A 72089-nucleotide genomic window follows, 5' to 3' on the forward strand; every position below is an offset into this window, starting at 1 on the left:
CTTGCCTCCCTACCTCTCCCAACCTGCCTTTCCAACCTCATTTTATAGTACTTCTCTTCACTGGGCACTTCGTCCCCCACATCTGTGCATTTATTCTCTCTGTATTCCATGCCTAGAATGCACTCCCTGATCATCTCTCCCTCTCAAAATCCTGACTTTATTCAAAGCTCAGCTCAAGTGATTCTTCCTGCATGAAACTCTCCTTGATTTCTTCAATTATTAGTTCTCCCTCCCTCCTCAAATTACCTTGAATCTACTTATCTGGGCACATGTCTCCAGTAAAATGAAAACGCCTTGAGAACAAGGACCATTTCAATTTTCTTCTTTGCATCCCTAACACAAAGGATAGAGCCTCAGCAGCACAACTGCTCTGTAGACCTTCAATTTGGTAGACAGTCTAATACCTCTTCTCTCCCACACTTTCCTTTAGAGCCTCCTAAACATTGAGCTAGCTCTGGCAATGGGTGTATTAACCTCATCATTTATGTGTATATCCCTGGAAAGTATGCTCCCAAAATAAGTGAACTTATTCACAGCTTTCAAAATTTCTCCATTTGCTATAACTGATGGTTCCTTGTATGGATGGTGCGGTGCTGGTTGGTGGAGAACCTGTTTTCATGGTGTTAATTGTCAGGCCAAAATTAGCACAAGCAGCAGAGAATTAGTCCATATCCTGTTGCATCTCAACCTCAGATACTATACTAAGTGCATAATCATCTGCAAATAAAAAGTTGCACACCAACTCTCCCTCCAGTTTAGTCTTGGCTTGTAGTTGACCTTGATGCTATTTTTTGTCTTCATTGAAGATGTCTGACAACATCACAGAAAACATCATCTACAAAGCACAGATCTAGGCACATAGTAGGTATCTAATTAATATTTGTTGGACTGAATTGATTCCATCTAATATATAATAGCTTGCAAATTTTTTTCTTCATTTGTCAAGAGCCAGAGTCATATACTAGCCAAGGTACTGGTGTGAGAATCATTATATATTTTCTAGTCTTACCTGTCCTGATTATTTTTTTTTTTGTTAAGCCTTTGAAAAGACACTTCGCAATTTTGTTCCTTGGTTTTTCCGCTTTTACCAGTAACTGGCCATGTCCAAAGGTGCATCTTACTCAGCGATCTATTGATGGGCTTCCAAATAAGAAATGTAGTATAGCTCTTTAGAGATAACTAGATCTGGAATCAGAGGACCTATGTTCGCTTTCTTCCAACTACTAACTGTCACACAGGGAAAGTCACTTCTTTCTGAGCCTTTCACTTCATCTATCTGAACCTCAGTTTCCCTTATCTGTAAAATAAAGGGATTAGACTAAATGGCTTCTGTAGTTCCTTCCTGCTCTAAATCTATGATCCTAGGGAGAATTAAAGTGAAGCTTGGCAATAGAGACTAAGGTCTCTTCCTCTCTCAGCACATGCCTAATCTCTCTAGTTAGCAACTGTGCCTAAAGACATTGCATTAGAGGTCTATGTGATAGGTCACTGAATTGTAGGATTAGAAGGATATTTGTTTATCCCCCTTCCTCCAGGCAGAATCACACTTAATTTATCTCATATAAGAGTGATTGATTCTATCTTTCAACACATACCCACAACACATAACAAACACACATTCCTTCCACAAAAGAAGACTCTACTACTTCCTTTCCATTCCAATGTTTCCTAGCTCTCTCAGGAAAGACAAAAAATTAAAAAAAAATTTCCATATCTTTCCTAAATTTTACAAGCTGCGATTTAAATTCAACTGTTTCTCTATTATCCTTAGTGAAAACATGGAAAGTTTCCTCATCTGCAAAACAACTGAGTTGGATTCAATGACTTCTGAGGTGTTTTCCACTTCTAAATCTAAGATTCTATGATCCTATGGCATGAAAGATTTGCCCAACGCTAGTTCTAGACTGGGTGGAGTAAGTACCTGCCCATACATTTGTATTTCCTAACACTATAAGGTCTTAGAATTGGAAGAGACATCTGGGTTAAAATAGTTCAACCCTTAATTGAAAATATGCTATATAATCCCTCTTCATGTTTTTTTTGTATATTGAAATGTTTTAATTTGCTGATTATTGTGAATAATTTTTAAAAAAGAAAAGAAAATTGAATTATATGTAAGCTGACTTCCACCCAAGCTTAAGGAATTTTTGTATGCTACTGTGTATACAAGAGGGAGATGTGACCTCTAATTTACGAAGGGAATGATGCAATGTGGAGCTGTGTACCCAAAGAAGGGAAATACTAGAGTTGGTTCTAGAGACTCTTTGAGGAGGAAGAGGAGAAGGAGGAGAAAAAGAAGGACAATGAGGAGGAGAAGGAGAAAAAGGAGGAGGAGGAGGAGGAGAAGAAGAACAAGAACAAGAACAAGAACAAGAACAAGAAGAGGAAGAAGAAGAAGAAGAAGAAGAAGAAGAAGAAGAAGAAGAAGAAGAAGAAGAAGAAGAAGAAGAAGAGGCAATATCTTTGCCCAGAAAGTCCCATATGGGGCCATGAAGAGTTGGACACTATGGAGAACAACAAAGCCTTGAATAAGAATATGCAATCCTGACTGCTCTCAAAGTTAAAAAAGAGATAAGCAATGCTAACAGAAACTGGCACTTATATAGTTCTTTAGTATTTTTTTTTTTGCTTTTTATGGTGAGGCAATTGGGGTTAAGTGACTTGCCCAGGGTCACACAGCTAGTATGTGTCAAGTATCTGAGGCCGGATTTGAACTCAGGTCCTCCTGTCTCCAAAGCCAGAGATCTATCCACTGTGCCACCTAGTTGCCCCAGTTCTTTAGAATTTACAAAATGCTTTCACTTCATCCTCTAATTTGATAATCACAGCAACCCTGTAAGGAAAATACAACAGATAGTATTATCCCCATTTTATAAATGAGGAAACTAAGGTTCAGGAAAGTTAATTGATTTGCCTAGGACCCCACACTGTCTGAGGCAGGATTTGAACCTAATTTTGTTGTTCAGGTGTGTCCAACTTTTCTTGGCAAACATGTTTTGCCATTTCCTTCTCCATACAGATGGGGAAACTGAGGCAAATAGGGTTAAGTGACTCACCCAGGGTCACTCTGCTGGGAAGTGTCTGAGGCCAGAATTGAACTCAGGAAAATGAGTCTTCCTGACTCCAAGCCTCACACTCTATCCACTGTGCCAATTAGCTGCCCTGAACCTAAGTTTGCCTGACTCTAAAACCAATATTTTCTTTACTACTCAATGCTGCCTCCTAGCAGTAAGGAATTGGCTAGGTACCATGCTATCTCAAATGGCAACTTAGCTTTTTAAAATTATCTTAAGGGATATGAGGTAGGAAATCCCAGAATCTAGACATTTATTTTTTGTCCCCATTTTTTTTAAACTTTCCTCTGGGATGTAGTAAACACCAAGTTTATTTCCAGTCTGGAAAATATTTTTCATCCCTAGTTTTAAAAGAAAATGAAATGGCATTCTTTCTGACTTTGACTTTGATTTTTGTGAACTCCAATGATATGATAATGCTCATGTGATTTCAGTAACTCCCTCAGGATTTTCTACTCACTGACTCCTTCTTTGCCTTCATGTAACTCTTTCCTATGGTTTGCCAGTATGCTCTTTTTACTTCCAAGGCCAAAGACTATCATTTGGCCTACCAAAGGAAAAGAGGCCTTTTCCCACTTCTCTATTATGAGAAAAGCAGTAGATGCTTTCTATCAGCTCTAGTAATATCTTTTGCTGAATATACATCTATGGGGGGAGGGAAGGGAGGGAGGGAAGGAATTTGGAACTCAACAATTATAAAAAAAAAGGTGTAAAAATTGTTTTACATGTAACCGAGAAAAAATAAAATAAAAACATTCTTTTTTTTTGTTTTTAGGCAATTAGGGTTAAGTGACTTGCCCGGGGTCACACAGCTAGTAAGTGTCAAGTGTCTGGTCTGAGGCCAAATTTGAACTCAGGTCCTCCTGACTTCAGGGCCAGTGCTCTATCCACTGCACCACCTAGCTGCCCCTAAATAAAAACATTCTTAAAAAAGAAAATACATCTGTACCTAATGAACATAAGTACAGAATTAGCAACTGACATGAGAAAAATGAATTCCTTCTAGGAAGGAAAAAAAAAAAGACTATGTCATTGACCTATGATTCAAAATAACATTTTAGTGAGCTCAGAGTCATACTAAACAATCTCATGATGCAGCAGTTGAGTGACCCATCTGTAATTCTCATATTTATAGTACAAGAGACAACAACATGTAATGTGATAATTGCAAACATTTTCTCATTCGCCATATTCATTAACTTGTTATTAAAATCTTTGTTAACATGTCATTAGCTCGCATTAGGCTTTGTCAAATCTTTTATGGACGCAGAGCATTAGCATTTCATCTAGTAGTGCACGTCATGTCTCCCTTCCCCCCCACCCTTCACACATACATATATATGATGAGAAATCATGTTCCAGGTGCCCTAGGAGTCCATGGTAAGCTAATTAATCTTTGTCTTACAGTATTAATTAGGATGGCGGTTGGGCTCATGTCATCCCAACACTCCTGGGACCAGGGCTTACCCATAGGTTCTCAAGTTGACTGACACAAAAAGCCATTGACTCCCATCCCTGAGTAAGTATGATTTCTGCCAATAGAGTCTGTGTTTTTAGTTATCTTATTCATGATTTTTATTGTATATGAAGGATAATTTCTATTGGTAAATAAATTTTGCCAATGGTCAATAAATTTCTTTTGCTGATAATGTTTAACAACTAGCTCTCCAGGGGAAAAATGTACACATAACACACTCTTAAGTTTAAATCTGTATTACTACCATTTTCTCCATCACTTTCTTAAGTGTAGACAATAACAAAACAATAAATCAAGCCCAGATTTATAACCTTTGCTGATTTCAGAAATATAAATGCTCACAATGAAAATTTAACAACTGACCCTCAAGAACCAGTATAGATTGACTCCAGCACACCATTGATTTCTAGTCCCATGTGCCTAATCACTACCTTTCCTAACTAGACACATTTCTTCTGTGGAGAATAGATACACAATGGAATTGGAACTCTAACCAGTTAGAGGTAAAATCAAAATTACATTTACAAAAATACAGTTTAAGGCCTCGGTCATATACTTGGTAATATGATCTGTGCATTAACTTGATTTATTGGCAGTATTTACCTCAAGATTTACCTGAGCCAATGATCATCCTAAAAGAAGAAAAAAACATGGGAAAGGAATTTTAAGATCAAGTGGGACTTCAGTCACTGAGCAAAAGAAGGCTATGTCGGGTTCGGATGAGAGTACATTGAGATAATATTAAGAGAAAGTCTATCAGCTGTAAGTGGGTTAAGGGTTAGTTCAGATGCAGTCTTTGCTCCATCACTTAATAAGCCTCCTATCAAGAGCTATAGAAAGAAGTAGATAAACCATAAATAAAACTGAAACAGCCAAACATTATTGGCAAGCCTAACCACATACTTTTAAGGTGATGGCTGAAGTAACCGTGGAGCACAACTGAAGTTAATGTGAAATAAATGAATTGTTTGGTGGAGATACTTGGCAAAGGAACAGCATACACAAAGGAATAGCATGGGAATTATTGCTCAAATACGTAAAAGCCGTGGATTTCGGCCAGCTTTCCAGAGACTTTATAAGCTGTGAGGTTTATAAAAAGCATAGTATGTCCTCTGCTTCTAAATTTATAACAAAAATATCAATAAAACTGTCCAAATAGAGGTTGTATTTTTTTGCTATGACTCTTAGCTGTAAAATACTAGCCTACATAAATATAAAACAAAATGTACCTAGCTTATTTTAATCCCATATTCTGTAAGCTAAGGCTTTGTATACAGTTTGTCATCGTTTGAACTGAAAGCAGGTCAAAAATTCTTTGCTGTTTCCTTTCATTCAAGCTTCCAAACCTCCTACAAATGGTAGTAACTGTTAGCCACTATCCTGGGCTGCTTCTGAACCAGCAACCCAGATCACAAAAGCACCATAGATCATGGACATAATCTCTCTCTCTTAGGACTGTGACCATTCAACAAATACTCATTGGTAACTCAAATGTTGGCTTAATTTTCAGAAAAAGAGAAGTTCAGAATGAGCTAAGGTTGACAAGAAAAGACAAGGATGACAAAAAGCATTTGGGGAAAGGAGAAGATTAAATAAAAAAAATAAAAGAAAGCAGCAGAACCATTGCCTGGAATGGATGGGATAATGATAAGTGAAAACAGAGAGAAGCCCTTTTTTTATGTTTTTTTCTATTTTCTCTCTCCAGGAAAATGACCTTTGCATTGATAAAGGATAAAGCAAAAGGCTAGCAAAAAGTTGAGACAAAAATAATTAAGGAGTTAATAAGAAACACATAGCTACCTTTAAAAAATTAAAGTCACTTGGCCCAGATGAACTACCTCCTTTCATATTTACAGAATTGTTAGATGGGAAAATTGGGGCAGCTAGTTGGCACAGTTGGATAGAGCACTGGGCTTGGAATCAGGAAGACATTTGTTCCTGAGTTCAAATCTGACCTCAGCCACTTAAGTTATGTGTCCCTGGGCAAGTCACTTAATCCTGTTTGCCTCAGTTCTTCCTCTGTAAAATGAACTGGAGAAGGAAATGACCAACCACTCCAGTATCTTTGTGAAGAAAACCCCAAATGGACTTATGAAGAGTCAGACACAACTGAAAAATGTCTGAACTGAGCTGATAACTAAGTCAGAGTCAGCAATGTTTCAAATATCTTTGAGAACAGGATGGATGACACGGGATTGGTTATGAGTGAATGTTGATCCAGTTATCAGATAAAGGTAAGAGAATAGGGTTAAAAAAAAGCCGGACAGTAAGCTTGATAATTCTTTAGATAATTCTAACATGGCTCATTAAGGAGAGAATTAATGAAGATTAGAAAAGATTGCAAAGAGCTAGTATGTATTCATCAAGAATAAGTCATGACAGACTTTAATTTTTTTTTTTTTGGTCAGGGTTACTAGACTGGCAAATACTCAACATGCTTATACCAACATACTTAATACAGTATCTCACACCATTTTAATGAAATGGTGGAGAGATATGGACTAAATGATAGTATAATCAAATTAATTCAGAATTGGTTGAATGGCTAGATTGAAAAAGCAGCTGTTAATAGTTCCATATCAGCTTGGAAGGAAGCCACCAGGGAAATACTCCTATGATGTCTGTTTGAATCTGTGCTATTTAGCATTTTTTATCAATAACTTGAGTAAAGGCAAAGATAACAAAGTCAGTTTTGCAGATGACACAAAAACAGAAGGGATGTAAGACTTTGGATGTTAAAATACAAAAAAAAATCTTTATAGGCAAGGATATTATGCTGCATCAAGTAAGATGACATTAGATAGGAATAGATGTAAAGTCATATTTAGGGGCTAAAAATCAATTTCACAAGAACAAGATGAGGAAGTTTAGACAATATTTGGTTCGAATAATTATCTAAGGGTTGTAGTTAACTGCAAGTTCCATATGAGTCATCAGTGTGATGTTTCATTAAATTTTTGAAAAGGTAATGTAATATTGAGCAGCATTAATAAAGGCCTAACTTTCAGGAACAAGGAGGTCATAGTCCCACTGTACCATGACCTACTCTGATCATGCCTAGAGTTGGATAGGTCATTAATAAAATGGATAACTATCTAGAGTTAGATGACCAAGATGGTGAGGACTTTGAAGCAATTTCATATGAGGACTGGTTGAAGGAACTAGGAAGATTGTCAGAAACTACTATCCTCAATTATATGCCAATAAAATGAAACCTTAAATGAAAGTAATAATATTGTCAAAAAATGAATAAAAATCCAATTGCAAAACAGGGCTGAGAAAATCTAAACAACCCAGACCTAGAAAGAATAGTCAAGGAAGCCATGAATGAATTCCCAATGGGGTAAAAAAAAAACCTTGATTCAGATGGATTTACAAATAAATTTTGTCAAACATTTAAGAAACAAGTAATTCTAATGCTGTATAAACAATTTACAGAGGTAGAAAAAACAAAGAAAACATTACCAAACTCTTCCCACCATTTTTATTATGCCTTGTACCAAAATAAATTCCAAATAGATATATATATAAATCACATTCCTAAAAATAGAGAATGGAAGGTTATGTCTTTCAAACTTAAGGATAATGGAAAAACTAGAAAGAGGCATAGAAGAGGGGAAAAAAAACAAGCGGACTTAACAACATAAAATTTTATATCATTTGTACAAATAAAATTGATTTAGCTATAACAAAAGATACAGATTATAAAAAAGTTTCATATTAAGCATCTCTGAGAATATTAATAATAGAAATCTATTAGGATAGGCATAAATATATCAGTATAATAATTCTTATGGACAAGTATAATAATTCTTATAGTCAAAAGCTATGATAACAGTTTTCAAAAGAGAAATATTAATTATCAATAAACACCTAAAATGTTCAAAAATAACTAATTTTATCAAAAAATGAAAATGAAAACCAACTTGAATTATCACCTCTAAACCCTCAAAAATACTGGAAAAAATAGCAAAACTTGTTGAAAATGGTATAGGAAGACAGGCGACCTCATTCATCAATGATTAAGCTATGAATTGGTTCAACTATTCTGGAAGACATTTTTTTCATTATGCAATAAAAACTATAAATTGTTCATATCCTGTGATCCAGAGACTATAACACTGAAACAATATCCTACAGAGATATCTCTTGGTTCTTAAAAGTAAGAAAAAATGTATATGTACAAAAATATTCATTCTTTCAGACACTAAAAAGCTGGAAATAAAAAATGCGTCCAAATATTGTAGAATGACTGGATAAGCAATGGCATGTATTCATAATAAAGTATTACTATTCCATAAAGAATGACAAATTTTAAGAATTCTGTGAAATATGAGACATATTAATCAATGTAGAGTGAAGAAGAAAGTAGAGCCAAAAGAACAAGGGTATAAATAAAATCAACATAGAAAGGCAGTAAAACTTAAGACAAGTTCAGCCATTAATGATATTGAAATTAATGGAGAAATCCCTTTATTCTGTTAAAAATAGATAAACTTACTTTTGAGGGAAACAATCTTTATAGGAAAGTTTGGTTGTGTTAGAAAGTGTCTACTGTGGCAATACCATATTGCATAATTCCAATGTGTTTTAAATAAGTTGCATCATTAGGAATATATAATATTATTAATAAAATGTTCAAAATAATAAGGTTATCAAAAATTAGCAAGTCTCTCTATCACCAACAAAACCCAGCATAAAAAAAATAAAAAGAGAAATTTCATTCAAAATAAAAATAATAAATTTTTTTTGGCAGTGTATCTTCTATGATTCACCCACAAACTATATGAATTCAACTATCAAACATTATTTGAAGAAATAAAGATAGATCAAAGTAATTAGAGAAACATTAATTTCTAACAGATAAGTTGAACCAATGTAATAAAAATTATAACAATACCTAAATTAAATTATTTGTTCAGTGCTGTATTAATCAAATAACCAAGGGAATATTTAATGAATCTAGAAAACACAATTATAAAATTCACATGGTGGAACAAAAGGTCAAGAATCTCAAGGATAATAATGAAAAAAAGTCTAAAGGAATAAGTGTAATCAATCTGATATATCAAACTGATCAACAAAGAAGTAATTTTAAAAAAAGATTTCATACTTGTTAAAAAAAAATAGCAATATCTGTGGAATAGATTATGTAAATCCCACACAGAATATAACATAGTATTGACTTAACCCCCAGATGCCAAATACTGGAGAAGGACTGACAGAAACTTCTAGGAATGCTAGACAAGAGTCTGGCAGAAATTAGGTTTAGACCAAGACTTTACAACATATAACAAGATTTGTTGCTGTTTTACCTTTCATTTCAAAGAGGACCAATGACAAAGGATGATGTCTTGATTTGTGCATGAATTAGATTTAAGTGAGACAAAGTTGCACAAAGTCTTTAGTCTCCTTCTCTCTTCCAGAGTCAGTGGCAAGACAAAAGTCAAGATGCCTGGCGATGGCCCAGGGGGCAGTGGATGATCTTGGCACCTTTGATGTCTGACAAGCTCTAAGCATTCTACAGTGCCTGCTTCAGTCACTGGAAGAAATTGGTCTCATCTGCCCATTATGCCAGGGGAATGCTTGGGGGTAGATATCCCCCTAATTCACCAATGGGTTTGAGGCCCACTGGTTACTCTCAAACTGGGTTAGCCCACCTGCCAAGATGGTTTTACCAGAGTATGACTATTACACCTGCTACAGTTTCTTGGAAGCACAAGTGAGAGTTAAATAAGAGGCGGACACCAAAGGTGTATAAGCAGCCTTGAAAAATGCTCAGCAAGCCCTCACACCAGAGGCGCTAGTCCTCCCTGAAAACTCCATATATTCCATATAACAAGATAAGTTCCAAATGGATACATGACTTAAATATAAAACGTCACATCTTAAACAAATTTGAGATGCCAGAAAAGTTATCTTTTAGCTCTATAGGTTTCAAAAATTTAAAAAGTTTGCACAAACAAATCTATTATAGTTAAAATTAGAAAGAAATGGCTTAGGAGGAAAATAATTTTTTTGCAGTGTTTCTCTGATGAAGGTCATATTCAAGATATTTAAATAATTAATTCAAATTTATAAGACTAAGAGCCATTCCCAAAAAGATAAATTGCCAGAGGCTATGACCACACAGTTTTTAAAGGAATAAATCCAAATTATTAATTACCATGTGAGGATGACTTCTGGGAGCCAAGATGGTGGAGTAAGCAGTAAATCTCTGTAACTCTCCCATATTCACCTCCAAAAAAACCCCCAAAAAAACATAAAATAGTGCCCCCAAACAAATACTGAAACAGCAGAACTAGCAAAAAGATGGGGTGAAACAATCTTTTAGCCCAAGAAACTTGGAATATTGCCAAGAAAAGTCTGTCTCACTCAGGTAAAAGAGGATCACATTGTAGGATAGGAAGCAATCCAGCAAGCCAGCAACAAGCCCCACCTTAGCAAACCAGTAGGAGATACATAAACAGGGTTGCAGGCAGACACCAGCTCCAAGAACCACAGTATGCTTCCACATAGCCTCAGGCAAACAGGCAACTTCTAGAAGCCAGATCTCCACATGCTTCAGCACAGCCCCTGGAAATGCAGAGACACCCCACCAGGCCTCAGCACACTCCAGACACCAGCACTAGGACCCCAGCTCAACACCAGGTAAGTTGCCAGACCCCTGTGGCCTCCAGCAGTGCCAGCCATCCCCACCCTACCCCCTCAGCACAGCACCAGGTAAATAGCCAGAGCCTGTAGCCACTGGCACAAGAAGCCTGAGATAGTGCCCCTTCCAATCTGGGAACAAAGCTCAATTTTAAAAGAAAAGAAAAAGGCCAAAAAAAAAAAAAAAGAATCTGACCATAGAAAGTTAATTAAATTACGGGATGAGAAAAAGGAGTGCAATGGGTGCAGAAAGAGGGGAGAGGTAGAATTGGGGAAATGATCTCACATGAAGAGACAAGAAAGACCTATTACAGGGGAGGGGATAATGGGAGGGTAGGCAACAAATATCTCTTGAACCTTACTCTTATGAGTATTCACTTAAAGAGGGAATCATATACATAATCAGTTGAATATAGAAATCTATCTTACCTGACAGGAAAGTAGGAGGGGAAGAGATCAAGTAAAGGTGGGGAACTGACAAAACAGAGGGCAGATCAAGGGAGGTGCTAGACAGAAGCAAAACACTGGTGAGGAGGGAAAGGGTGAATGGAGAGAGAGGACAAACAGGAGGAATAGGATGGAGGGAAATACACAGGTAGTAATCATAGCTGTAAATGTGAATAGGATGAATTCTCCCATAAAATGGAAGTGGATAGCAGAGTGGATTAAAAACCTGAATGCTGCAGTATGTTGTTTGCAAGAAACACACTTGAAGCAGAGAGACACACAGAGTAAAGTTAAGGGACTAGAGCAGAAACTATTCCACTTCAGCTGAAGTTAAAAAAAAAAAAACACAGATACCAATCCTGATCTCAAACAAAGTAAAAACAAAAATAGACCTAATTACAAGAGATAAAGAAGCAAATTACATCTTGCTAAAAAAAAAAAAGGTACAATAAACAATGAAGCATTATCAATGCTAAACATATATGTCCCAAAGGACATAGCATCCAAATTCTTAAAGGAGAAGTTAAGTGAGTTATGGGAAAAAAAAGACAGCAAAACTATGCTAGCGGGAGACCTCAACTGTCCCTTCATAGAACTTGGTAAGTCCAACTGAAAAATAAACAAGAAATAAACTAAGGAGGTAAATAGAATATTAGAAATATTAGAATATTAGACCTTTGGCATAATTTTGACATAAAGGGTGACACTATAAGCAAATTAGAAGAGCAAGGAATAGTCTGCCTGTAAGATCTATAGGGAGGGGAAGAATTCATGACCAAACAGAGAACATTACAAAATGTAAAATTGATCATTTTGATATCAAATTTAAAAGCTTTCATACAAACAAAGCCAATGCAACCAAGATTAGAAGGAAAGCAGAAAGCTGGGAAACAATCTTTATAATAAGTATCTCTGATAAAGGTCTTATTTCCCAAATATGTAGAGAACTGAGTCAAATTTACAAGAATTCAAGCCATTCCCCATTTGATAAATGGTCAAAGAATATGAATGGGTAATTTTCAGATGAAGTCAAAGCTATCTATGGGCATATGAGGAAGTTCTCTAAATCACTTTTGATTAGAGAAGATTCACTTTAAAATTAAATTAAAACAAATTAAAACAACTCTGAGATACCACCTCATACCAATCAGATTGACTAATATGACAAAAAAGGAAAATGATAAATGTTGGAGATATGGGAAAATAGGGACACTAATGCACTGTTGGTGGAGTTGTGAACTGATCTAACCATTCTGGAGAACAATTTGAAACCCTTCCCAAAGGACAACCAAACTCTGTATACCCTTTGATTCAGCAATACTACTTCTAAGGCTGTATCCCAAAGAGATCATAAAAAGGGAAAAATATCTACATGTGAAAAAAAATATTTATTTCAACCCTTTAAATGGGTGCAAAATATTGGAAATTGAGGGGATGCCCATCAATTGGGGAATAGCTAAACAAGCTGTGGAACATAGATGTAATGGAATACTATTGTGCAAAAAGAAATAATGAACAGCCAGATTTCAGAAAAACCTGGAAAGACTTGTAGAAACTGATGCAAAGTGAAATGAGTAGAACCAGGAAACATTGTACACACTATCATCAGTATCAACTACTTATCAGGATCAACAATGGATGACTCAGCTCTTTTCAGCAACACAATGATCCAAGATAAGTACAAAGGACTCACAAAGGAAAATGCCATCCATATCCAGATAAAGAACTGATGGATTCTGAATGCAGATCAATACATATTTTTTCACTTACTTTAGTCTTTCTCATGTTTTTTTTTCTTTTGTTCTGTTTCTTTTTTCACAATTATGACTAATATGGAAATGTTTTTACATGATAGCACATGTATAAGCTATATCAAACTGCCACCATTTTCAGAAGAAGGGAGCGGAAAAAAGAGAAGGAGAAAAATTTGGAACTGAAAATCGTGTAAAAATGAATGCTAAAAATTTTCTTGACATGTAACTGGGGAAAAATAAATACTATTTATATATTTTTTAAAATTACCATATAAAAATTCTTTTAATCAGAAATGTTAAACTCACAGCCCTCAGTCAGCAAGCAGGTAGCAAAATTTCTGTGTGGCCTGAATCATATTAAAATGTAATTGCGAGATGCCTAATGAATAAAAATACAACACAACAGAAACAATGTTCTAAGCCAATATGCAAACTGCAGAGATCTATTTCTACTTGAATTTGACACCATTCTTGTAAATCACTAATAATTAGAGAAGTACAAATTAAAGTAACTTTGAGGTTCTGTCTCATGCCCATCATACTAACAAAGATATTAAAAGTGAAAAATAACAAAGGTGGGATTACTTAGGAGAAAACAAGAGATAATGAGAATAAGAGATGCCATGGTAGTAACAGACTCTAGCTGAATCAAAAAACTAGAAACAGAAAGAATACTACCCTATGTGGCCAAAGTAGTTATATTTGGCAGCAGCCATTAGAGACTATATGCTTATGTATTATTGGTGGAGCTGTGAATTAGTCTAACTATTCTGGATAACAATTTGGAACTGTGCCCAAAAAAGTAAGTAACTAAACTCTACATACTCTTTGAGCCAGCTGTGCCAGTACTAGGCCTATACCCAAAGAGATGAAGTTAAGGAGAAAGAGAAGGGGAGAGGGAGGAAAAAAAAGAGAAAGATAGAGAATCTATATATACAAAAATATTTACAGCAGTTCTTTTCATGGTAGCCAAAAATTGGAAACCCAGGTTGTATCCTATTGGTGAATGGCAAAACAAATTGTGGAATGAGAAATGACAAGTCAACAATCTTAGAGGAAACTTAGAATATGTATATGAATTGATGAAGAGCAAAGTAAGAAGAACTAGGAGAACAATTTATACAATGATAATATCATAGAGAAAAACAACTTTGAAAGACTTTAAACCTGACTAATACAATGACAAACTACAAATCCAAAAGAATGCTTGCTAGAAAGAGACATCATTTTTGGACATGACCAGTATGGGAATTTGATCTCTCAGACTACATGCATATGAATTGAGGGCTCTTTTCTCAAAAAAAAAATCCTTGGATGTGGGAAGTATAATGGAAGAGAAAGATTAATAAAACAAAAATATATATAAATAAAAGAGAAGACTTTCACTGAAGAGGGAAACTGATAGATAGTGATATAGTCATAAAAGAATAAAGCATCAATTAAACTTTTTTAAAAATAAAGGCAGCTCAGAATGACACACCAACAATCCTTTTATCTTATTTGTATATTGAAATGTTTGTTTGTTGATGTTTTTAAAATTCATAATAAAAATTTTTAATGAAAAGAAAGTACAGAACTTCCAAAAAATCAAAGTCAATGTAAATACTAATTAAGGTGAAACTTGTATCACAACTTGCTCTCTGCTCCATAAAATTAAGAGTTTAGGAAGAAAATAAAATTTGTAAGTTATGCTGATCTTGTTAAAGAAAGAAGTATTTGGTCCCTTAGCAATATGAACACAACAGAAAGATAAGCATATCACTACTATAAAAGAAAAACTGTTAGGGCTAGAAAAGTTTATGAAATAAACTATCATTTTGCCATTTCTTTCTAACATCCTGGTAAGGTTTGCTCAGACAGACTCTGTGATTCAGCTTTGGAAAAAATTATATCCTCAAGTTGTTTCCTACTATTATCTTGCCCTCTGGATTTGATATTCTAATGAACACTGCTATGAGTCAGCATTTCTTCTGCTTTAGCTCCATTGATCATGATCTGAATCATTCCTTTTCCCAAGATGAATTCTTGTTCTTAATTAAGAACTTGCATCAATCCTGATTCCTTGAAAATCAGGCATCTGGTAACATTTTCCCATAATCAAACCCAACACTTTACACCATATGTGACTCTGGAAATAGCTGAGCCACTTGACACTTTGCTAGGTCTTCAATGGGAATCCCAAGGACCATAGTAATGCAGTAGAGTAGAGCTCTCCAGATCTAGAAACACTCTGGGGATTGTTTGTAGTCCTACAAAAAGTGACAGAATGATTCCAGAAGCTAGTGGAGTCAGCTATCCTCATTACTGGTAGCACAGTGCATTTCTCAGATCACTTTAGCAGGTAGATAGAGAACTTCCCAGGACTTCTGGCTTGGTATGTATTGTTTCTGGACATTCACTCTCATAGACAACCAAAATCTTAGACTAAAGTGGCATTTGTCATGACTTGTGGTGAGAGATTAGATACCACTGAAATATTCTTCTACCAAATAAAGGTCTAGGGTTCTCTCAGTAGCTTCAGTAGACTTTGGAGACCTTCTGTTCATCTGAAATGGACAACCTCCATATTTAACAGTTTTGAAAAGAGCAAAGAATCATAGTGGACAATACTAGCTTCTTCTGGATACAATTTAGGTCTTGTTGAGGAATACTACTGTCCTGGTTTATATAAAGGGTTTGTTTAGGCTTATCCATAATGCTTTAGCTTGATAGAGTTATCAACAACCTGCCCAAACTAAACCATCAGTTCTCAGAATTGAGTCCTATTTTCATGGCTCAATCTGTGACTGTCTTCTTATTGGTAGCTAAGAAGCACTAACCTGAAGAGAAATCATCCACAAACTAGCTAACATACCACCATAACTAATGGGGTCAAAACAATTTTCCCACCCTAGATTGATCAGTTTTCATAGCCTTCTTGACCATAGAAATTAACCAATGTATCATAAGACTCAAAAACAACTCAACAACAATGACAACAAAAAGAAATCTCTGTAAATATCATGACCTCAATTTTTACCCAATGATAATTATAGCTTCTGCTATATTTACTGCTAAATGCCTATATAAAGGACATAAAATCAGGAATATGGCTATAATCCTGGGCTTAGTTTTGTTGTTAAGTTCCCCTCTCTCTCTCCTAGCAGAAGGGTTTTGGAATTAGGAAACTGGGAAATCTCAGATGTGAAAGCCCTGACAATATCAAGATGGCAACCTTAAGAGAAGATGTTGATCAGGTGTGGTCTAGCTATCAGAAAGTCTCTGCTGAAGAGTTCTGGACCCTGGTGACAAAGAAGTAGAGTTCAAAAAACAGAATTAAGCTTAAAGATACTAGATGGGGATGAGTGACCCTGCTCTGTGTTCTAAAAAGCTTATCACTGCTGCAAAGAATCTCCTGCTAAAAATGAAAAACTTACTCTATTACACATTCTGAAAAGAATAAATAGCATGCTCCTTGATGGAAAAGAAAAAAAAATAAATAAAAGAAATTTTGTTTCTTCTCCCTTGACTCTACATCTAGTTCTTCTGGTTGAAATATTACAGGTTGCTATTCTAAAAGAACTATGGAAAGTCTCAGATCTTTAAACTAAGAAAGCATGGCAAAGCCCACTCTTCTCAAGAATAAGAGATACCATGTGGCAAAGGACTCTAGCTGAAGCCAAAAACTATAAACAGAAAGAAACTCCACAACTATGTGACCATTGTAGCTATGTCAGCTATGTATCAGCTACAGATTTGAGCAGAGTTCTGTCCAGAAGATCCAGCAATGGAATAGCATCCAAGAGAGATGAGTCTAGTGGCACATTGTCCAGCAGAGTGTTTAACAGCTGATGAAAACGATCCGTCTGGAAGAGAGAATGTATTCAGTGAGGATAAATTGGGAACAAGCATAGGACCAAAATGGCATTATTATCACCACAAGACACAAGTGGCCCTACAGTATGAGAGATGTCCGTTTTTCACCTATACTTGTGCCCTAGTCCCACATGTTCTCCTTTGAACTTCATCATGCCACCAGGGGCCTTAACATCTTGCAAAAATGCATCATCCTTAACACTCAGACCTCATCAACACCCTCTGTTTGGAAGGCAAAGAGGGGAGTTCCCCCCCAAACCTCCATTTAAGGAGGGCCCACAGGCTAGCCATCTCTTCATTTCCCACCTTGCTACACTCCTTTGAACTTTTCCATCATGCCCTTGAGCCTGAACTGGGTACTCTTACCTTTTTTCATCTTCCTTTCATGTGCTATCTTCTCCCATTAAATTGTAAGCTTTTTGAAGGCAACGACTCTCCTTTTTATATTTGCATCCCCAGAACTTAGCACAGTGCCTGGCACAGAGTAGGCTTTAATAAATGTTTATTGGCAGACTGACTGACTACATGTGTACCCTTCCATGAATGTTCTCGGGTATGTGTCCCCCTTGTGCTGGGGAATTAGAGTGATCAAGAGATTAATTTAGCCCCCTTGATTTCCCAATCCAACTTGATAAAATCATGGGATATAATAGACAGGTAACAGAGACAATGAAATGTTCAAGTTCTGATGCTTTCAAACCTTGAGAGATTTAATTTATAGATTATAAAATAATAAATTTGTGTGGACTGACTAAACTGTGAAAGTGAGTGTTCAAATTTTTAGCTTGTAAATGAAGTATAAAGAAGCATCTGTACTTCTTTACTCATTTAAGAAGTGTGAAGATGTTCACTAGTCAATTTAAGAGAATTACAGGGCCATGGACACTAAATGAAAGCTGCACACAGGAATAGTATAATTGGCTAAGAGAATCAACTATGCCCATTGGGCTGATATTAAAAAACAAGCTAGTTGGTTCCATATTATCAAAAGTGTCATTCCTGGCAGTTGATAAGAGAGATAGGTATGAGAAGGCCCTTTTGAGCAAGGATTCAAAACCTATGTTATAACATGGTTCCCTTTGTCAGTCTAGTGAAGCCTATGGGCTCCTTTTCTCAGGATAATACTTCTCAGAACAAATTAATAAATTAAATGGGATTACGAAGCAAACCAATTATATCAAAATGCAGTTATTAAGGTGTTAAAAACAATCAAGTTCATAGACCTAAGGTTAAGAATCCCTGCTTTATATAAGCAATTTTTTGTTTTCCCCTTTAGACATTTTCTAGAGTGTAGCATGGAGCAGAGAGAATTTCTTTCTCACCTACCATCCATAATGGCATCTTTTAGTAAAGCAATTAACCCATGCCCAAATGAAAACAGGTCCTGTAAGTCTAGCTCCAGAGTCAAGTTGGACTGCGGAGAGCATCAGGTCCAGTGAATTTATTGGAGTGATCTGTCCCACAGACGATTAGAACTGATCCACCACCAACAGACACAAGATACTTCCCAAGACCCAGAAGTTCACACTCCAAGCTGACCTAGTGGCCACCCCTAAAGGTAATCAGCCCCTGTCAGGCTCTGTACCTCTGCTCAGAATTGTACTCCCTTAAGTAGAAAACTGGAAAAGAATTTTTACAACCAATGTCTCTGATAAGGGCCTCATTTCTAAAATACATAGAGAATTAAGTCAAATTTATAAGAATACAAGTCATTCCTCAATTGATAAATGGTCGAAGGACATGAACAGGCAGTTCTCAGATGAAGAAATTAAAGCCATCTAAATCACTATTGATTAAAGAAATGCAAATTAAAACAACTCTGAGGTATCACATCACACCTATCAGATTGGCCAACATGATAAAACAGCAAAATGATAAATGTTGGAGAAGATGTGAGAAAATTGGAACACTAATGCATTGTTGGTGGAGTTGTGAAATGATCCAACCATTTTGGAGAGCAATTTGGAACTATGCCCAAAGGGCTATAAAAATGTGCATACCCTTTGACCCAGCAATAAAACTTCGAGGGCTGTATCCCAAAGAGATCATACAAATGGGAAAAGGATCCACATGTACAAAAATATTTATAGCAGCTCTTTTAGTGGTGGCAAAGAATTGGAAATTGAGGGGATGCCCATCAATTGGGGAATGACTGAATAAGTTGTGGTATATGAATGTAATAGAATACTACTGTGGTATAAGAAATGATGAGCAGGCGAATTTCAGAAAAACCTGGAAAGACTTGTATGGACTGATGCTGAGTGAAGTGAGTAGAACCAGGAAAACGTTGCACACAGTAACAGCCATGTTGTGTGATGACTAACTTTCACAGACTTAGCCTTTTTCAGCAATGCAAGGATCTAAGACAGCTCCAAAAGTGTCATGGTGGAAAATGCTATCCACATACAAAGAAAGAACTATGGAGTTTGAATGCAGATCGAAGCATACATTTTGCTCTTTTTTTCTTCTGTTCTGTTTTATTTCCTCTTTTTGTGCTTCCTTCTATTGGTTCTAATTCTTCCTTACAACATGATTAATGTGAAAACATGTTTAATAAAAATGTATATGTATAGCCTATATCAGATTGTACGCTGTCTTGGGAAGGTAGGGGGAGAAAAATTTTAAACTCAAAAGCTTATGGAAATGATTCTTGATAAATCAAAATAAATTAATAAAAAAGAAAGAAGGTAAAAACAAAACAAAAATAAAATAAAAGAATTGTACTCCCTTTATGAATACCAATGGGCAGTGCTCTGCCTCTGCAACTCCAGCTCACTTGTGGATCACATGCACTAGTTTAAAATGTTACACACTGGACATCTGATAGACATTAATATGTTACAACCTCTGCCAATATTAGAAAATTACAGATTTCCTGCTAGAAATAATCTTGGAGATGGTCTATTCCAACTCCCTCATTTTATAGATGAGGAAACTGAGGCTCAGAGAAAAAAGGTTGTGATCTACTCAAGATTACTCAAGTAAGAAAAGATAGAGACAGTGATTAAACCAAATTAGTTTACTACAAACCTGATCTTTTCATTAGACCATGCTGTTTCCTTATGCTCAGTCCTTTGAGGCATGTACTCAAGCCAAAGACTCCAAAGGAAATGCAAGTTTTGCTGAAAAAAAAGCCCCAAATTCCCCTTTTCCAGAAATACTAGGTAGTAGCATTAATGGGCCTTTATCCAAGGAATGTGATGCCATTTTGGTAATGGTAAGTACTTCGATCAAGACAATCACGTCATTTCTCAGTGCAGGACCTTCTGCTACTAAAAAGGCCAAGTGATGTCTTGAAATACATTTTCTAATTCCATAGCTTCCCTTCTCGTATCACCATTGACTGAGGTCCAAATTTCTCTTTCATTCTACAGTGATGAATTGAAAACTTTCCATATAAAGACAGACTTTTCCACACTATCACCCTCCATTTTATGATCAGAGAGCAAACAAGATGAGCTCTTGATCTATATCTCAAACATTATGTTTGAAGATAACTGAGTCACCTTACTTGTGACAACTGCATGGTATAGTGGATGGAGTACTAGACTTGGAGTGAGGAAGCAAGGAATAGGGAAGACCTAAGTTCAGATCTAGCCTCAGACACATACAAGTTGTGTGACACTGAGCAAATCACTGAACCTCTCTGTACCTCAATTTCCTCATTTATAATATGGAGTTAATAACATCTTTGTCCCAGAATTGGGATAAAGTTAGAAGATTGTTTGTAAAGTACTTTGAAAACCTCAAAGCACTATGTAAATGCTCTCTCTTATTGTTGCGGTTGTTATTCACACCATGGAGTTCCCTTAAAATAATATGACACACTCAGCTACTAGCAAAAGAGTGCTTTACACAAACTCTAGGTTTTACCCTGAGTCTTTCCCTATATTAAACCCAATTAACACAGCCCCTACATTCAATGACCACCTGGGCAAGTTTGAAGCTAACAAGACTGACTTGCAATATGTCAAGGTAGAATCCAAATGAAAGACAATCCCCCATCACATTCCCTGGAAAGCACCAAAGTGCAGGGAATGGACTCTGGCCATTTTCCCATAATTTTCAGACTGATAGAACTTTCTGAAAAGAGGTGGGTGGGGATTATAGACTACTTGCTCATCACTCAGATAGTCCAGTCAGGCCTCATTACATTGGGTGCCTCTGGTTTCCAGCTACTTCTACTATTTTTTTTTGCCTGCCCCTATTAATCATAACTGGGTAAGAAAAATAAAAGAAAACTAACATCAAAGTAGAATTATGGAGCCGTCACGGCTATCTCCAATATTTATTATCCTGGGGAAAAAAGTGAAATTCAGGGACAGGACAGGAAGACAACATACATGCCCTGGATTTGGTAGAAGTCTTGCACCAACCAGTGTTCTAGGAGAAAGGTTGGTGATTGATTCTGTGGTAATGCTGGCACCAAGGACTGAAGAGAGAGTATAGCTACCAAAACTTTACCTTAAAGGAAGAATTCCTGACCTTAGGAAGCCACCTTGGTCATGTCCATTGCTTTCCCCTGCCATGGTTTTATCCTTGCTGCTTTCCTGGCTTTTTAGAGCACTGTCATGAAGGGTCTTGCCATGTGGATTTGGTAGTCTGAAGAACTCTGGCTTGACTCACCAAAATTTTAGGTTTATAATCTCATCATGTCTTGGAACAGTCTTCTTTTCCCGAGAGAATTCTTCCCTCAGGTTCTATTGATTAGTCTTAATTCCATTGTCTCTATTCTCTGAGGGACCAGAATTTGGCAGGTTTTTCTTTAGGCTTTTGTCTGACAGTTACCTTGGAAAAACTTGGAAGGGGTATGATAAAGGTTCCAATATGCTGCTGGACCTGAGGATGAGAACCAAGCCAACCTGTATAGAAGTGCAAAGATGCTAAGTCTTGTTGATTTTCTCTGTATCTGGAATTTTCAGAGCCATCAGATTAAGAAAGCCATCTCTGCTTCTTTGGGTTCTGGGTATACTTAAAGTGACTATTGGTTAATGCTGAGTACATTATCACACTGAAGTTTTTGTGAAGGATTGTCAGCGGTTTTTCTGCTCTCATGAATTGAGGGCCACGCATCATTTCACTGCTTTGGAAACATTTCATAGTTCCTAAGCCCAGACTTGTGCAATTTTGTTTTGTTACACAAGAAGCTATTTATGGCAGGTTCGTTGCATTATAAACTCTAATTTGTTACATCCAGCCAAGAACTTTGCCTTTGTTAGCTCTTATTTTCAAGAGCTTTCCTGTACATCTCATTTTTAAAACAGCCCCACTGCCACCAGAAACATATAGCACTAGTCATGATTTACTAAAAGTCCTGTAGTAAACAAACCTTTGAACTAGCAGCCAGTGTAAGCCACATGCTGAATTTTTCATTGATTTCCTAAGGAAAGAATGGATCAAGCAGGAATGGAAAAAATCCAGGGAGTCAGGCCTCCAGAATGGCCTACATAAATTTATCTTAAGATCAGCCAGCCTTTGCCTGGCCTTACCACAGGCACAATAATAAGGCTGTGCACAGGATGAGAGGGCCACTTTGGGAATGGAGCTCAGGTAACACACACAAATGAACAGACATTTTAGCTCTGAGAAACATGGAAATTAAGTTGGAAATGCTCAACAATGGAAAAAAACAATAAGTGACTGCATTTTGGCCTGGGTTGTTTATAAATAGCCATCCATTTACAACAGGAACTATTTGGACTCAAAAGCTAAAGAGATTGAGAAATAATATGTTAAAAATCTTTTCTTTAGGTTAAGAGGTAGAATTCCTGAAAATTGTTTGGCAGTTTCTAATTTATCTTTTTTTTTAAAGCATAAATTTATACTGTAATCTTGAATAATTGTTTGACTGTTAATTGAAAAAAAAATCATTCAGTTTCATTCATTTGATTAGATTGGAACCCTGATTTGATTAGAACCTCTTGCAATTCTACACCTTAAATAAAATAAGAAAATAAAAGAAAAACCATCTTGCTTGAGAGTTAGTGGCTCTCAAAAAGTTTCATCCTTCAAGTCTTCCCTAGAACAAACTTAATAGATTTTCTATGCTGGAGAGAAAGGGATTAGATTTCCTTTATTTTTTTTTCTCAATAAAGTAGAGATTAACAGTGGTCAGGCAACAATATATGTTTGAGGGAACCTAATGATAACCGTAATAACATGGGATTAAGGTATAAGTATGAAGTATGTTAATAATATTTGGTATTTACATAATGCTTTGCTTAATTTGATTCTCATAAAACCCTCTGAGGTAGTATAATAAAGACATTATTATGCCCATTTTGCAAACCAAAAACCAATTGATGGTTAGAGAGGGTTAAATCCCATGCCTAGGATTATACAAGTAGCAAGTGTGTGAGGTGGGATTTGACCCTATGTCTTTCTGCCTCCACATCTACCATGCTATCCACTATAACACACCAACTCGCCAAGACTGTTGAATCCAAAGCATGATGTAATGAGAAAGGTCATATAGTCTAATCCTATCATTTTATTGATTAGAAAACTGAGGCTCAGAGTGACTTTGGTAGAACCAGTAAGTAGCAGAGCTGGGATTTGATACACTCTAACTCCACAGTCAGAACTTTTTACATTACAACATAATGACCCAACATATACATGTTAAAAGTTCTCTGTCACTGGCCATATTTAGGAATAATGACATAACGAGCAATACTGTCTCCTAATCTGAAGAGCAACAATATAGAATCAACTCAACTATTTTGCATGTATATTGTTCAGTCTGAGAATCATACAACATAAATTTTTAGCACCAACTTAATTTTTCTTTGTAACTTTATCCTATTCCTCAGCTGGCATGTTAAAAACATAAAAATCAGATTTTGAATTAGGTTGGATACGACATCTGTGTATATGCCTATATATTTATATAATCAAAAAATCTTAGTGTTAGGAGGGAATTTAAAAAGTTATATGATTAAATTTTCCATCTTAAACATAAATGTTCTTTCTAGCATTACAGTCAGATGTACATTCAGCCTCTGAATCTTTTAGTAATGGAAGACTCACTACATTGCAAAGCAGCCCATTTCATTGCCAGTTAATTCTAATAGAAATTTCTTTCTTATACTAGTTGAAACCTTCCTTCCTAATAATAACATCTACCTAATTTCCTTCTTATTATTGATGATAATAATAATAGTTAGCTTTTATATATAGCATTTTAAAGTTTGCAAAGTCCTTTAAAAATATTATCTCATTTGACCCTCATAGCAACCCAGTGAGGTAATTATTATTCCTATTTTACATATGAGAAAACTGAGGAAGACATGTGACTTGCCAGTTAGTGATTGAGGCTGAATATGAATTCACATTTTCTTTCTCCAATTCCAATGTTATATTGACAGTGCCATATTATTAAATGGGTATATTAGGAATATAGCATTGGCCCTGCCTTGTTTTATATTTTTGGGGGTCAGTAACCTAGAAGATTGCCTTGGAAAATGTTTCAATGATTCAAAACAGGGAAGGGATTCTTCACCTTTTTTATGTCATATCTACCCTTGGTAGTTTGTGAAGTTTATGAATCCTTTCTCAGAATGTTTTAAAATATATACTATATTAAAATTATAAAGGAAAACAATTATGTTGAAATACAATTTTCAAAATATTAAAAAACTCACAGACCTCAGCTGAAGAACTCCAGCACTAGAAAATAAAACCATTATTCAAAAAGAAAATCTAGACACCCTGTAATATTGGGATGAAGCCTAAGAGGAAATTTAGTGGTATTAAATGTAAAATCTGACATTTAGGGTTTTTTTTAATTACATGCGATTTCCAAATGGGCATAATGCTATGTGGTCAGCTAAACTTGCAGTGGTAGATTTTAAAAATTGACCTAATTGCCCTATGATCTGGTCTTAGCCATGCTGGATCAAATCCTGGTTATGCCCCAAATACCAATATTGCTTTGACCCAATATGCCCCCAATACGGAGTTTACTCTTGGAAATCTCAGATAGTTCCTGTCTACATTTCCAGCTCCTGTATAGGCACTTAAGGTAACAAATCTATTTATTGATTTTAAGGTAGTCTTTATTTTATACCAAAGAAAATGCAGAATAAAAAAAAAGAACCTATACACACTGAGGAAAACATATAAAGGACTTATCATTGCCTGTAAATAATCAATTCAATTTACTCTTTCTGCTAGGTTCCACTTTTTAACAGTCTCCTACAGTCCTCCACATCACTCCATGTTTTTGGCTTCTCTGGGGAGGAAAGTAAACTTGGTTCCATTAGGCTAACAAAACCCTGACATCTCCCTATAGATGTTGTTGTTGTTCAGTCATTTTCAGTCATCTCTGACTCTTCGTGACCCTAATTGGAGTTTTCTTAGCAAATATACTGGAGAGGTTTGCTATTTTCTTCTCCAGTTCATTTTACAGATGAGGAACTGGGACAAACATGGTTAAGTGACTTTCCCAGGTTCACACAGCCAGTTTGTGTCTGAGGCCAGATTTGAACCCAGGAAGATGAGTTTCCTGACTCCACATCTGGCACTCTGTGCACTGCATCACCTAGTTGCCCATCCCCATAGATACTCATACAGAATTCAGCCTTATAGTACTTCCCTTTGGGCTTTGGTTCCCCTCGAAAGGAGATACATTCGCAATTCCCAGATAGGCAATTCCTTTTCCCATTAGATCCATACTGGCAAAATAACACTTAGAAATAGCAGAGGACAGAAATCCAGGCCCCTTCTTATCATGGCTTTTCTTACTACAGTTCCTCCCAGCACTGAGGCTAGATTTATGATTTTCTCTCCTTGCCAAGAGTCAGGAAATTCCTCTGCTGTTGACCTTCATACTCATACGCCAATGACCCAGACCCTGAAGGTAGTGCTACCCAGAGAATGCATCACTCCACTAACTAGGAACTTGGGGTTCAGAGATAACATTGTACAGGAACTCCCCTTTCAGGCCAGATGAATAAGCAAGCTTCTGCCTCCATCATTAATAGACTTGTAGTTACTCTCCACATACTTATTTATCTATTCTTTACTTATTTCTTCCTCTATTTATTTACTCATTAATTTATTTGTTTCTTTGGAGGAAAGGTAAAAAAAGAGAAGTGGGAGGAATCACTAACTCAATCATTCTACAAGCATTTATTTAGTGCTTACTACGGTCCAAACCCTAAAAAGGCCTGAATCTTTGGTGAAGATGCCTTTTTTATAGGCTAATAATTCAAAGGAGTGATTCATCTCAAAATATATATGTCTCCCAAGAATTTGAATCAGACAATTGTCTTCGGGGAACCTCCATTATTGAAATCCACACTTCAAGAGATACCAAAGGTAATATCCACATCTACAATGAGATGTTATCAAAAGTCCCCCAAAAAAGGTTCACCATACTGTAAAGGAAGTTTATCAAATTGAACAAGAAACTCCCTTGATCTGCTAGCCCTACATAAAGTATGGTGAAGGTCAGGCCTGGCTGACAATATTCTTGTACAAAGGATAGCACCAGTCAGAGTATAGTGTAAAGTACCTTGGATTTGGAGTCAGAAATCTGGGTTTGAATCCTGACTCTAATTCATACAACCTGTGTGACCTTACCAAGTCATAACCCTTCTGAACCTCAATTTTTTCATCTGTAAAATGAGAGAGCTCATTCTAGCTTTAAATTAATAATCCTATTACTGGCCAAGGGCAGTTAGGTGGTGCAGTGGATATAGTGCTGGGCCTGGAGTTAGGAAGACTCATCTGGCCTCAGGCATTTACTGGGTGTGTGACTCTGAGTAAATCACAAAACCCTGTTAGCCTCATTTTCCTCATCTGTCAAATGAGCCAGAGAAGGAAATAGTAAACTACTTCAGTATCTTTGCCAATAAAACCCCAAATTGGGTCATGAAGAGTTGGATGAGACTGAAAAATGACTGAACAACAAACATTATCGACAAAGCGAGGGAACAGCCCGAACCTATGCGGAAAACCTCAAGTAGAGCATTGAGGCAATTGCCCTCCATAGCACATTCTGGCACATAATCTACATCCTACATTTAATGCTTAATCACCTGATTTGGCTTGATATTGGGTTACAAACTCATAGAATCTCAAAGTTAGAAGCAAGTTGAAAAGTCATCTAGGCCAACCACTACAGTGATTTGCCTTAAAATTTGTCTAGGTTTTGCTCAGCTCCTTTCAGGTATTTGATGGTTTCTATTCACACTCTCCTCCCTTAAATGTCCTTTTTGCATTGTGTTTAATCTTATGAACTGTCTAAAATCCTTTTAGTAGTAAGCGGGAAATAACAACTTCACATATACAAATACATAAATGAGATTCATGCTTTATAGACTGATATACTTAAAATGGAAGGATGTTTTTATAGCCATATAATGGCAAGCTCACATTAATACAGTACAAAATGAAATCACAAGTACAATCCTGAGGCAATTCAGACTTTCAACAATCAGTCCACAAACACTTAAAAGGCACTTTTTGTGGTTCAGAGACCTATAGGAGAAAAGACACTATAGGAGAAAAGACCTATAGTCTCTCCTTCATGGACCTTACAATCTAGTAGAGGGCTAATGTAGGAAAACAGATGACTAAAATTCACACTATTTAAGTGTATGAGATTGGGAGAAATAAGGTTGCTACCTAATGAGGAGACTGTGCAAAGTTTAATAGAGGAGATTCAAGATGGACTTTAAAAGGTTGGTTGGAATTTTACAGGTAAAGAGGGTAAGGAAGAAAAGTCCAGGAATGGGAAATGCCATGAGCCCAGACACAGAGCAGGGAAGCCATGGTCTGTTTCAGGGGCAGAGAATAGACTAGTTTGCCTAGAATGTAGAATACATGGAAAAGAGTAGTAAGATTGAAATACAACACTTTGTGTGCTAATAAGGAGGAATAAATCCTAATGAATCCTGTGAAGTGATTGAGTAAACAGATATAAGCAAGATATCCTAAGGAAAAAATAGAAGGATAGCAGAGGTAAGGATTCAGTCCTAGAAAACAAGAAAACCATTCATCAATGTATAGGAACACTAAACCAAGCATCTTTCAGAATTTGAGGATCTGGAATGGAAAATAATAGAAATCATCATAAAAGAGATGAGGACTTGTCATCTACAAAATTATCTAACCCTTAATGGTGATTGGAAAAAGGTGTTGTCTAAAACATTAGGTGGTCCTATAATTCTTTATCTTGGAGAGTAAATTTTAACTAATAGACTCTAATTATAACATGTTCATACTAGTGTCATGACAGATAGTGGGTAGTCTGTAAGGAATTTGGAAAAGGACAGTCAAAAAATGAAAATTGGTCAATGTAACCATTGTTCTAACATGTCCTAGACAAAGCAAACATTCCAGTCCTCTTGTTGAAGGTATTGTTATTATAGTAGCGATGAAAGGTATATTAGCTATCAAAGCATGCAAGCTACTTGAAGACAGGGACAATTCTTTTTTATTGCTAGCTTTTTTTATTTCTACTTTTGACACATAAGCACTTAATAATCTCTTTTCAATCAGTTGATTGATAGGGCAATGGTGCTATTCATTAAAATCATCCAACTTACTTCATTTGGACCACATATTTATCACGTAACTTTCTGACAGAAGTGATATTTTCCAAGAAAACTTACCTTTCACATTGTGTTTCTCATTGAAAAACCAATTGTTCAATTGAATCTGGATTATCCTCCCTCCTCATCTCAGCTTCCTACCTTTCCTGTCTTCCTTCAAGTCCCAGCTAAAATCTAATCTTTTATAGGAAGCCTTTTCTGATCGCCCTTAATGTTAATACCTTCTATCTATTGGTTATGTACAATTTATCCTATATACATCTTGTTTGTACATGGTTGTTTGTATATTTCCCCATTAGACTCTGAGCTCCTTGAAAGCAGAAACTATCTTCTGCCTTTTTTTTTTTTTTTTACTGAAGTACAGTGGTAAATAGAGTAGAAAGGTAGAATCTTGGGTAACTAAAATTCTACATTAGTTAAGTGCTTTGGAAGTTTGGGAAACAACATTCTATGTGAGGTTGAGGAAGAGGGTGCCTGGCACACAGTAGATGCTTAATAAATGTATATTGTTCATTGACTGACAAAATGCTTATTGACAGACTGACTGAAATCTCAAACACTCCGAAGTATAAGGGACCTTAGAGACCATCTAAGTAAACCCCTTTGCTTACCATGAATTCATTCCAAAGGTGATCATCCATTCTTTGTATATAGATCTTTGTATATAGATCTTCAGTAATAGGGAACTTACTACCTCCCATGGGAGTGGGTTCAATTTCTGGACATTTTTACCTGTTCTTTATATTAAACTAAAATCTGTTCTCCTGGAACTACTGCTCACTGCCATTAGAAATGCTCACTGATGACAGATCTAATTGTTCCTCCCTACAACAGTCAGTCACATATTTGAAAGACACAAATATTTGGAGGGGAATTTCACTCCAGTGCTTTCTCTTCTCTAAACTAAATATCATCAATATTTCCTAAATATTTTGTATGATATAGCTTTGAATTCTCTCACCAAACTTATTATGCTTTTCCAGATTCTCAGTGTCTTTTTAAAAGTGTTGCTACCTAAAGCAAGCATAATATGAATGTAGGATGACTAGGGCAGAGTGAAATGTCTCTGTCACCTCCCTTGCTCTATATTCTACATTTGTATCACTACAACCTAAGATCACATTAGCTTTCTAGTTGTTGAATTATAATTTTAGTTTGCATTACACTAAAACCTTTGTAACTCCCCCCCATGAACTGTTCTTTAGTCATTTCTCTACAATTTTATGCCTTTGTAATTGATTATTATTACAGTATAGGAATTTACATTTCTCTCTATTAAATATCATCATATTTGATATGTTCCATCATTATAACATCTTTAGATTGGGAACTATAATTCTCTTATCCTCCCACAACTTCCTAGATTTTTGACAACCAAAAAAATTAACACTTCAGTGTTTATCAAATTAACCAATAGAGATGTTGAATATAGTAGGACCAAGGATAGTGCCCTTGGGTACTCCACTAAAGATCTTCCTCTAGTGTTGAATAATTCATTAATACTTTCTAATTTTGGTTATTTGATCTGTTCTAAATCTTCCTAACTAGACAGTCCTCTACTCTCAATTTCACCCATAAAGATACCATCAGAAACTACTAAATGTTTGGTCAACATCTGATATAATTTAACTATGTCATTTATCTGAGATATTTATCCATCCTTGTTTAAAGAAAAAAAAGGAAAAGTAGGTTAGTCAGGCATTGTCCTCTGTTTTGTGTAGGGATAGAGTTTGATGAAATATAAATACGTCTGTTGAGAGTATAAAAGACTTGTCTATCAAGTTGCCAGAAAGTCAATTCATGAGACATGGAAACAAATATAGAAAGTGCTTCAGCTAAATCTGAGTCCGGATAGGAAATCACAGGTCAACAGGAGAAAGATATGAAGCAAAGTATTAGGGGGTCAATGAGGTTTTGGGGGTCTCTGAAACTCAGCTTTACTATTGTAACTGGGATTTTTTGCATGCCTGAACTACCTAAAATGGTATACCAGTTTAGTATGTGCCAGACTTCCATTACACTAAGCTTCTGGATGCAGCCCTAATTCTCACCCTTCCAAGACCCAACTCACAATTCACCCAATGATTGTAGGCACATCTTAATCAATGGAATCTTTTAAGCCAAGAAGAAGTTAATTACCATATGTTCTTAATCAACTTAGAGTGGTCATTGTTTCTCTTCCTAAATGACGATGAACTTTCTCTTTAATATTCTATTCTAGAACTTTGTCAGAATCCACTTTCTTTTATTGAAAATCCACAAGATGTGGCCCTGGCTGGAGTCAGGAAGACCTGAGTTCAAATCTGGCCTCAGACACATAACACTCACTAGCAGTGTGACCTTAGGCAAGTCACTTAACCCCAATTGCCTCACCCAAAAAAAAAAGGAAAGAAAGAAAGAAAAGGAAAGAAAAGAAAAGAAGAAAAAAGATGTTTCTTTATCCTCAGTCCCTTGGGATCTCTCTCATGTTTGTCAAGACCTCAGAGATCAACAGTGGCATGTCAGCAATTGGATACACAAGTTCTTTCAGAACCCTGGGGAGTAGTTCCCCAGTTCCAATATAAGGCAAGAGACTGGATTTGAATTCCTATAAGGCAGCCAAGTATTCTCAACATATCCTCACTTCAGTTAAGTTTTAGTTTTTTATTAATAATTTTTATTTTGCTCTTCCTAACCTTAGGATATTTTTTCTTTATTGAGAAAACAGTAGCAACATAGGAGAGTATTTCTGTCTTTTCTCTCTCATTTTTTTTTTACTTTATCCCATCTGTGCTAAGTCATGTTCTAACTTCTCTACTATTTCTCTTTTTGACTCTCACATAGCTAAAAAACAAACCAAAAAAAAAAGTCCTGTGTAATCATAAAACTTCTATCACTTTGGGTTTTAGCTTTCTTGTCACCATTTTAATAGAATTTCCACCTTTTTTTATTCATCTTAGGCTAACTATTATCATTTCCATCTTGTATACATGTATTTCTAAAATTTTTAGTTCAGTGATAAGTTCCCAGCGCGAAAACATAACTTTGCTTTTCTTCCTGAAAGGAATCAACTTTGTCATTGAGAACCCCAGGCCATGAGTCCCCAATAATTTTTTTTCAAATTCCTTGAAACAGGTTCTACTAAAGTAAACTATACACCAAATTACAATCAGCATTCCTGGCTATGTCCTCTGAATGTTCTTATCAATTTTATTTTCCCAACCAGCTCCTCCCTTTTAAACAGATTCAAAATCAAATTCTTTTCCCTTCTTGAACTGTATAAAAGAGGTCAACAGTTTATTAGTTGCACTGTTATTCACAGAGAAAGAACTCTAACAGTACGGTGTAGTGGTAAGAGCATGGATTTGAGAGTCAGAGGATCTGGGTTCCAGTATTTCCTCTGATACCAATTTTTTGTGTGACCTTGAATAAACTTAATCTTTCTGGGCATCAGTTTCCTTTATTTGTAAAATAATGGGTTTGGACAAAAAGGCTTCAGAACTCCCTCACAACTCTAACATTATGATTCTACAATAAGCCATCTGAAGAATGAAGTCCTCAATCATAACACTTTTTTTGTGCTAACTTTGAGATTTGTACCAGGAAACTACCATTCATTTCTCATTCTGGCTAAGTGATTGGTTTTTTTTTCTTTTCTTTTTAAACAAAAGATCTTTTTATTAAAAAAGGTAAAACAGAAAACTGTTTCTTGAATGAGCCACTAGTCTTGTAGATACTTATATATCCTCAGATTCACAATCCCAAATGTGAGAGCCTCCAATGCCATAAATCCAGCCTTGGCTTGCCTTTTTCTCTAAATGAGAAAGGGAAAAGCAGAGGGTGGGGCGACATTTTTTCCTCCTTTTTCGAACTTCTCATTCCTCATAAAAATGACTAACATACATAGTGTTTTAGGTTTGCAAAGCATTTGATCATCCCAATGGCTATATGTGATATATACTATTATTATCCCTGTTCTATAAATAAGAAAACTGAGGCACAGAGAGGTCAGGTGAATTCCCTAGATAATATAGCTATTAAGTAATTGACAGAGGATTCAAACTTAGTTCTTCCCAACTCCAACTGCATAAATGATTCTCACTATCACTCAGATGTTCTCTGTGATGTTTTTCTCCTTAGATTTCTAGGTTTCCACATGAAAGCACATCTGCTTGACATGCAGAGTGAGTCTACTACACCTTTTATCTAATCTTTTCCTTTTGAACTGGGAATAACCTTCTATTGCCATATTCTAGTCACAAATTGCATTCTACCATGTCTCAGTGATATGGATGAACTGCCATGTATCTCCAAGTGTAAAGATCTCTAGTCCAACTTTTTTATTTTATTATTTATCACCATGTAGTGATATATAACATGGAGAGGGAGCAAAGTTTATCAATTGTCAAAATACAGCACCAAAACAATGAGATTTTTCTCTTGACAGATATACATACATATATATGTATATATGTGTGTGTATGTGTGTGTGTGTATATATATATATATATATATATATATATATATATATATATATATGATAAAGGCAGGAATGCAGTGAGGCCTAGGTGGGTGGAGAGCAATGACCTTTACTTTTTTGCCTATCTCTTGTTCTGGTTCAAATTCATTTGCATGCAAAGCCAAAGAGGATCTTAGGAAAGTCTAACTTGCATCCTGGGCCATTGTTAGTTGTCTTGACCAATGTCTTGCCACTGGACTCTGATGACTCTGGAGGAGAGAGTGAGGCTGATGACTTTGCGCAGCTTGGCCTCAGTTAGATACAATTCACTTGTAAGTCAAGACATCACCCTCCTGATGTCATTGGTTCTGTTCAAGAATGAAGGACAAACAACAATAATCACCTATAACTAAGGGCTGGATTCTCTGCCCAGGCATGGGAAGGGAACAGGAGGTCTAAAAGAAAAGGCAAATCTAGGAACACTCTGCCTACTTTTGGTTAACTATGACTAAAGAGCTATAAGACTGCCAGCACATTGGAACTGAAACGGCCAGTTGGTGACCCCAAAAAAAGGATATCAGAAGCTGGTATCAAGGAACAATATGTGCTCAACAGCTACCAGGCACCAACCATTAGACACAAGCCACCGTGAGACAATCTATGACCAGTAGTATAATATCTACCACAAAACTATCTGAGACCAGAGGAACAAAAATGAGTAAAGATTACGGTGCTTACAGGCACTATAAGATCTGCAGAATAATGCCCAGATGGGACTACGCACCCAGCAGTCACCATGAGACTAGCAGGGTATCATGTCCAATGGGAATAATGCAGGCCTAGTTAGAGCACTGTGGTGACATTAACCAGGGGTCTTATTGCATTAGGAACATGTCACCTCTTCTGCATGAATGCATCTCATGAACTACTATTAAAGTTGTTATTTTTTTTCAACTTATACCAAGTTTGCTACCTGAAAAAAAAATTATTATTCATAGGAGTAGATCTTAACTTGAGGAGTTTAATTTCCTTTCACAGTAAGGCTTAAGTTTCAATAGATCAATAAGGAAAAAACTGTGAAAAACACTAATGGAAATTACATTCCCTTATTTGTGAAGAAATATATTTATTCATTGTTCTGAGTAAATGAAAGCAATTAAATAACAAAAGGTTGTTTTTTTTTTTAAATGCTAGCTATGTTAAACCAAGGCTTTAAACTAATGGTCTCCACTAGGGCTTTTCCCCAGGGCTACATCAAGGTTTATGAATAGTTAGGTAGGACTGAGACCTATTAGCATATGATTTGTGTGAAATTTGTATGTCATTTGCAAATGTGTACATATCTATATAATCTGTTCTCAGTCAATTTTCAAGATAGATTTTTCCTTTAGTTTGCAGTTTCTTGACTCCTTTCTATTCATGCTCACCTCCCCTACTCAGCTACCTTTTACTAGTATTACCCTAAGAGCTACAAAGACAACTGGTTACTGACACTGAGATCATATGTATAATCACAAACCCTACCAATTATGTGCTATGATAATTGAGATTATTTTCCTAAGAAAAAAGGCATGAGAACACTACTGATCATTGACCATGAGAAGTCCATATTTTCTCTTTGTTCCCAATCAGACCCAGATTTGCTTTCATTCAGACAAGTCATGGGTCCAGGATCAGACACCCTCGTGTGTACTATCAGAGTGAAGGACTCACTTCATTAACATTACAGATGTACTTTCTTGCAAGGGACACTATAGCCTAGGACTTTAGGGACAAAGACAATCTGCTTAAGCTCATTGATGCAGGTCCCAACCCCTGAACAGGAGATATAGATAGACATGTAGAGTCAGAGAATGGTAGAGACTCTGAAAGAGGAAGCCAGCTAAACCCAGATTAAGAATATTCCATTAAATTATAGACAAAAGCTATCTAAAACTAGATTTCAAGAACTGGATAATAATCCAGCAAAATGTAGGTGAGGGGTATTAGCTATTGAAGATAAAATAACCCACAGGGTTCTTATGAAATCTGATCCTGCATAGGTGGATTGCTTCTGCCTTTGACCAACATAATTCCCTTTCTATAGGAAGAGTGGGACTCTAAGCTTAAATTCAGTCACTAGCCATCTTTTTTTTTTTTGAGGACAGCTAGGTGACCCAGTGGATAGAATCCTAGGCCTGGAGTCAGGAAGACTCATCTTCCTGAGTTCAAATCTGAGCACAGACACTTAGTAGCTGTGTGACCCTGAGCAAGTCATTTAACCCTATTTACCTCAGTTTCCTTATCTGTAAAGTGAGATGAAGAAGGAAACGGCAAACCACTCCAGGATCTTTGCCAAGAAAACCCCAAATGGGGTAACAAAGAGTCAGGCATGACTGAAAAATGACTGAACAACAAACAACAGTCACCATTTTTATTTTATCTTTCCCAAACAGAAAAGCCTTCTCCCAAATAACAAGAGCTTCCTGTCTAGGGTTGAGATGCTTAAGATAAGAGGGGAAGTACTGGACCAATTGAAATCCAGAGAATTACAAAAAGAGGCATGGTCCAAAATCCTGTGGCCAAGGATCTTATGAATGCTATGACTGTTAAGCAGTATCATTGGGTTTTATGCCATTGCACTCAGGCAGAAAAAAAAAATCAAAAACCATGGCAATAGGACTTAGAATTCAAATAGCATCTTTCTTCATGGAAACCAAAGGTAGTCACAGACATTGTCTATCCTCTCAGAATTTGTGTAGAAGTAAAGTGGCTCACTCTTAATTATTTGGAGTCTACGTATCCAGATTTTTATATTATCTTGTTTTGTATCCCCATTACCTAGCATAGTAAAGAAAAAAAAAATGTTTGTTGAATTCAATTTCTCATTAGCAGTTTTTCCAACTAGGACTAAAAAAGATAAATCATTTGAACAAATTGGTTAGAGATTCAAGATGACCCCCACTAAAAGCTGTAGCAACATTTTTGGTGCCCAAAGTTAACTTCAAAAGCTTCACTCAGCTCATGCCACATAAAATGGGTTTCAAATCAACTTTTAAAAACATTCAGTTGGGGGAAGGGAGAAAGACCTCAAGCCAAAATACTGAGAAAGACCTAAGAGCAATGCTAGGACATTCTTTGGGAGGTTGCCACCAAGGATGTTAGTGGAAAACAGGGTATGAATGGGTAGGGGAAGGAAGAACTCACTTGAGTTGTGGCTACCAGGGGAGAAAAACAGAGGGTAGCTTCCAATTTTAACTAATTATACTTGCTAACTAGCTATGAAGCTCAGTTGGTTTTACTCTGCTTATACAGTTATCTTTGCCTTCAGTAGGAGTCCTAGAACAAAGTTGCATTCACCCTATCCTGTTATTCCCTCTAGGCAAATCACTTCCCTCTTGTGATTTGCTTCTTACTACCTGTGACATGTGTCTTTCTTTTCAATTAAGATTTCATGGCCTTCCTGTCATCAAAATCTGATGCAAAACTTGCCTTTTCCCAAAAGCATTCCATATACAAAAACAGACAAAAAAACCCAACCACAATCATTGTTCCTTTGCCCAATGCTTGTGCTTTATTAATTAGAGTAGCATTAGTCATTACATTTCATCTGTGTAAATGTCCACAAGTTGTTTTTATTTTTCTTCTATACCTATCAGGTTTCACTGATTATGTCATAAACTACTTGAGGGCTAGACTTTTTCATTTTATTACATATTAAGTATTTGGGCTTTTTGTTTGTTTTTAATTGTTTTGTTTATAAAAGAGAGTTTTCTCTGAATGGAAAAAAATCACCAGCATGCATTTAAGAATTGGCTAAGTTCTAGGCACTGCTCTAAAGCCTGGGGATACAAAACAAAAAAGAAAAAGAAAAACATAGACCCTGTCCTCCAGGAGATTATATTTTAATGGAACAGAGAACGTGTAAATAACTAGGTAGAGATTGAGTAGATGGAAGGTACTCTGAGAACAGAAGATATTTGAGTAGGTGAAGGATCTGGGAAAAACCTCCTGGAACAGGTGGAATATGAGAAGGGTCTTGAAATCAGGGAAATGAAGCAGAGGTAACAGATTAGAGCATTCAATGCATAGCAGAGCTAATGAAAAGGCAAGGAGATGGGATAGATAGATAGATAGATAGATAGATAGATAGATAGATAGATAGACAGATAGATAGATGATAGATGTGTGTGCATTTATGTATAAATACATACACACATATATATACACATATACATACATATACACATGCATATTTGGGAAAATGTAAATAAGAAATAAAATTACAAACACTTCAACAAACTTTTTTCTTGTAATATACTGCATTAGGTAATGTGGATACAAAGCATAGCTAATATAAAAAACCGGATAAGTAGATTTCAAATAATTGAGTTAGCCACTTTGTACCTACAAAAACACATTCATATATATATTATATATGTTCTTGTCATTCAGTCATTTCCAGTCATCTCTGACTCTTTTCTTTTTAATTTATGGAATAAAAAAAGTATAATAAAAAGATGATTTCACATGAAACTGCAAATCTATTATGTACAACTTGCTATTTCTTTTAAATATATAATAAGGTTTTCATGTAAATTTCTTTTTTTCTTTTAAAAATTGTTAAAATTTCTTAATTTTTATGACCCCATTTTGAGGTTTTCTTGGCAAAGATATTGGTGGTTTGCCATTTCCTTTTCCAGCTCGTTTTAAAGATGAGGAAACTGAGGCAAATACGGTTAAGTGACTTGCCAGGCTCATACAACTAGGAACTGTCTGAGGTCATATTTGAACTCAGGTCCTCCTGACTCTAGGCCCAGGACTCTATCCACTGCGCCACCTAGCTGCATGTATGTTATTATAGGGTGTGTATATATGTGAGTGTGTATTATATATATATAGATAGATAGATAGATAGATAGATAGATATAGATATACATATATCTATAAATATATATGTAATACACACATACATACACACACATATACATATATAAATATGCACATAGAGAGAGAGAGGGATTATATACAATTCTATACAGGTAGATGTCAACAGATTGAATATACGAGGTAAGTACTAGTAAAGAGTTAAGGATAACACTGAGTACCGAGGTTGGGAATCTTATTGACTGGGAAGAGTTTGGTACCCTCAACTGTAATAGAGCTGGGAAGAGGGGAGAGTTTTTGGGAAAAAGATGAGTTCTATTTATGACAGATTGAATTTAAGATACCTGAGGGATGACCAATTAAAAATGTCCAGAAGCTTGGCACATAGTAGGTACTTAATAAATGATTGATTGATGTAGAGCTAAAACCCAGGAGAAAAATGAATAATAGTAATAATAATACATAACATTTATATAGTGCTTTAACACTTATAAAGCACTTTATGTTATTTCATCAATTAGGGAACCATCTATTTAGAAGTGATAATGGAACCCTTGGGAGCTGATGAGATCACCAAATGCCCGAGTCTCAGGGGAGAAGAAAGGATAGCCAAGGACAAAGCCTTGAAAAACACTCACTATTAGTGGGCACAACATGAATGAAAAAGCAATAATGAGATTGAGAAGAGGCTGCTCAGGCAGATAGGAAGACAGCTAGGAGAGAGCCTCATTATAAAACTCAATGAGGAAAGAGCATGCAGAAGGAGTAAGTGATCAATACTAAAGAAAACGATACAACAGTATCAAATGCTGCAGAGAGTTCAAGAGGATAAGGATTGAGACAGAGTCATAAATTTGACAATTAAGAAGTTGTTAATAACTGTGGAGAGAGTAGTTTGAGTTGAAAAAAAGGGTTTATGTATGGACATCAGATACAAATTAATTTTATTAGAGAAATAGAAAAATCTATGATTTATATCCTGCAAATTATACTTGATATAGTTTCCATGTTCCTATAACATTCTTTAATTCTATACCCTGTCACTATCATAGCTCATTCAGAAGTCCAAAGGTCTATCTTGCCTTCTCTTGCTCCATCCCCATGACCTTTTGGAATGGTAAAAAGGACTTTAATGAGAGGCTATGGAGAAGAGAAGTCTCCTTTCTCAACCATCAACTGATGGAAAAATCAGACCAAAGCAATTGGCAAAGTACCACCAAGAGTGTCTGGCCTCTTTGGACATAGTCTGCTCTTTCTAGCAGCCAAGATTTAGACTTGGCTCACCATGATGGCTCTGCCAGGAGTGCCAAGGAGGGAGCCTCCCTCCAGCTCATCCATTCAAAGTTGTGCTAGTTTCATTGGAATTGGAAGGAACTCCCAACAACAACTCACAATGCCATATTAAAAATGTCTCCTGTAGCTGATTCTAGGACTGGGGTGCTTTTAAGGTGGGTGCTTATCATGCTCAGCCAGCATCCCTTAACTCATATGCATTAGTTGCATGGGGAAACTAGAAAATGCCCTCTGTTTGGTAAGCTTATTGCTTGAGGCTGCTTCTGGACACACACTACTCCCTCTTTGAGAGACGTGTGCAATCTTCACACATCTGGGTAGTGTTACAGGTGCTATTAAACTTTACTTTTATATGCCTGTAAATCTTCTTTAGATTCTTTTTCATGGCCACTTGATATTAAGCATTAGCATATTTATGAGCCAAAGCAATCAGTAGGCTACAACTAGGTCTCCGTTACAACCAGACCCCTATACAAGGATAGGCTCAGAAGCAGTAATGGTGCCTGCTTCCTGCTTTCAGTTGATGTATAGTTTATCAAAACATTTGCTATGATCGGCACATAGCTGCTTCAGTCATTCATTAAATTGGTTCTAAGTAAACCCTATTATTCAGAAAGTTCCGGTGCAGGTGATTTTATGATAGAGAAATGTGATCTCTGAAATACCTCTTAAGCCATTACATTTGCATTTCTGATATGAATTTGGAATTAGAATGTATTTAGGCTGAGCTTCCTAGAGGCAATGTCTGTGCCACCTCCAGTCTCCACTGAGGGGATTTCACATGGGGCTGGTTGCAAAATGACACGTCAATAAGTCAGCAGTGTGATAGCTTCAAGAAGTCAAGAGACTCTTTTAACCATAGGTTCTCTTATAACTCAAGATGTTTCAGGTTTTGCTCAGCTCATAGCTCAAAGTAACAGTGGGTGATATGGCAGATAGTGTCATAGCTAAGGTAGGAAAAGAGGATAGGTAAATAACGTTACAATCTATACAGGTCTGAAGTTGATGGGAAGCCTTGTAGGCTATATAAAATCTAATCAATTTCTTACACTATAGCCAAAATGCCCTTAAGAAAGCCAGACTCTTTCAGGCTTACATTTCCATCTCTATTTGCATAATACACAAAAGGAAAGAGGTCTAGATGATCTCATTTTTGCAGCATACCCCACTTGAAGAACACCAAACAAAAAATTAGACAGTAGGAAATCTCATTACTAAAGCATCTACAGCAGGGTTATTCTAAATAAGAAACTTCTATATTATATTTAAAATATAATTCAATCTGTAGAAATTTTATTTACCCACAATTTTCCAAAACTATTTCTAACATGTATAGGAAAACTATCATCTCCTACATGAGACAAAAGAGGTGGAATTATTGTGTTTTTCTCCTATAGAACAGATGCCAAAGAAAGAAGAATAATCAAAAGATGACTGAATTTGGAGTCCAATATTGAGATCAAACTTGGTTTTAGCATTTACTTTTTATGTGATTTTGGACAATTGCACTTCATCTCTTTAGGGAACTATTTCCTCCTTTGTAAAATTCAATCTAGCTCAACAAGTATTCAGTGCTTAGTATGTGCAAGGCATATGAGGGAGTTGGGATAAGTAATCATGAAAACAACTTCCATATCCCAAGCTGCTGACCGTGTAATGGAAATCAATAGTTGATGAGAGGCATTTGTTGCTTGTGATAGAAAACACAGATTTCAGCAAGATACTTTGATTTTGCAGTGGATACATTATCTCAGTTGTGTGGGTGCTACCTCCTCCAAAAAGTGTGGATCCTTCCATACCCTGTGAAATCCTCATTCTTATCTTTCTGCAACTCCTCCATAGAGCATCCATTCCAATGCTCTTGAGACCTATTGTAGTGTGGATAACAATGCAGCGCTTGGATTGTCCATCTGTTATTACTTGCTTTCACTACACGACTGCATAAGTGACTCAGTTCCATTTCTGGTCATATATGTCATCAGTGATCTTTTATAAATTATTTCAAATGCTGTAGTGATGAGCTTGGAGTCAGGAAGACCTGGGTTACAATTTTGCCTGAGATATTTAATTTCTGAGTGACTCTGGACTAGTCACTAAAACTCTCTGGTGCTCAGTTTCTTCATCTATAAAAGAAGTGTTGGACTTAATGACATCTAAGTTCCCTTCTAGATTTAAACCTATAATCCTACAATCCATATACAAGTCAGTATTGTGCTACTCTACCTCACCTCAAAACAAAGAATTTCATCCATTTATGGGGTTTCTGCCTTACAACTTCTGTTGCCCTCTCCTTAATTCTGCTATAGCTGTAGAAGACAGATCCTTCTATGGATGGGCACATATGGCCATCTCTTAACCACTTATGCCCCAGGCTCCTATAAAATGAGATACATACTCTTTTCTTAAAGCTAGGCAATGGGGTTAAGTGACTTGCCCAGGGTCATACAGCTAGTAAGTGTTATGTGTCTGAGGCTGAATTTGAACTCAGGTCCTCCTGAATCCAGGGCTGGGGCTCTATTCACTGTGCCACCTAGCTGCCCCAGATACATACTCTTTTGAGCCAAATAAAATCTTTCTGGTAAAAAGATTTCTCAAGCGACAATACTATTTATCTTTAAAAACTGGAGCATGCTGTCTCATTCATTTCTCCTATGGAATCCACTTCAGTATCCCTAATGGAATCTTTATCTAATTCCTTGTTTTTTCAATCTATATAATGTCATGAAGAAGATTCTTCCCTTCTCTCAACCATCAAATGCTCAAGTTATATTTCCTGTTATTATTTACTTTGATGTATTATGTGTCTTTCCATTGTCTTTCAAGTTATTTGCCATTTTGATTCTCTTGAATCATGAACCATGTGAACAGGAGGTTCTAGAGAACCTTGCTATCAATTAGAAATCCTTTTTCTATTCTAATCTATAATGATACAATTTGATATTCTCCGTAACACTAGAGAACACCCTAAATGAGCATTTCAGAGAGACTATGCAAACAAAATGGGAAAAAGATGACCAAGAAGATAAGAAGTTTGTGATATTGAAACCTACCCAAGGGCCCACCTTAGTAATCATAGAGTCAGGTAAAACAAATAGCCCTCTCCCCTCCAAAACAAAAACAAAAATAAAAAAACAAAAGCAAAAAAACAACCCCACACTTTAGGCAGTTTGATGGATGACTAACTTCAGTCTCTACAATAGCCTCCTATTAATTCCCGAAATGCTCCAAATCATGAATATTTAGGAAAATGCTAATTAAAGCAACTCTGAGGATCCACCTCACAACCTTCAGATTATCAAAGTTGACAAAAAAATGGAAAATGGCAACTATTGGAGGAGCTGCTGGAAAACAAGCTCATTAATTCATTGTTGATAGAATTATGAACTGGTCCATCCATTCTAGGAGGCAATTAGGAACTATGACCCAAACACCACTAAACTGATCCTTTGACCCAGTAATTCCTCTACTAGGTTTATATTCCAAAGTGATCAAAAAAGAGGAAAATAGTCATTATGCATAAAAAATTATTTATAGTTGTTTTTTTCTGAGGAGGCAAAGAATCAGAAACTATCCGAGAGGGAGCATGAGTTGGGAATGGATGAATAAGTTATGATATATAAATGTAGCTGGAAATTCCTGCTTCCTCTTTACCTAGCAGAAGCTAATTCACTTTTAAGTTCCCTAATCCATTTCTGGGAACCCTAACTTCACGCAGCTCCCAAACTGGGAATTCCATGCATTTATGAGATTTCTGTCTTGTAACTCTCTACTGCTCTCTGCTGGGCTGTGCTATAGTTATAGAGGACAGTCCATTTAATGGATGTACACATATGACCCTCTCTTAACTCCTCATGTCTCAAGCTTCTGCAAAGTGGAAAACAATACATAATCTCTTGAACCAAATAGAATCTTTCTGGTAGAGAGCTTTCTCAATCGATGAATATTTATTAAATGCCTAATATGCCAGGCACTGTGCTAAGAGCTGAGGGTACAAAAAGAAGAAAAGACAGTCCCTGTTCTCAAGGAGTTTACAATCTTATGTGGGAGACAACATGCAAACAAATATATACAAAGCACGCTATATACAGGATATATAGGAAATCATTAACAGAGGGAAGGCACTGGAATTGAGAGAGGTGGGGAAAGCTTCTCATAGATGGTGGGATTTAACTTCCTTTAAAAACTGGAGCAATCTGTGTCACTCATTTCTACTATGGAAGCCATTTCAGCATCTCTGATGAAATCTTCATCTAACTCTTTGTTTTACCAATCTACATAATGGCATGAAGAACATTACTGACCCTTCTCTGAATTGCATCAAATACTTCAGTTACTTTCTGCTGTCATTGTCCTCATCTTATCCTCCAATAGCAACAATAGATCAGTGGCTTCAGAGCAAAGTAAAATACACAATTAAACCATCGCTCTTTTCCTTTTCACTGAAGGCAGTAATTCATGCTTTACATTTTAAATGAAAGGAAGGTACAATTAAAGAACTGACAGGCTGTCCAACTTAAAGTGTTTCAGGTATGAATTGCTAGACACATAGCATTCACTCTTATCCCTATCCACTATATTCAAATGACCCCAGATCATAGATAGAGTACTTTTCTGCACTTTGCTAGAATTCTTTTACTAATGTAGTAAAAGAAGCCAGGGTGGAATGAATAACTTTAAGTATGCTTCACATTTTGTGGATAGTTCTCAAACTGCAGAGAGGGGGATAGAAAAGAGGCCAAATGAAACAGAAGAGTTTATTTTTAACATTTTGTAGATCATTTTAAAATCTCTTGCAGTTTCTGAGAACCAGCCAGGTGGATGAAAACAATTTCATCATTTTTTGTCCAAGTCAGAATATGTTCTGTTAACATAATGCCCCTCAAAAGTTATGTGAATAACTTAGTGCCCATAAAAGTGATGTACTGATATGTACTAGTTCAAACCAGGCTGGCTTTCAACACAAGCAGGCTCTCCCTCCCAGTATGATAATCCACATCAGCAATCTGGACAAATAGTCTTCATTTTGTGGCATATTCTCAATCCTACTGTTATGAAATTTTAATCAACAGAACAAATTCTATGGCTATTACTTGAAATATATTTTGATAAACCCAGGGAAAGGGTAATAAATCTGACCTTCCTCTGGCCTCAAATATATAGAGCAACTTCTGTATTAAAGAGATACTAGGGAAATGGTGCCCCGAGGAAGCAATGGGAAGAGAAAAAGGAGAAACAAGTAAGGAAAAAGGTGAGATAAAAGAGAAACAGTGGTTCCCTAAACTTCATGGTTTTTCAGGCTCTATCGCTGATCTTTCATAAGCTGCCATAGCCATGGACAACAGTCTCTTAGGATGAGGAGTGTTAAATGGAATGTGATCTGTACACTAATGAGATGCTGAAACTGTTGACCTGTTGATGAAGTCACTTAAGAATTGTATTAATTTATTATCTTTGTCTATGCCTACCCTGAATGTCTCTAGGGCTATGCAATAGGGCTCTGTCCTTGGATCTGTCCTTTTAAACAATTTTATCATTGACTTAGATGAGGGAATAGATGCCATTTTCATAATATTTAGTAATGGAAGTAGGAAAAGTTCATATTTATATACATCAGATCATTTGACCCTCACAACAATCTGTGAGGTAAGTGCTATTATCATCCCATTTTTACAGTTGAGGGGCCTGAAGGAAAAATAAGCTAAGCGATTTGCCCAAGTTCACATTGCTTCTATCAGAAGTCGGGTTCAAACCTAGGTTTTCTTGTCTCTAAGTTCAATCCTCTTTTTATTAGATCTAGCTAATATATTGGATAGCAGACTTGGTCTCCAAAAGATCTCCATAATGTACAATAGATTGGATATAAACAGATTAAAATTATTATGAACATATATAAAGTTCTTAGCTTACTTTTTAATTACCTTTATAAGATGGAGAGAGAATTGGCTAGATAACACATGGTCTCATCAGTTTGCTGAATTCAGAGTCTCTTTTAAATATGCTGTTTGGGTCTTTTCCCTGTCTTCCCTTTATTCTTAGTCTGCTGTATTCATTTAATAATTAATTGATTGAATAAAAAACGCAAGATTTTCTACATGAAAATTTTAGAAACGCAATGCCAGCTGCTTTTAGCCTTCTTCCTATTTTCACACAACCTCCACTCCCAATGAATAAATATTCCCACCCAGGAATTTATCTGGGCCTTATTCTCCAAACTGAAGTATTGTATACTTGTTACTGAAGATTAAAAATCATCTTGAAAAGCACAAATGTTCAATAGTATAGAAAGAAGTATCGCATATGAGGCTCACAGGGAGTCAAAAATGGATATCTGTAGCATCTCCTTTCCCTAACCTTTTAAAAGGGAGACTGTAATTCTTGCCAAGAAGGGAAGTAAAATGTTGGGGCCAAAAGCTGGCCATTCTATTTTCCTCAGAGAGAGAAAAGTGGTATTAGGCTAAAATTATATTTGTCTGTTCCCTTAAATAAATTGTTAGTCTAGGGGAACATAATCTTTAAGGTTCAAGATAAACTCCTGATCCCTCTTTCATGATGGGGAAAGGAGACCACCAAGCTTGACCCCTTTCTCACCAGATTCTAGTTGCACAATGAATATATGTTGAAAACAAGCAAAGACACCCATTTATCAATCCAAGATAATAGCAAAAGAGAAAGTAGAGAAAGTATGCATATCAGAAAATATAGCAGGCAAAACAGATTGAAAGGAGCTCTCTCATTAAGAATGAGGTAACTCAGTTCATCAGAGAGAGAGAGAGAGAGAGAGAGAGAGAGAGAGAGAGAGAGAGCCCCAGAACTCACTCAAAGGGAAATTCCCCAAAGTCTCTAGTGTAGTAAACTGTGGATAGGGGCATGGTGGAGACTGTTTGCTTCTCCCACTTTGGCTTCCTCCCAGAATCTCTTTCTCTTTCTAGCAACTTGAAGAGAAGTTAGAATGGCCTGTCTAGAAGATGGAAGCCAAAAGAACCTGAATAGACTAACCAGAGTGGATCCTCCTTCTCTCCCACTCTCAAACTTTTGCCCTGACTCTCATTTAAGGTAGAGGTATTACCTCTACGAGTATGGAGAGAGTCCCATACCAATGGGTTTTTGGTCTTGGGTTATATTAGTGTATGAAAATATTAGGATTATGAGCTCCAGAATGAAAAGTAATTCAGAGGAAAACATGAGGAGAGAAATTATAACCTGGAACCAAAAGAAAGGCCTCTCTTTTATCTCTGCTTGGTTTGAAATCCTGAATTTTGTGGGAACTCATTAGATCAAATAAAGTGTCCATGTGTAAAATAACTAAAATCTACATCATGGTCATATCTAACTCAAAGGATTTAGAGGTAAAAGAGACTTCAGAAATCATCTACATGAGTTGTTAACTTCAAATCCAGCAAATGGTAAAGATGACAAAAGAAAGGAATAGTCAATGTTAGAAGGGTTGTAAGAAGAAAGATACATTAATACTTTGTTGGTGGAGTTGTGAAATGGTACAACCATTTTGGAAATCAAATTGTAATTATGCAAATAAAGTGACTAAAATGTGTGTGCCCTTTGACCCAGAGATTTTACCACTAGGCTTATACCTTAAGGAATTTATTGATGAATTAGAAAGTCTCCAAATATACCAATATGTTTATAGCCGCAACACTTTTTGGGGATAGCAAAGAACTGAAAACAATTGTAGAACATGACTTTAATGGAATATTACTGTGCTATAAAAAACAACAGATATTATGAATACAGGAAAAAATTTATAGAATCTGAGACAGAATTAAGTAAGCAGAATCTAGAAAACAATATACACAAAGAACACTGATGTAAATGGAAAGAGCAACCACAAAACAAACAACACTGGATGCTGTAAAATTATAACAACCACCCCCAAAAAACATAATTCCAAAAATGAAATATAAGAAAATAATCATCATGCCTTCAAGGAGAAGGGAAGTCCATGGATGTGGTACATTGTACATATATTCAGACTTTTTCAACCATACTGATTTGTTTTCTCTTTTTTCTTTAAAACTATTGTTAGTTAGATGAGATAGCTCTCTGAAAGGGGGAAAAGAAAGGATACTAGAGGAAATTTTGGTCTTATAAAATTTGTAAAAATTTATGTATTTTAAAAATCATTATGAAAGGACACCCTTGGCTGCAAAAAAGAGATGTGATAAACTGTTTTCCATGCTTCTTTGTAGATGTGGGGGGCTATGGGCATATTTCTTCAAAATATTGGTTAGGTTTGCTAAACTGTTTTTTTCCTTATGATTTAGTCTTTGTTATAAAATATGTCTCTTTAGGAGGAAGATAAGGGAGATAAATATTGGAAAACATGGATGGTATAAAACTAAGGCATATCAATACAAATTAATTTTTAAAATGTCCTCCCCGGATTCTATCTAGCTGTATTTTCTCTAAATGGTTTTTTTTTTCTTGGAAGCCATATAGAGTAGTATAGTGGAAATCAGTAGAAAAGTAATGTTTAGTTTGTTGAACTTTATAGAATATCTTTTTAAGAATGTATTTGTAGAAGGTGGCATGTCAATGTCAGAGGAGAGAAGGGGGGATATACAAAAAATATTGCAAAGGTAGAAAATAACAGTACTTAGTAAATGATTGGACATGAGGGCGTGAAAGAGAGTGTGGAGTCAAGGTTGGCACCTAGATTGTGAGTCTGGGTGACTTGGAAGATGGTGGTTACTTCAACAATAATATTGAATTTAGGAAGAGGGGAAGGCTTGGGAGGAAAGATAATGAGGTCAGTTTGGGACATGTTGAGTTTATAGGATATTCACTTCAAGATGTCCAATAAGCAGTTGGAAATATGATACTATAAATTAGGAGCAAGATTAGGGCTGCAATAATAGATCTGAGAATTATCAGCTTAGAGATATGATTGAATTAATGGGAAGGCATCCACAGAGAGTGATAGCCAGTCTAGACCATCCAGAAGCTTAGGGGTAGAGACAAGTAGATTTGGAAACTGGAGACAAGTAGATTTGGAAACACTAAAGTTATAGAGCTAACAGCAGGTAATAGTAGAAATGTCAAGACTATTTCTCCATTGCCAAGCTCCCTCACAATGCTTCAGGAGCAATGATGTGGTGATTTTTCATGTAGCAAGATGATGCTCGTTGTTAGAATACATGTAATACTTACTTTGTGTGCAACTGCAACACAGATTGTACTACATTCTTAAAGTGATGTTTCTTTGTTCTGTGTACTTCTATCTATATATATGCTGATATATTAATATTCTATCTAATAATGTTGTCCACACCTATATTATGTTTTTCCATATTTGATTTCTGCACGCAACATGGTATCTGGTGCTATGGTATTCTATTGTTTGAGACTTCTATTGCAGATATACAATAAGCAATATACTCACATATGTTATTGATTACATGCTACGCAAACTATTCCTGCATGTCCTTATTCTTGCTGCATTCAAGTTCTATGTGGATGCCATCTATTAGATGATCTAAATGTGTCCTGTACTTCATAGTTATGATGATCACACATGACCAAGTTATATGCTAATTTATGATACTTATAATATGTTTAAACTTTAATGCAATTTGCAATTACTTTCTAGTGTTTTTCTATCTGGGGAGATGACATACAAGAAGTCTAGTTACAATCAATATTTGGAATGAAATATAGTCAAACCTATTTGTGATAATGCCTCAGTGTGAATTTTGTTTGGATTTATAGACTTGGTGGGCATGACACAGGATATGACACAGGATATGACACAGGATGAAGGCCCTGTACATGCTTAGATCTGAAAGGCACAGATTTAATGAAACAACAGTTGGGCCAGCACCTGTTCCGTAGTGGTTGTCATCATTAGATTTGTGACAGTCAGGTGGTGACCCGTGGGTGTTGGCATTTGCAGCTATTAGGAGTGACCTTTTTTTGGTATTATTGATGCTGAAACAAAAACGTTCATGATCTAGACCAGGGGTGGGTAACTTATGGCCTCGAGGCCACATGTAGCCTTCTAGGTCCTTGGGTGCAGCCTTTTAACTGAGTCCAAGTTTTACAGAACAAATCCTTTTATTAAGGTGATTTGTTCTGTGAAGTTTGAATTTAGTCAAAGGGCCACATGTGATCTAGACCCTAGATGTGAATTTCCATGGCCCCAGAGTGGAGTTCTTGGACTCAGGAGAAATAATCCTAATACCCTATTTGCCCAGGTAGATGCAACCATGAGATTTACTGAGGTTACCACACCACTGCCTAAGTCCCATTCCAGTTTCATTGAGTAACTATCTGTTTTTATGCCATGGTGAAGAGATTCAAAAGAAAAGAAATGAAGTCCAACTCAAAATGGTTTTCTGCTTTGAAAGGAATTGGATCCAGTGATTGAATGACTTTTGTAGTTTGTGTTAGGTGCAATTATTGTTTTACTTTTACTCTGCATATATTAATTTAATTAAAGTGTCAATTTAGGTTGATTCTCAATGAAGACGAATGAACAAAACAGTACAAAATAATAGTGAAAGAAGGACATAGCCAAGTATCTGAGGGCCAAACAAGAGAATGACACATTCTTCTAGATGAGAACCCACACGATAATGGTGCTGGCAGCAGAATGGGGCAGAGTCCTGGATGACTGACAGCATTATGCCCTGGGGTTCTGTCTGTTTATACGACTCAAACTGTTATATTTGTCACACATTGGTTCAGTGTATCTAGATATCTGAAATAGATTTTTTTTTTGTTCTGTCTCATAAGACACTGCCAATCATTTTACGTTGGGTAACCTTGTCATTGAAATCACTTGTGCACACAATGAGGCATTTTAAAACTTCTATTATTTATTTTTCAATTAATAAGTGAAGTTACCCAAATAAAATTGATACTCTATGAACAAAACTATATAATCAACAAATAATAAATACAGCAGAATCTTATATTTTATGAAACTTTTAGTTGGTTTAATGTCTGTAAAAATATAATCTATTATAGAAAATATTTTTTAAAATCTATCTCATTCCTTCTCATATTTTTGCAAAGAATACTCTCAATATGTGTAGGTTACTCTCATAAATATATTATTAAGATGAAAAAATATGCATATTGGTCAATAGGATTGATGTTCTCTAGATCAACCTTTTTGAACAAGAAGGTCTATTATTTCCTCTCTACCCCACCCTCCATACACACACTTTCTTGGTATCTTGCCTGGATATTTTGTAAAATGATCCCTTAGTGCTTTGAAGATTATGCTGTATATAACTGAGGGCCATCTCCAATCATCCTGATCTATATCTTTCCACTGGACTCAGATGGCTTCAGAGGAGAGAGTGAGGCTGGTGACAGCACAACCCTCCTTCACTTAAATCCAACTCACTTACAAGCCATGGTGTCTCCTTCCTGATGACCTGGGACTCTGAGAATAAAGAATAAACAACAATAATGCATATAAATGCATATAACAATAATGCATATAACTCAAATGTCATCAGTATTGATTTAGTTTGACTCAGCTGCCACTCTTGACCTTGTCTTCTTGGGTGCCATGTCAATTTCTTCACACAGCCCATTGGAGACTGAGAAAATTATAAAAAAAATTAATTTCAAAATTATAAAAAATTACATAATTTATTAAAACATTGATGGATTGGTTCATGTTCCTTCTATTCATTATCCTGCCAACGTCATTTATTAATGCTCTTGGAATGATGGACTCAGTTGGTTCTCAAATTGAGTCTTTTGTGGATATATTTTTACTTCTGCTGCTTTGCACTATTTTATGATGTAAATATAAATATTAATGTGTTTTGGGACTTCCAATAGCATATTGATTAACCTGCTTTTGGAAAAAGATTTTATATCTAATGTACCTACTATCAAGTTAATGTTTATGGATTGTTTGAAAATAATGTAAATTTTAGTGTGTTTTATCCCTTTTTACACTTTCCTTGCCAAAGTAAAAGGAAGCTGTGTGATTGAAATTATTCTTCATTTAATGAGTGTCCATGGCTAGCTACTGGCCAAATTACTGGAGGTGAGCCTCTACATAATTAGCAAAGTCAATGCTTGGACAACAAATTTAGTCCTTTCTTAAAAACTGCCAGAGCTGGTGTACAATTGACATATCCTCCGTGAAACCATTTGACCCATGAAGAGGTATCAGAGAAGAGTGCTGTGGAAGGTACTTGATTATCAATTTAAATTACTTCAGCTGATAATTTGTTAGATCTGTGATAATTTGTTGGATTCTTTAGGCTAGTTCTTAATCTGTAGTCCACAGACCCCCAAGGAAACCATGGTTAATTTTCCAGGAATATATGAGATTGGCTAGTGGAAAAAAATTTATTTTCACCCAATTTTGGTTTCCTTTTTAATCCAGTGTATTTTACTTTATGTATTTTCAAACATTACTCTGAGGAGAAGTCCATAGGCTTCAACAGATTGCCAAAGGGATCCCTGACACAGAAAGCATTAAGAAACCCTGCTTCAGACAAAATATAATTGCTTCAATATAGTCCTCCTCCTATGACTCATTGTGTAGTGAGGGCACAAATTTCTTAAAGGCTATGTGACTAGAACACAAATTCTCAAAAGATTTTTGAGCTCTGTTTCCAAGAAACAACCTAGCTAAGTGCTCAAAGGTTAGTCACTAGGTGAAGAATTTCTCTGGGGCATGGCAACCCATGAAATGATAAAACTTACTATGTTTTTTAAACTAGAAAATCATTCACCTCTACCTAGAACTTCAAATCACTTTCTTCCTGGGAAATATGAAATCACTTTCAATTAGACATTAGTTCTTTCGGGTTATCAGGAAACAACTTTGTATTCCCATTCAGTCCTGATCCTTGGGAAAAAGAAAAAGGTGAAGTTTATATATTTGCCTTTGGCATCTTCATACCTTCTATTTAATTGACTCCCAAATCTATATCTAGCCCAGACCTCTCTTTCGAGCTCCAGACTTGCATTTCCAACTGGTTCAATAATGTCCTAATTGGTATTCAATAAAAATGGACTTCTCCCAGTTAAGGAAAACGCAGCCTGTGCTATCATGCCTCAATGACCTTCACTCTTACTGATCTCTCTCCCTATAATCTCCTCCTTCCTCCTCTTTGTCAACTAAATGCCTACTATTTTTTCCTGTTTTCAGAAAACCACTTTTAAGATTGCCAGAGCTGATGACCTATACTCATCCTTTGTGTCTTCTCTGCAGTATTTGATATCGTTGACTACCTTGCAATAACTAGGTGGCATAATGGATAGAGTGCTAAAGTTAGGAAGATCTGAGTTCTAGGACAACTCACTTACATATGTCTGACTCAGTTTCCTCGTCTTCAAAACAGGAATAATAATAATACCTACCTCTTAGAATTATTGTAAGGTTCAAATGAAATACTTTATGTAAAGCCCTTTGTAATTATTGAAGTGCTACATATTATTACAACTATGTTTATTACATTTAATCACTCTCTCCTGGATAGTCTCTCTACCCTGCTCTCTCTTGGTTCTCTTCCTGTCTGGTTACACATTTTTACTCTCCCTTGCATGTGGTGTCCTCTAGGTATGTGTATATCCCTGGGTCCTATACAGGGTCTTCACTTTCTCTCTCTCTCTCTCTCTCTCTCTCTCTCTCTCTTTCTCTCTCTCTCCTTTCTTAGTGACTTCATTGGCTCCCATTAATTCAGCTATCATACATACACACATACATATATACATTTATATAGTATATATAATCTGAGAGACAGGTCTGTATATCTTGCTCTAGTCTCTCTCCTAAATTTTAAACATATATCACTGACTTTTGGACATTTCCAACCACATGCCCCATAGACATTTTAAACTCAACATCTCCAAACAACCAATTAAAAAAACCCGAACATATACAAACGTGAAAATCAAAGATTAGATAAACAAAATAAAAAATAAAAATGATTTGATGTATAAGATTGTACTTTTCCCCAAACTATCAACTAACCTCATATTTTTTTTAAATTAGAAATGACAAGTTACTAAAATAAAAATTACAGAGAATTTATGGAAAATGAAGAGAAATATAAGACTTTTTGGAACTTTTCATGTAAATGTTACATAAACAAAACTGAAAATTTAAATGAATAGATGATTATTTACAAGAACATAAAATTCTCAGATTAACAGAACAAGAAATAGAAAATCTAAAAAAAAAACTCAAGCTCAGAAACAGAAATTGAACAAGGCCAAAATGAACTCCCAAAAGAAAAATATTCAAATTCACAGACTGATGACTCAATACTATAAAACAATTGTCAATAAGGACCAAACCCAGCCTTCTACCTGTTTTTGTACAGACCACAAGGTAATAATGATTTTTACATTTTAAAATAGGACTTTAAAAAATGTAAAAAAAAAAAACCATTCTTAGCTCATAAGTCATATAAAAACAGGCAATGATTTGAATTTGGTTGATGGGCCATAACTTGTTGACTGACCTCTGCTATAAAACATTAAAAAAAATTCATATGCCATACAAATTATTTGCAAGATCAGAGATAGAGAACACCTTAACAATCCCCTTTTCTGGAACTATTATAGCCCTGTTACTCAAACCTGGGAGAGATAGAGAGTAGAAAGAAAACTACAGACCAATCTCACTAATGATATTGATGCAAAAAAATTGAAAAATATATTAGCAAACATTTGTGGTTATTCAAGTATATTTTGATTTGAAATTGCCTTCACTCCTTTGTTCTTACATGCCATTACCTTCACCTATGTCCTCCAGATAGCTATTTTCCAGTAGGCTGTCAACTTATCTCCATCAAGTTATTAGTTGATAACAGTTTCAAGCCAATTGTCTTATGTATAGCCTAAAGCCTAAATGGTGCCGATCTTAGCTGAGGGTTCACCCTGGATCATACTTTCAGAAAAAACATTTTCATTAAATTTTCTAGCATTCCCACCACAATTGTGTGCACAAGCAGGTTGCATCATATTTATAGTAGTGACCTACCCATAAGAAGTAGCATAAGAGAAAATTAATTAGGGCCTATCATATAGTAAGAGCTCAAGATAACAGAGATATTCTAAGTGATTCACTGTTATCCATGAAATGTAAAAAGACCAAGAAGACCTCCAGTACCTTAGGGAGGAGGGAAAGGGAAGGAATCCTTTTTGGAAGTTCTATGAAGCAACATGAACAAGAATAGCATTTGGTAAGGAGGTATGAATGATTTGTGCTGTTCATTAATTGAAGAATGTTGACATTGATGAGATCACCAATGTATTGAGGTACCAAAATTGGCATGTATGAATTATTAGGCTTATAAGGTCTGATAAACCAACTACCTGCCCATTCCTACCATTGTATAAGCAACTATTGCCAGATTTCAAGATGGTAAGTTTGAATCCATTAGTAACTGTAAACGTGAAAAAAATCAGGCATTCTACTTATATACAAATTTATTAACAAAACATTTACCACCTGAAATACTTACTAACTATATGACTTTAGCAAGTAATTTAGCCGCACTTAGCTCTTGTTACATCATCTGTAAAATAGGGTTGATAATACTTATACCATGTAATGACAACAATGGCTGACATTTACACAGCATGTAAACAGTTCCATGTGCATTACCTCAAATTTACATAATGCACAAATTGCTTGATGTGGATTATCTCATTTCAGCCTCACAACATCCTGGTGACACAGGTACCCTAGGTGTTATCATTTTCCACATTTATAGGTGCTAAAACTGAAGCTTGGATAAGTTGGGAGTCAAATAGATATTATGAAGGTACTATGGTACAGTGGAAAGAACACTGGAGCTGTAATTAGAAGACCCATGTTCAAATCCCACCTAAAGTGTAGCCTTTGTGACCTTGAACAAATCACTTAGCCTCCCTGTACTTCAACTTCCTCAACTATAAAATTATGGAGATGGATTTAGATGCACTCTTGTTTTTTTCCAGCTCTAGATCCATGATTCTATAAAAGCCAGAAAAGGGATGCAAACCCAGGTTCTCTTAATTGTAAGACCAACACCTGATCCATTTTATTTCCTCGTGGCCAAAAAAAGAGCCTTTTGATGGATGGAATTTTCTTCCTCTCCTCACCGCCATCTTTTCAAAATCCTTGGTTTCTTTAAAAGCTGGGGTCAAACATCACCTCTTCCTCCCACATGAGGCCTTTCTTAATCCCCCTAAGTGTTTTTGTTCTCCCATGAAATTGCCTTTAATATATGTATGTGTGTACATATACAGGCATGCCTCAGAGATACTGCAGTTTTGGTTCAAGACCACCACAATAAAGTGAATATCTCAATAAGCGAATCACACAAGTTTTTTGGTTTCCCAGTGCATATGAAAGTAGTGTTGACACTATACTGCAGTCAACAGTGTTATATATAAAAAAAGTACATATCCTAATTAAAAATACTTTTTTGCTAAAAATGAATGCAAACCATCACCTGAGCCTTCAGCAAGTCATAATCATTTTGCTGGTGGAGGGTCTTGCTTTGATGTTGATGGCTGTTGACTGATCAGGATGATGCTTGCTAAAGGTTGGGTGGCTGTGACAATTTATTAGAATAAGACAATAAGGAAGTTTACAACATAAATTGACTCTTCTTTTCATTTGAATACTTAGGAATAACTAAGTTATTCATATATATTCACATTCATAATTCACTTGTAGGGCTGTTGATTGATCTACTTTCAATATTGTTGTCTTTCAGGGAATAGGGAGACCCAAGAAGAGGGAGAGAGATGGGGGAACAGCCAGTTGGTGGAGCAGTCAAAACACACACAACATTTATCAATTAAGTTTGCTGTCTTATATGAGCAGGGTTTATGGTACCCCAAAACAATGGCAATAATAACATCTAAGATTATTGATCAGAGGTCACCATAACAGATATAATAATAATGAAAAATTTTTGAAATATTGTGAGAATTACCAAAATGTAAGAGATATGATGTGAGTACATGCTCTTGGAAAAATGGTGCCGATAGACTTATTCAATACACAGATGCCACAAATCTTCAATTTGTTAACAATATACACATACACACACAATACTTATAAAGCTCAACAAAACAAAGTGCAATAAAATGAGATATGCCTGCATATGTACACATATAGAGTATATGATTGAATGAATGAAGCATTTATTAAGCACCTACTATGTGCCAAGCACTATGCTAAGCACTGGTGATACAAATAGGAAAGTAAGAAAGTCTCAACTCTCAAAGAGTTCACAGTCTAATGGTGGAAACAACTGTATGGAAAGTTTCAGCTGCAAGTCAGAAAGGTCCCATAGTCCTTAAGGTACAGCAGTAAAGCAGTTATTAATTCTTCCACTTTTTTCATTTCTGCTGATAAAATAACATGAGCTTCTGATGTTGAATTATTCGACAGTGCCAAGAACTTTCGTGGCAAGAACTTTCTTTTCTGCGTCTTCAGTAGCTTTGGCTATAGGCTAAATCCCCACAGGAGTTACTTCCCAAGATGACTCAAAACACCAGGCTAGAAGCATTGCTATTCCAAAGTTGTTAGCTTCAGGGTCTTCAGCTATTTCCATCAGTGTCTGAAGAGAGATGATGGTCAAAGTCATGGTGGTTTGACTTGCCTGGCACAACCAACTTGCTAACTCTCCCTCATGGAGCCTTGATGCTTCAGCTAGGCTGTCTTACTTAGTCTGTGTGTGACAGTTGGTAGGGGCAGTTAGCACCTTCTCCACTGGAGCTGCTTTCCTGTATGCCTGCTGTGAAGGCGATGCTGTAAGCAAGATTGACCATCTGGGGGATGCTGGTACTCCTAGAATTCTGATGCCTATATGTATATATTGATGACTTCTGGTTAGTAGTAGTTGGTGGTGATGAGGAAATTGGGTACTTTCTCACATTCATTTCTCCCCTCAGTGATAAGAGAACTTACTTATATATGTAAGTTTTGTGTCCTTTGATAGACTGTAAACTCTGAGGGCAAGACCGATTTCATTTTTAGTATTGTATCTTCAGTACCTACTGCCATGCCTGACTTATAGAAGACACCTTATAAAACTTTTTTATTTATTCATTTTCTTCAAAACAGAGGCATGTCAAGGTAGCTAGATGGTGCAGTGGATAAAGCAGCAGCCCTGGAGTCAGGAAGACCTGAGTTCAAATCCGACCAAAGATACATAACACTCGCTAGCTGTGTGACCCTGGGCAAGTCGCTTAATCCCATTGCCTAGCCAAAAACGAGCAAACAAACAAACAAAAAAACAAAAAACAGAGAAATGTCTCTCTGTACCTGAATACAAAAGTCTTTAATCCATAGCTTAACACCAAGTAACCAAAATCATTGCCTTTTAAACAGCCCAAATTTGAGTGCTCTCTGTTTTGCACACTGCCACCTTGCAGAGAACATTGGAAAGTTATTAATATGGGGGAACTATTACACTTCTATTTAACAAAAAAAAAAAAAAAAGAACCAAAGGATTATCCCAGGAATTAAAAACTGATCAGTCTCTCTTCAGTACCAAGACTGACTAACACTCTAATTAAGGATCATGAAGCAAAATACTTGCTGTGGTATAACCTGACAGGGTCAAATAAACATAACTTTCGTACCCTTCCCAATAGTTATAATGGCAATCTATCAACAAAATGGATCTGATCAAAGGTCCTTAGTCTGAGTGTCACTGCTACCACCCAACATTTTCCAATTTTCTGCATCCCAACTTAGTGTGCAAACCACCCACATACCCATCAGTAGTTTTCTTAGATTATAAAAATGTTTTTTTCTGAAAAAGTTTTTTTTATGAGGTTCTTTGTTATGAGGGGTTAAAAGCCAAAAAAAACCCAAAAAACAAAATAGCACTAATATTTTTTGTCTATTGCTTTTCCAATGCTTTGCCTCCTCTTAGACTATTTTGCCCTGCCTTGGCAACCGACTTCCCAACAGGTTTTTCTCTGTCAAATCTGAGAAATGCTGCTCATTTTCTTCAGTTTCACAATATCAAAATATGGGATACCATATTTTGATTTTTTGTTACTGTTTGTTATTTGTTAGATACAACTTCCTCCAAAGAGCCCACAGACAGTTAACATGTTAAAATGTTATTTGAAAAAAAAATTTAAAACATAGTTTTCTTGTTTAGTTTTCCCAATTCCTATAGTACTACATTTTAATGAGTCCTCATCTTACTCATCTTCTTCGATGAGTAGTATTAATAACAGCTGACAACTTTATTACCCTTTAATATTAAACAAAGTGCTTTCCTCACAATAAGTTTATGCTGTATTACTAGCCCCATTTTACAGAGAAAAAAACTGAGGATTGGAAAGCTTAAGTGGAATAAATTTCAAAGACGGACAGAGAGCATGTATGGGTGGAGGCAGAGTGGACCTATTTCCTTAAAATAACTTCTGAAAAAAAAAAGGGTTCGTTTGTCACCTTCCTCAATGAAATGAAGCCTCGTCTATAAGACTTCTGGATGCAACCACTTTTTTTTTTAGCACCTATTATGTTACTTCCTCTTTTCTCCTAATTCTGTCTACTTTCCCAATCTCATTTTCTGGAGCTGATTAATTGACAGAATGTTAGAAATGGCAGGCTCTCAGAAACCATCTAGTACAAATTTTTTAATTATATAGATAATGAAACTAAGGCCCAAAGTCAAGTGACTTGACTAAGGTCACAGTAAATTAGTAACAGACCCAGAAGCAGAGCCTACATTGCCTGCCACTTGTGTATAGGAAAGGAAGGAAATGAGCAGACATTTTTATAACACCTTACAAATACGATTTCATTTGATCCTCACAATAACCCTTCAAGGTAGATGCTGTTAATGTCCCTGTTTTCACAGTTTGAAGAAACAAGGTGAACAGAAGTTAGGTGACTTACCCAGGATCACATAACCAGTAAGTGCCTGAAGCTGGATTGGGGGGTGTATCAGGTCTTCAAAATCCTTTATCCACTGAGTCACATAGCTGCCTAAAGACTTCTAATATTCACTGAGCATGATAGAAGTTCTAGGCCCAGTAGAAATTAAAGCAGACTTCAATATGAATAGAATATTAGAGTTTAAAGGTTACCTAGTCAAACACCGACTTAAACATGAGCTTCATATACAAAATAGAACCATAGATTGGAGCTCAAGGGGCTATTGGGGGTCATTTAATCAAATGCCCTCCTTTTGGAACTCAAAGGCTGCCCAATTCAACTACTTCATTTTTTAAATTATGAAACTTAGGACTGAAGATGTCATACTAAATGGCAGAGCCAGAATTTAGACCCAAATACTTTGACTCCAAAGCCAATAGTTTTCCATTGTGCTATACTTCCTGATTCTTCCCTTTCTTTTACCTATCGTATTCATTCAGTCTCCAGGACCTGGTAATTTTGTTCTCCCATTCTTTCTACCACACATCTTCACATTTCTCTTCCCACCACTGCCATTCACTCTGTATTCACCTCTTAGCTCCTTGCTTCCAATCATAGAATCATAGATTTTGAAATAAACAGTTCAATTCAATAAACTGGCATTCAATTAATGCCAGTCCTGTGCAAGGCACTGTATTTACCCTTAAGAATACAAGATGAAATTAGGGAGGATGATACAACAAGTACACAAGTAAGTTAATATAAATTTAAAGATAGTGTTAGTGATCAAGAATAAGAGGTGGTATTGAAATTATTCCTTAAAGTAAAGCAGAAATTCTATAAGGTGGTGTTGAGAATGGAAGGCCATTCCAGGAATGGTTGAGCACTTATAGGCATAGAACTGGACATTGGATGTTATTATTTTTCAACTTAATAGTTTTTTTCCCAATTACACATAAAGATAGTTTTCAACATTAATTTTTGTAAGATTTTGAGTTCCAAAATTTTCCCCCGCTCTCTCTTTCCTCCCTCCTCCCAATCTGATATAGGTTACAGATGTACAATTACGTCAAGCATATTTCCACATTAGTCATGTTGTGAAAGAAGAATCAGAACAAAAGGAAAAATCCATGAGGAAAAAAAATAGTGAAAATAGTATGCATCGATATGCATTCAGACTCCATAGTTCTTTCTCTCGATGTGATTAGCATTTTCCATCACAAGTCTTTTGGAATTAGCACACCAGGGAAGCAAGGAGTAGTTTACCTGTCAGATTTATGGAGAACAGAAGAATTTATGACCAAACAAGAGATAGAGAACATTATGAAATGAAAAGTGGATAATTTTAATTACATTAAATTGAAAAGTTTTTGCACGAAGTCAATGCAACCAAGATTAGGAAGGAAGTAGAAAACTGGGAAATAATTTTTACAACTAGTGTCTCTGATAAGGTCCTCATTTCTAAAATATATAGAGAACTAAGTCAAATTTATAAGAATACCAGTCATTCTCCAGTTGATAAATGGTAAAAGAATATGAACAGGCAGTTTTCAGATGAAGAAATTTTTCTTTTTCTTATTGCTAAAGCTAACTTTTCTAGTACAATATTAAATAATAATGGTGATAATGGGCATCCCTACTTCACCTCTGATCTTATTGGGTATGCTTCTAGCTTATCCCCATTACATATAATGATTGCTTACAGTTTTAGATAGATATTGTTTATCATTTTAAAGAAGATTTCATTTATTCTTATGCTCTCTAGTCTTTTTCATTGGAATGGATATTATATTTTGTCAAAAGCTTTTTCTGCATGTATTGAGATAATTGTATGATTTCTGTTAGTTTTGTTATTGATATGGTCAATTATGCTGATAGTTTTCCTAATATTGAGCTAGCCCCTCATTCCTGGTATAAATCCCACCTAGTCATAGTGTATTATCCTCATGACAAATTGCTGTAATCTTTGCTAATATTTTATTTTAAAATTTTGCATCAATATTCATTAGGAAAATTGGTCTATATTTTTTTCTCTGTTTCGTCTCTTCCTGGTTTAGGTAACAGCACTATATTTGTGTCATAAAAGGGATTTGGTAAGACTCCTTTTTCACCTACTTTTCCAAATAGTTCATATAGTGTTGAATTAGTTGTTCTTTAAATGTTTGGTAGAATTCACTTGTAAATCCACCTGGCCCTGGAGATTTTTCATTTTTTGAGATTATTTTTTCTTAGGAGTTCATTGATGGCTTGTTCAATTTCTTTTCTAAAATGGAGTTATTTAAGTATTTTATTTCCTGTTCTGTTATTTTGGGCAATTTATATTTTTGTAAATATCCATTTCACTTAGATTGCTATACAATTGGACAAAATAGCTCCTAATTATTGCTTTAGTTTTCTCTTCGTTGGTGGTGAATTCACTCTTTTTTATGTTTGATACTGATAATTTTGTTTTCTTCTTTCTTTTTTAATTAAATTAACCAAAAGTTTATATTTTTATTGTTTTTTCATAAAACCAGTTTTAGTTTTATTTATTAATTCAATAGTTTTCTTACTTTCAATTTTATTAATTTCTCCTTTAATTTTCAGAATTTCTAATTTAATTAGGGATTTTTCATTTATTCTTCTAGCTTTTTAGTTGCATGCCCAATTCATTGATCTCTTCTTTCTCTATTTTATCCATATAAGCATTTATAGATATAAAATTTCCCCTAAGGACTGCTTTAGAAGCATCTCATAAGTTTTGGTATGTTATTTCATTATTATCATTCTCTTTGATGAAATTATTGATTGTTTCTATGATTTGTTGTTTGATTCACTCATTCTTTAGGATTAGATTATTTAGTTTCCAAATAATTTTAGAGTATCTTTTCATGGCCCTTTACTGCATGCAATTTTTATTGCATCATTATCTGAAAAGGATGCATTTAGTATTTCTGCCTGTCTGCATTTGATTGTGAGGTTTTTATGCCCTAATACATGGTCAGTTTTTGCATAGGTGCCATATTCTTTTCTATCTCCCTTCAATTTTCTCCAGAGAGCTATCCTATATAACATTTTAAAAATTCTATTCATCTCCTTAACTTCTTTCTTGCTTCTTTTGTGGTTAGATGTATCTAGTTCTGAGAGAGGGAGGTTGAGGTTCCCTAGTAGTACAGTTTTACTATCTATTTCTTTCTCTAACTCATTTAACTTTTCCTCTAAGAATTTGGATACTATACCACTTGGTTCATATATGTTCAGCATTGATATTATTACTTCATTATCTATGGTGCCTTTTAGCAAGATGTAGTTTCCTTCCTTATCTTTTTTGATTAGATCTATTTTTGCTTTTGCTTTGTCTAAGATCAGGATTGCTACCCCTGCTTTTGTTCATTCAGCTGAAGCATAATATATTCTGCTTTAACTTTTTGTCTTTACTTGGTGTATATCCTTCTGCTTCAAATACGTTTCTTGTAAACAAGATGTTGTAGGATTCTGGTTTTTAATCCACTATGCTATCCACTTTCATTTTATGGGAGAGTTCATCCCAATCACGTTCATAGCTATACTTACTAACTGTATATTTCCCTCTATCCTACCCTGTTTATATTTTTCTCTCTCTTTTCACCCTGTCCCTCCTCACCAGTTTTTTGCTTCTGACAACCACCTCCCTCAATCTGCTCTTCCCTCTATCAGCCCCCTCCCTTTTCTTTCTCCTATTTCCCTATAGAGCAAGATAAATTTCTATACCCAGCTGAATGTGTATGTTATTCTCTCTTTGAGCCAAATCAAATGAAAGTAAGCTTCAAACAATGCTCACCTCCTCCTTTATGTCCCTCTACTGTAATAAGTCTTTGGTGCCTCTTCATTTGATATAATCTACCCTATTCTGCCTCACTCTTTCCTCTTCTCTCAGTGCAATCCCTTTTTTCACTCCTTAATTTTTATATCATCACATCAAAGCCAACTTATACCCATACCCTTTGTCTGTGTATACTCCTTCTAACTGCCTCAATAGACATACAATTCTCAAGAGTTACAAGTATCAGCTTCCCATGTAGACAGTTTAATTTTATTGAATAACATATTTTTTTTCCCTTTCCTGTTTACCTTTTAATGTCTCTCTTGAGTCTTGTATTTGAAGATCAAATTTTCTGTTCAGTTCTGATCTTTTCATCAGGAAAGTTTGAAAGTCCCCTATTTCATTGAATGTCCATCTTTTCCCCTGAAAGATTATGCTCAATTTTTCTGGGTAGTTGAGTCTTGGTTGTAATCCAAGCTCCTCTACCTTCCAGAATATCATATTCCAAGCCCTCCAATCTTTCAGTGTAGAAGTTGTTGAATCCAAGGTAATCCTGACTGTGGCTCCTTCATATTTGAATTGTTTCTTTTTGCTGCTTGCAGTATTTTCCCCTTGACCTGATAATTCTGGAATTTGACTACAATATTCCTTGGAGTTTTCATTTGGGGATCTCTTTCAAAAGGTGATCAGTGGATTCTTTCAATGACTATTTTACCCTTTGGTTCTAGGACATAAGGGCAGTTTTTCTTGATAATTTCTTTTTTTTTTCAGCCAAAGACAAGGTTTATTAGAACATCCGTCATATTGGGCAGACTCTTAATGAGTCCAAACATGAGTAAGCAGTGGCTAGATTTTAAGAATCTGATAATTTCTTCAAAGTTGCTGTCTAGGCTCTTTTTTTGATCATGACCTTAAGGTAGTACAATAATTCCAAATTATCTCTCTTAGATCTGTTTTCCAGGTCAGCTGTTTTTCCAATGAGGTATTTTATATTTTCTTATTTTTTTTTCATTTTGACTGACTCTTGATGTCTCATAGAGTCATTACCTTCCACCTGCCTAATTCTAATTTATAAGGAATTATTTTCTTCAGTTAGTGTCTGTATCTCCTTTTTTATTTGGCCAACTCTATTTTCTTCAGAGGATTTTTTCCCATTTGTCCAATTCTATTTTTAAGGAACTGTTTTATTCAGTCAATTTTTGTGCTTCCTTTTCTAAGCTTTTGACTCTTTTTTCATAATTCTCTTGCATAACTCTCATATTTTTTGCCAATTTTTCTTCTACCTCTCTTACTTTTTGAGCTCTTATAAGAGGACTTTTTGGTTTGAGCCCAATTCATGTTCCTTTTGAGGCTTCACCTGTGGGCATTTTGACATTATTGTCCTCTTCTGAATTTGTGTTTTACTCTTTCCTGTTGCCTTAGTAGTGTTTTTGTCAGGACTCTTTTCTGTGTCTTACTCATTTTTCAGCCTATTTCATGACTTTTAAAATTTAGCTTTGCTCCTGGGGCACAGAGGGGACTGTCCCAAGCTTCTTATGCTGGAGGCCAGGGGCCTGGTCACTGGTTTTCCATGCCAGGGCCTCAGGTGCTTGCAACTTGTCTACTGCACTGAGGTGGCCCAGCTTAGTTACACCTGTTGTGAATTGTTTCACTCCATCTTTCTGTGGGTTCTGTTGCTTCAGAATCTGTTTAGAAGCTTGATTTAATATTGTTTCTGAGAGAAACTGGGAAGAGCTCAGACAACTTCCTGGCTTCTCTCTGCCATCTTCATTCTGCCCCATTAATATGGTATTATTAAAGAGAAATTAATGTTGAGGAATATACTAATATAATTTTCAATACAAAATTGAATAATATTGGTAACACTGGGCATCTTTGTTTCATACTTGATCTTACTGGGAAAGCTTCTAGCTTATTCCTGTTATAAATAATACTTGCTAATGGTTTTAGGTAAACGTTTATTTTGTTGGTAAATCAATTTAAGGAAAAATATATTTATATCAATACTTTCAAATGTTTTAATAGAAATGAGTATTGTACTCTATCAAAAGCTTTTTCTGTATCTATTGATAAAATCATATGATTTTTAATTATTGATACAATCAATTATGTTAATAGTTTTCCTTATATTAAGCCATCTCTGCATTCCTGGTATAAATCCTGCTTGGTCATAATGTATAATCTTTGTAATATATTGTTATAATCTTTTAGCTAATATTTTATTTAGGAAACATCCATGCAAATGCAAAACATCTATATTTATTAATAAAAAGAACCAGAAATTTTGGGGATGTCTATCAATTGGGGAATGGCTGAACAAGTTGTGGTATATGGAAATGAGCAGAAAACAAGAGAACATTGTATACAGTATCAGCAATATTGTTTTAAAAACAACTTTCATCAACTAAGTAGTTTTGACTATCATAAATACCCAAATTATTAATACCTATGAAGAAAGATTTTGTCTGCATCCAAAGAAAGAACTTTTAAATAGAAGTATGTATAGAATGAATTTACATGAATATAGAACATATATAAATATATATGCACATATACACACACATATTTGTGTCTAATGGCAGGGCAAGGGAAAGAAAAAAGAAAAAGAGAAAATTACATGATAACTTTATTATATATTTAAAAGGAATATCAAGTTGTACACAATAGATTTGCAGTTTCATGTGCAATCATCTTTTTTTATTCTACTATGTTATAGAAATGCTTGTGTTATTTCATAAGTTAAAAATAGAATTAAAAAATTAAAAAAGAAACTGTTAATATAAAGGAGTGGGGGGGTATAATTAAGTGAAAACAATTCTATTTTACCCTGCTACTTACTATGAAAATGCATTTTAAATTAATGTCATATTTAGGAGAAATCAAATTCAATGAGGTGATATGGAATCATAAATGCAGGGCTGGTTTGGTTTTGATTTGAATAAGATATTGAAACTCTTAGTGTTTCTAAATAACTTTCTAAGACAAATAAGTTACAAAGCTGTTGCTGATCTACATAGGTAGGAATTTTTTCATATGTAGATTTCCCCATATTAATGAAATAAAAGGTCCAGATTTACACACATACATATACACACACTCACACACATCCACATGTACATGCCATTCCAGCTAAATTGGCCTATGGACTTCATTTTTGTAAAATGAAGCATTTAAACTTAATGGATCTAAATTTTTATCAGTGTTATTATAACATTTTGATCTGCTCATTTATTTCCCCCATGCCAACACACACACTAGACTCATTCTTGCTATTTAGTTCAATTCAATCAATGCACTTCCCACTCTGTCACATTTAGAGAACCATTTCTACCAACTTTGACCGACTTCCACCTTAGTTCATACCTTTGATATCAACAAGCAATTCCTCAGTGATGGTTTCTTTTGCAGCCTGATGGTTCTTGAATTAGGCACAAGCGAAAGTTTTCCTCTATAATTAGTAACTACTGTATCTACTACTTAATTTCCTGGAGAAATTAAGTTTTGAGACATTATGTGCCCTCCAATGCAGACAGAGACTATATTTAATGAAAAAAATGTGTACTTAAATGAATGAGGGAGATGAAAGGGAAGAGCAGGCCCAGGGAGCCCCAGTAATATGCCCAGCCAAAGATGCTGTGCCCAGAAGAAAGCAGCTTGACGACTACGTGAAAAAAATTGGGTAGGCGTGGGAGGAGGGCATCGGGTCTTACAGTACTGAAGAAGTGAGTTGCCTTGGCCTCATGTGTTCCCTACATATGTGACTCACAATCAGTGTACTCTAAATTTCTGCCCACTCTTCACAATGACACTGTGTATATTTGTGAGAGAATGGGCCCCAGGTTTGTTGGGGAAATGTATTACAGTTACTATTTTTACTATTGCACCTTGGTAAAAAGAAGCTTTGAGCTCCATTGTGTTTACTGGCTGTTTATTAAAGGTAAATGAACTAGTATGGGGTATTGAGTCTGTACTCTTAAAAGAATGCAGACCAACAGAGTGTCTTGAACCTGGAATAATCATCACCTTGAGCATCCTGAAAGTGCTAATTTGTGTACTGGGAATGGGAATCCCTAGTCAGGTTCCAAATAAAATGTAATGAAGAAGTAGCATCATCACAGACTATTCCTCTGTCTCCTGCACTGAATTTTCCTCTAGATCACTCTCTCTAACTGTAAGTGTCCCTCAGGATTATGCACTGGGTCCTCTTCTCTTCTCCCTCTACACTACTTGACTTGATGATCACTTCAGCTCCCAATACATTTAATGACCATCTCTGTACTGATGATTCTTAGATCTACCTTTCCTGCCCCAATCTTTCTGCTGACCCCGTCTCTCATCTTCCACTTCTTTGCAATTATCTCTAATGGAATATGCAGTACATATCTTAAACTTGATATGTCCAAAACAGAACTTACTATCTCTCCCCCAAACCCTTCCCCATCTCCTACCTTCCTCATTGCTGTAGAGAGCAATGTCTTTCTACCAGTACCTCAGGTGCACAACCTAGGCGTCATTCTGGATTTCTTACTATCTCCACCCCAACTCCCCCTCCCCCATATTCAAGCCTGTCAATAAGTTAAGACCTGTCAATTTCACTTTTGTAAAATCTCTCAAATATGACCCCCTCTCTCCTCTGACACTTCCACAACTCTAGTGCAGACGTTTATAACCTCACACCTTGATTACTGCAATAGTCTGCTGATGGATCTGCCTACCTCAAGCATCTCCCCATTTCAATCCGTTCTCCATTCAACCACTAAAGTTATTCTCCTAAAACACAAGTCTGCACCCATAAACACTCAAATTCTAGTAGTATATGGGCTGTTCAGGAGGACCAGTACCTCTGGTATGGGGGCTTGCCAAGCCTTTTTCAGGGCTGCTCATCCACCTTTGGCGTCTACCTTCACCCAATTCAAATGTGGCTACAAGAAACTGTAGAATATGCAGTAGACACACCACAGTGAAACCATCTTGGCAGATGGGCTAAACCAGGTTTAGGGTAATCAATGGGCCTCAAATATATTGGTAAGTTGGGGAGTATCTACCCCAAGCATGTGAAGATTTCCCCTGGAAGAATGGGCGTATGAGAACAATTTGCCTAGCTGTGTGACTCTGGGCAAGTCACTTAACCCCAATCGCCTCACCAAAAAACAAACAAACAAACAAACAAAAAGGGACAAAAACAAAAACAAACAGTTTGTTCCAATGGCCATGAAGGTGGCAGAAGCAGACTCCGTAAAGTACTTAGAGATTGGTCTGCCAACAAGGAAGCCAAAGTCCTTCACTGCATCCTGGGCCATCACCAGTCATGCTGACTTTTGTCGTGCCATTGACTTTGAAGACTCTAGAAGAGAGAGTAAGACAATGTTTTGCAGCTCTGCCTCACTTAAATTCAATTCATGATGAAGTCAAGACCATTCATTTGTAATGTCATTGGTCCTCTTCAAAACAAAGGTCAAACAACAGGAGCAAATACAAAATGTTCTGTTTGGCATTCAAAACCCTTTGTAACCTAGTTCCCTTTCCAGTCTGATTATGCCTTACTCCCCAACATACAGTCATACTGTCCTCCCAGCTATTCCATGAACAAGACAACCCATCTCTTACCTCTGGGCGTTTTCTCTGCAAAAGCCCCATGCCTGGAATGCTCTCCCTCTTCGACTCCTGCTATTCACCTCCCTGCATTTCTTTCAGTCACAACTAAAATCTCATCTTCTACTGGAAGTCTTCCCTAACACCTTTTAATTCCAGTGCTTTCCCTCTTCTAATTATTTCCTATTTATCCTGTATATAGCTTATTTTGTGCGTAAATGCTTGCATTTTGTCTCCCCGTTATATTGTAAGTTCCTTGGGGGTGACAACCATATTTTGCCTCTTTCTATATCCCCAGCCCTCAGCACAGTGCCTGGAACATAGTTGATGTTTAATAAATGTTCATTGATTAATTGATTAAGCACTGATTCATAAAAACTTAAGACCACATTTTTAAAAGCTATTGCCATGCCAAATACTTATAATCTCCAAACGATATGGAATGAAATTCTTTCAAAATGTAAAGACTGATCAGAAGAAATCAAATCCGTGTGGGACCAGGATGAAGTATATATCATCCGTATCTTCCAGTTTGCTACTGGAATTATCCCAAAGATTATTTCAGTAAGCCTACAGTAGATAAATTTACACCCCAATTATTTTTGTTGACTCTACTTACTATTGCTTGTATATGACATTTCTTTTTTCTGTGCCTTTGTATTAGCTAACCCCCACTTCTAGAACGCATTTCTTCCTCACCCCTGCCAACAGATCTACAATTTCTTTTAATGATCAGCTCAAGCATCACCTCTGATCCCTTCAGTTTCTATGGTTCCTCCCCAAAATATAATTTTTACTTCATATATATGTGCATATGTATATACTCATATATAAATATACATATATGCACGTGTATATATTTCTATATACATACATACATACTATATATATATATATATATTTATATATAATTTACTTATATATGTACATGTTATTTCAGAGACAGGTGGTCACACAGTGGATAGAGTGCTAGGCCTGGATTTAGGAAGACCTGAGTTCAAATGCGACATATGACACTTACTAGCTGTGTAACCCTGTGTAAGTCATTTAACATGTTTGCCTCAGTATCCTCAAAATGAGGTTAATTATAGAATCTACCTCATAGAGTTGTTATGAGGATCAAATGAAATATTGGTAAAAGAACTTAGCACAGTGCCTAGCACAGAGTAGGCACCACGTAAACGCTTATTCCCTTCCCTTTCTTCTCTTATTTTCCTTTATAGAATATAAATTTGGTGAGTGTGTGAATTATTTTACTTCTGTCTGTGTGTCCCTAGTGCCTCACATTATGCATACTAGTTGCTCAAACATTACTTATTGAATGAATGAATGAAGTAGGATGTACTAATAAGAAAGGGTAATTTCCTCAAGAGGTCATGGCTAACAAAAGGGCCCACGAACTCAGAGACAAAGTTTAAATAGGGAACTCCTGGAGCAACTTCAAGTCTATGCCACGTTAATGGAGTAATGTTTGTCCATGTGTATAATGTGCCCACATGCAAGTATTTATTTGTTGCATGATTAGAAAACTTGGTAGTATGTACCCAGACCACTTATGTGTGCCAAATTGCCCTGGACAGGCTGCGGGAGGTGGTACTCTAGAGAAGATGTGTTAAGTAGGGAAAGGGTTAAAAAAAAAAGGCATGGTCCCTGGGGGGGGAAATTTCCACCAGTTCCACCTCCCCATGCTGGCTGGGAAACTATGTAGTGTTAGTAGTGATGGAAAATACAGGTAGTAGACCTCCCTCTGGAAGTTACCATATCTATCTTGACATAATCCTGCAGACTACTAAGTTATTAACTATCTATTTGTAATTAGGCAAAGCACAGCCTTACCTAATTTTTTTTTAAAGGTTAATTTCAACTGAATCTAATACAGAACATCAGGTTTTTTACCCACTTGTGCCCCAGCCTCTCATTACTTCCACACACACCCTCACTGAATTTTATTGCCTCATTACTGTGCATGTGCTTACAGTAAAGAGGACTGTTTAAACTTTAGTTCATTTCAAGGAATAACAGGTTACTCAAAGGCAATGTTTTTATAAGAAAGTAGGTCTCAGGGTCAGATACTATTACTGTATATACAGGTCAAAGTGAATGGAAACCCCCAGGAGTCATTCATATGTATGCTCCAGTGGATCTGTAATCTTATCGATATGGTTCTTCCCTCTCCCATGGTGCAAATCAAAACACAATCCTGCCTTCTAACTGTATATGACATTTGTTCATGCCCTTCCATAAATCCTCCATAAGGATCTGCCCAACATGCTGAGAACCTTGCACCAAATCTCTTAACTTGCATGGCTGAGGCTACCAATGGAACCCATGGATGGTCACCAGTCATTCCTTGATCTCATTACAGGGCCAGCCCAACATGGCAATTTACAAGTTCCTTCGGCAACCTTGGGCCACCCAACAAAACTCACGTTCCAGAAAAAAAAGCCACCCTTTTCAGCTGCTTGACCTCCCTTGAAAAGTATTAAAATGCAGGTAAGAAACAACTTTTCTGGTGAAGCACAACCCTACATGGCTATAGTATTATTATGTGTTACTTGAGTCATGGCTGACAGCTAGCCAGTATTACATTTGTTAGAGCAAACAGAGATCAGCTTTAAATTTCTGTGCCATTATGTAACTGTGTTTTTACTTAAGGGATTACTTGTACTCACAGAAGAGCAATCCCACCACCACCACTTCACAGTGCTAATATAATTATAACAACTACAGTCGTATACATCAGGATTTCATATGGAAGTGTAAAATGTACTTTAATTGATGAAACTAATAGAAAACTTTCTTTCATACAATTGGACCTATGATTTATATTCACTTTTATTTATATCTACCGGAATATTTTTTGTTCATAGTACAAGTTCAACTCATTTCTCATAATATTAGTTAAGAAGATAAAAAGGATGACTATCTAATATTATAGATAATACAATTTAACACACACATTCCACATTCAACCATTCTGAGGACCAACTGAAACAAATGATTTGAGAACATTAAAAAAGAAACAAATTATTCCTAAGATTCAAATGGAAGGTGCTATTACCTGTCTCACAAGGTTTCTGTGATCAAATTAGATCAAAGGATCATAGACCCAGAGCTGAAAGAACCCTTAAAGATCATCATTTCCAGCCCCATAATTTTAGAGGTGAAAACTGAAGCAAAGAGAAATTAAAATGACTTGTTTTAGGTGATCAAGGTAGTGACTGGCAAGCTAGCATTCAAATTCAGGGCTTGTAACCCCAAGCTCCTGACTCTAATATATGTGGAATGACTTGCAAATATCAAAGTATTCTATCATTCCTACCCTCACTGTTGTTTTTATCCTCAGGGAAGGAATATTCTATCATTAGATATTATTATTCTGTTGTGTTTTCCTTGAGGGCAGGTACTGTTTGTATTTTTGACTTTGTAATTCAGAGCCTAGAACAGTACCTGCACAGAA

This window comes from Vombatus ursinus, unplaced genomic scaffold (assembly GCF_900497805.2).
Source record: "Vombatus ursinus unplaced genomic scaffold, bare-nosed wombat genome assembly UNPS02014781.1, whole genome shotgun sequence".
Classification (NCBI taxonomy): Eukaryota; Metazoa; Chordata; class Mammalia; order Diprotodontia; family Vombatidae; genus Vombatus; species Vombatus ursinus.